Source organism: Lissotriton vulgaris, chromosome 1_1 (assembly GCF_964263255.1).
Source record: "Lissotriton vulgaris chromosome 1_1, aLisVul1.2, whole genome shotgun sequence".
Lineage (NCBI taxonomy): Eukaryota > Metazoa > Chordata > Amphibia > Caudata > Salamandridae > Lissotriton > Lissotriton vulgaris.
Window position 1 is genome coordinate 894,291,761 of NC_141685.1, and position 72,089 is coordinate 894,363,849.

A 72,089-nucleotide genomic window follows, 5' to 3' on the forward strand; every position below is an offset into this window, starting at 1 on the left:
TAGAGCCTGCATGATCCCAGAACAAATAATGTTCCTGAATGACACCATTCAACAGACAACCTGTCTTGGCCTAGCCAAGATAAAAGATTTAAACAACCTGTCTATACCAAAACCTATGCCTGGTAGAAACACCACTATAGATGAGGGGTTAGGCGTGTCCTATATTTTAAAACCAAACAGAACAATTCCTGATTGGAACAGATGGTTGATCTGGCCCACAGACACCAATAACTGTCAAGATAGATTCCTGAACAAAATACAGGGGTTCAAACAGAACAGGCCAGACCCAAGATATTCCCAAAGACAACATCCAGGGATAATTACAACATACAGTGTAGGAAAACTATGCCTCGATTGGCTACAGAAATCCACACTACCCGAACTTAAGCAACACTTAACTTTACTTAAAGAAGGTGCTGACTTGCGAGATTTCTTACAGGGACCTCGCAAACAGCATAAAAAACGTTTCATATACACTGGTATATACGCAGCTTACAATGAAGCTTGGAAATTATCACAAATTGAAACTGCAGAAAATATACGAGGAACTGATTCAATTAATTTGGAAAAATCACTTTCTGTAGTGGACAATGGGTTAACGACTCTATCCTCCAGAATGTATTCACTGGACAGCATTGTATCATCTGTTATTGACATAATAGAACAGGATATGCTAATGTTACAACATTGTCAGTCCCAATTACGTTCTATTGTACAGCTAGGCTGGACATTACAAAACCTCCGTTCAGGCTACGTGCCATGGCGTCTAATTAACACAACGTCATTATTTTCTATCTTTAACCTTACTGATAGACAAATCTCGTTGGCACAAAAAGGAGGAGACTATACGGTGCTGAGCATTGAAAAACTAGAAAGATTACCATTGACAATGTCATTGAATGGATAATACATGGCACCATTACAATCCCGATAACAACTTTTCAGTTTCAATACTGCCAAAAGTGTATACCAGCAGGCCTGTATGAAAGGTTGGGTAAAGGATACATCAAGTCGACCTGGAAATTGCCTTATACACATAGATGTTATAGTGAGGGGAAAAAATAGGTATTTCTTGGTGGCACCAATTGTAAAAAATCACTAAGCGGTACACTTCTGTGTCAAGGTATTAACTTGCATGGAGCCTGCGAAGGTTCATCAAACAACCTTTCATGTCATCTGCACGGCACCCCTGCTACACAGATAGAGCCCTTTTTCAGACAACTTTCCAACGGTAGCTACGTTATAATAAGTGACCACAGCTGTTGTGGCATGATGCCAGGAAAAGCCTATCTCGTGAGCGTTACTTCCAGGGTCTTTTGTTGTATGCAAGTATTGTATCCAAACAGCAATCCAGACATGGAGGCAGCAATATGACCTTCTGTGAATATCTCTTCTATTCGAATTGATACTTTAAGCAGAATGAAGTCTATTCTTTTACAGACAACTGTGCCTTTAACCTCGTCCAAAGAGACGTATGACCTGCAAGTTGCAAAGACAGCGGCAGGGATACATACCGTATTATCGACAAATTGACCCGTGCATTTTGTGGAAATGTTAAACCAAATTCTAAACATGCCAGATACCAGTGGCATCGCACATGTATTTAAGACAATTTTGTCGGGACTGTTAGCACCCTTTGAAACAGTTCTGGGCATCTTCCCGAATTTTGTGCATTCCTTTTTCGGTGGCTTGCCTCTTATTTTGGGACTCGTAGCAGGAATTTTATTTTTGTTCCTTCTGCTCCGATATGGCAAGCCAAGTCACAGACAAAACTCAAGCTACGATGAAAGAAACGATCTTAGCAATACGATACCGAGACCGTATCACTAAGGTCCTCGGATTGGCCCGGCTAAGAGATCTGAATACTACCTCATTTCTTTCGTTGAGACCAATCTGGCAAAATTGCATCTTACCTGTGCTTCGATGTCTGCTATGCGGAGAAGAATGCGTGTTGGACGTCTGTCTTACACTACCATCAGCAGTACCAATGGAAATCGATGCATTGCTTTGTCGGTAGCGACTCATGCAACGTACAGAAACGTGGATGAACGCTTCATCAGCGCCCGACATCGCCATAGCCATCCCGGACGCTTAGAAGATCATCCGAAAAGACCGCACCAACCAAACAGGAGGAGGCATCGTCATCGTCCATAAGAACACCATTCGAATCATGACCAGCTCCAACGATAACCTTGCGACCGCCGAACGCCTTCATTTCCAGATCCACACCGACCCCAGGACTACACTTAGAGGCACCCTCATCTACAGACCACCAGGAACCCGCACACAATTCAACGAAGACATCACAGACTTCATCAGCCCACATGCCCTCACCTCCAAGAACTACATTCTACTGGGAGACCTCAACTTCCACCTGGAAAAGAAAAACGACAGCAACACCACCACCCTTCTGGACAACCTGGCCAATCTCGGACTCAAACAACTTGTTGACACCCCCACCCACCTTGCCGGACACACGCTTGACCCTATCTTCACCTGCAGCAAACACATCTCCTTCGATCACACCACAGCTCTCCATTGGACGGACCACAACTGCGTTCACTTCAGCTACAAAAAGACCACGACCCACAACCCCCCACAACCTATTCCTCGAAGAAACTGGAACAAAATCACCACCGACCAACTCTTCACATCGCTAAACCAAAACCCTACTGCCATATCATCGGACCCAAACCAAGCTGCCACCAAACTCACACAATGGATCACCCAGTGCGCTGACGTAGTAGCACCATTGAAAAACCATCAGATCCAACAAGGTAGCAAAAAGGCCCCCTGGTTCAACGACGACCTTAAGAAATCCAAGAAGTTATGTCGTACCCTCGAGAAAACCTGGAGAAAAAACCCAACCTCTGACAACCTGACCACCTTCAAGGACGCCACCAGCAAACACCACCAATTGATCCGATCCACCAAGAAATCAGCATTCAAGGATTGACTCGACAACAACGCCCACAACAGCAAGGAACTGTTCAACATCGTCAAAGAATTTACCAACCCCACCGCCGGCACCAATGACATCACTCCCTCCCAAGACCTCTGCAACTCTTTATCCTCTTTCTTCCACAACAAAATCGCCGACATACATAACAGCTTTGAAAACCAGTCCGATGAACAGCCCACTCTGCCCACCTCCGAACCAAAACAGCACTCTCACAATCTTTTCGCCTGGAACCCAATCACCACTGAAGACACCATCCGCCTGATGAACTCCATTCACTCAGGATCGCCAACCGACCCATGTCCCCACCACATCTTCAACAAAGCAGCCTCCATCATCGCACCCCATCTCGGCGATGTCAGCAACTGTTCCTTCAACTCCGCTACCTTCCCGTAAAGCTGGAAACATGCCGAACTCAGCGCCCTTCTGAAGAAACCCACAGCAGACCCCTCTGAACTTAAGAACTACCGCCCCATCTCACTCCTCCCATTCCCTGCCAAAGTCATTGAGAAAGCCGTCAATAGTCAGCTCGTCGCCTTCCTTGAATCCAACAATTCCCTCGACCCTTCACAGTCCAGCTTCCGAGCCAAACACAGCACCGAAACCGCCCTCATCGCAGCTACAGACGATATCCGAACGCTACTGGACAACGGAGAAACAGTTGCCCTCATCCTACTCGACCTCTCCGCCGCCTTCGACACAGTATGTCATAGCACACTCATACAACGCCTCAACAACGTCGGAATACAAGGAAAAGCTTTGGATTGGATCATCTCGTTCCTCGCCGGAAGAACCCAGAGAGTCCACCTCCCCCCATTCAAATCAGAGGCCACCGAAGTCCTCTGTGGTGTACCACAAGGATCTTCACTCAGCCCCACCCTCTTCAACGTATACATGAGTCCCCTCACATCCATCGCGCGCCAACACAACCTCAACATCATCTCCTACGCTGACGACACCCAGCTGATCCTCTCCCTCACCAAAGACCCAAACACCGCCAAAATTAATCTACACGAAGGAATGAAAGAAGTAGCCGAATGGATGAAGAATAGCTGTTTAAAACTTAACTCGGACAAAACGGAAGTCCTCATCTTAGGATCATCCCCCTCTGCCTGGGACGACTCATGGTGGCCACCGGCCCTGGGTACAGCACCCATACCTACAGATCACGCACGTAACCTGGGCTTCATCCTAGACTCCTCCCTCTCGATGACCAGACAAGTCAATGCCGTCTCATCTTCATGCTTCAACATCCTACGTATGCTCAAAAAAATCTTCCGCTGGATCCCCACCGAAACAAGAAAGACAGTCACCCACGCACTGGTCACCAGCCGACTGGATTATGGAAATACCCTTTACGCCGGGACCACAGCCAAACTACAGAAAAAACTCCAACGCATCCAAAACGCCTCAGCCAGACTCATACTGGACATTCCCCGTCATGCTCACATCTCTGGTCACCTGAAGGATCTCCACTGGCTCCCCGTCAACAAGAGAATAACCTTCCGTCTCCTCACCCACGCACACAAGGCCCTCTACGACCTAGGACCCGAATGCCTCAACACACGACTGTCCTTCTACACACCCACCCGCCAACTACGATCATCCAATCAAGCCCTCGCCGCAATTCCGCGCATCCACAGATCCACCATGGGAGGAAGATCCTTCTCCTACTCAGCGGCCAAAACCTGTAATTCTCTCCCCACTCACCTCCGACTTACACAGAACCACCTCTCCTTCAGAAAGCAACTAAAAACCTGGCTATTCGATAAGTAATGCACCCACCCTCCCTCAAGCGCCTTGAGACCCTCTGGGTGAGTAGTGCGCTATACAAATTCCTGAACTTGAACTTGAACTTGAACTTATTGTCCCAGCATCTACCTATTCTGATGACGGCATTCGTTGAGACTTCACCATTACGATAAGGTGGCGGTGAAGTAAGAGATGAAAGCGGCACCACACAGCACACAGGTACAACCTTCCGTGACCATTGCTGATGCACACACCGATGATGGCAATGCATCGCATATATGCACTATTTCCACTTTCTCGGAGTTGGCCCAACTTTCCCCTACTGTTGTAGATGCGTTTTTTGCTGGCCTATCTGAGGTAAGGTTCTCTCCTAACAACGAGAATAATAATTGAAATAGCAAGCACACAGCGTTCCCTGAACTTTGAATTCGGCCTTCAGTTTTGATAAACAGCACTGCTGAAAACATTTGGAACTATTTTTTCCCATGAAAGCGAAATTATTTTTTCCCAATTTCCAAAATATTTACCTTTCTTTGGCACATGGTACTCTGCTTAAAGTAGAACTACTCTTAGAGAACAGAACTTCTATTTTAGAGACTCTAGAGACAATATTTAGAATCAGCCTCTAGTACATGTACAATCTTGTATAAATATGTGATGAAATGGTCTCGACCTTTTTTCTTCTGTATTAGGAGCCATTTCATGAATGTTATTTTCTTTATTCATTCAGTCAACATTCAATTTTTTTTTTTTAAATATTTTTATTGAAGAATTTCCCCCCCCTTTTTTTCCCCTTAAAACATTCAGTCAACATTCTAAATGAACAAAATGTAATCTGAATGATACCACTGCTTGAAAGTCAATCGGGCTAAAAAAATAATGGGACCAAAAGCACAATGGTTGTTTCAGAAAATAGTGAATCTAATGGTGGAAATAAAAGCAGAATAGATGTTAATGTGGTTAAAAACAAGGATATTTCCATACCTGGTAATAATAATTCAACTACCCAAAGTAGGGCAGAAAATAGAACTCGGCGAGAGATCCAAATTACACTTCCGCCTGAATCAGCCCCCTACGTTGCTGTGCTGACGGGGGTTCCTGAATTACTACCAGGTCAATATGATAAAATAAAACCATCTACTGGTTAAAAAGAAATAGACCCCTTCCCCAAACATTAATGGAGAGATACTGCATGTGAGAAGGACAAAATGGTTGGGTGTGAGACCAAAGGACATCAGTGGAGATGTAATAATAATTAACTTTAAAGACTATAGGGTCATGAACTATCTAAATGACTGGTACCAGGAAAATGAGAACCTGGGTATACAGCTCCAGCAATGAAATTACTTTTACTCTAGGACACTGATATTACCTAAACATCAACTGGAGTTTCAATACCAGAGAAAGCAAGAGGCTTATCAATATCCACCCTCATTAACAAATAGATTCCATGCTCTCCTAGGCCTAGATGGTATAGACTGACGTACCCAGGGAACCCCTTGTGAGATAAACCCTCAACTTCAATCACATCCTTCAGGTGAACAACTACTAGTTCACTCTGAACCTAGAGATAACATAAGAGATATAACTGGTCCTTCTCTTCAAACGATCATAACTGATTTGATGCCAGCACCTTCAAATGATCCACTATCTCCTTCGACCAGGGAAATTCCAGGTTAGTTAATTACCTAGAATGTGGCGGGTCTTGCTGGAAAAATCAATGATACCAACTGGCAGTTAATAACAATGACCCACTCCATCATCGCCGTGCAGGAAACATGGGCAATTGAAGAACTCCACCTTTTGGGTTTCAAAAAGTTTTTTAATCCAGCTATACCTAGTAGAAGAGGTAGACCTAAGGGAGGTTTGTCCCTGTACCTATCAATCACCACTGGTCCAACCGTCTTAAAAAGCTATATAGATAATAATTACTACCAAATCTTAATTACAACTTGGGGCTTTCAAAAAAATGTAGTTATAATAACATTTTATAACAATATCCCCATACCAGAAGTAGAGAAGGTCATAAAAAAAATTTCAGCTACCCTTAATACCATAGAAGAAACCTTATCAGGTGACATGGCCGTTATATGAGTAGGTGATTTTAATTGTTCCGTATGCCCAATGAGCTCACAGGGGGTGTGTGGTCTGGAGGATGAAAATCAAGGGGCGATACTCCACCATTTCTACCACACTAAGGGGCTGATTATGATGGAGGATTTTCCGCATCCTCCGGGCCGGCGGAAGCCACCGCCGGCCCGGAGGATGCGGAAAATCCTCTGCGGACCCAACAAAGACCCACCGCCACATTAGGATGGCTGGTGGGTCCTGGTTTCAGGCCCCCTCTTTTACGCCGTGGTTGACTTACAACCGCGGCGGAAAAGCTGTAACGTGGCTGGTGGTGTCTATCAGATGGTGTAAAAGAGATGCCTTTCCACGGCGGCTTTTCCGCAGTGGAAAAGCATGTGTAACTTCACTGCGGGGGCCCGTTGTGGGCCCCCACGGTGAAGGGGGGTGAGGGGTGCACATGGGGGGTATCTATGGTACCCCCCTGCATTTGTATGCAGTAATCTGCAGGCACCGCACGGTGCCTGCCACTTTCTCCATACAAATACAATGTATGCATTTTTACCATTGCGGCGGGTGCAGCCTGAAGCTGCACCCACAGCAATGGTAAAAATAGAGGAGGTGACCGCCAGGGTGGCGGTCACATCCTAATTTGACAGGAGTGAACTCCGCAGGCCATGCGGAGGTTCCCTCCTCCTGTATGGCCGCGGACGGACTCAAGTCCGTCCGCGATCATAATGAGCCCCTTAGATTGGGGATCTATTGAATAACATAATGGGAGATTACTCTTTAGCCTTTATTAATGAGCTTTGCACTCCACTGAAAATATTTACTCCAACCTTTAATGGTAAGGGAGCAAAATCAATTATAGAGTTTGCACTCCTTTCATCCCGATATGCTGCTTTAGTAACTAACTGGGAGACCGTTATTACTGGCGTGAGCTGCCATTACCCTATCTCGGTTACCTATAATTTCGACTCGAGTAACCCAGCCCAAACTAACCTCACTCATTATGACTTGAATCCTATTCTTGGGCAACAAAATGGGTTTTGTATTATGTTGGAGAAGGTAATCCCAGAAAATGTTATAAAAAGTTTGATAACTAGTACCCATAAGGAAATTAATACATGTCTCTCATCAGAAGAAGATCCAACTTCTGTCCTTAGATCGTTTAATATAATCTGCTCTTGTATTAAAGAGCTCTTGGTGAGAATCCCTCGTAATACAGTTAAGGGCTCCCTCGGATGGTTTGATGCAAACTGTACTAGGGCACTTTCCGCACTCAAAAAAGTCCTACACTCCAGCTCATCCACTAGAATACAGATTCAATCTGAGAGACGTAGGTATCGTAGTGCCCTTACTAATAGAAAAAAAGATCTTAAAGCTAAAGCCTGGTCTGCTCTTCATGTGGCGTCTGAACAAAAGGATAATGTTGCCTTTTGGAAGGCTGTAAACGCACTGTTCTATCAAGATCGGCTGGGCCCCCGCATAGACAACGCCATATCAGCACACGAATGGGTGAAACATTTCCAGTCTCTTTATAGCATTCCAGCTTCCCCAGAAGATTCTTCTCATTTAAGACCTATAGCAGAAAATACATGTATTTCCTTCCCATTAGACATACAGTTTGAAATAGAGGAGGTTCAAAAAGCACTAAGGGAAAGTCCAGCGGCAAAAGCTCCTGGACCCGATTGTGTTCCCATTGATGTTTTTAAAAATCTCCCTGATCTCTGGGTCCCAATACTCACAAAAGTATTAAATTGCTCGAATAAAATTGGTTTCATTGAGACCTGGCAAGAGGCAGTCTTGGTTCCTTGTATATAAAAAGGGGGATAGGAATGATCCTGTCTGCTATCGGCCTATCTCGCTCCTAGAAGGCCTTATGAAAATGGCGGGAAGGATCATTCTTGCCCGTATACAGGAATGGCTTGAGGACCATGATGTTTTATCCACACTACAATATGGATTTAGGAGAGGGAGAGGGACAATAGAGCAAGGTTTAAATCTTTCCCTCATTACTTCTAAATAAATACATGCCAAAAAAAACAACCTATATGTAACATACGTAGACCTTAGCTCTGCGTTTGATTGCGTAAGGCATGATATTCTGTGGCAAACTCTAACGGACATTGGGCTGGATAACAGGATACTTATCTTTATTAAAGAACTTTACTCTGGGGCTGGTGCACGTGTAAGATATGGTAAAAGAGGGGAATGTTCAGATTTCTTCCCCATCCACAGAGGAGTATGACAGGGGTGCATTCTTGCTCCCCTGCTTTTTAATTTATATATAAGTGTAGTGGGTTCCTTTCTTACACAACACTATTACGATTATCCAGTAGTTAAGGGAAAACCCATACCTATCCTCCTCTACGCTGATGACGCGGCCATTTTATCACAGACAAAGAGAGGACTACAAAAGGCAGTAGAAACATTTTCACATTACATGAGGGAAAGGGGACTACATGTAAATGTTTCTAAGACATTCACCATGTCATGTAGTTTGAACAAATTAAGAGCACCTTATATGATTACCCTTGAAGATAGGCGTGTGGAGTTAGCGTACATATTCTGTTATTTGGGAGTGCATTTTGATAGACGAGGCACCTGGAAGCCCGCTGTAATTGCGAGGGCTCTAGCTTTTAACAGAGCAACTGGAGCACTCTTAAACTTTGCCAAAAAGATAGGGTCTAGGCCACCTAGGAAGCTTCTCCAAATTTTTCAAGCTAAATGCGTTTCAATTGGAACCTACGGGGCGGGTTTATGGGGATCGCAGTCTGTGGAAGCAATTCAACGCATAGAGAATACATTTCTACGATACTCATTGGCAGCCCCAAAGATCACATCTACATATGTGCTCCAAGCCGAACTTGCTCTACAACATATTTCGGATATTATAAAAACGGCGCCGATCCTACTCTAGCACAATGTTTGGACTGCCACAGAATTAAACAGAACTATTATAGAGGACTGCTTGGTCTGTGACGGGGTAAAAAATATTACATGGTTCTCTTACATAAAAAATATTGTATCCGAAATTGGTCACCCGGAATATTTCTCAAATCCAACTACCATGGACCTTGTCTCAAGATCTGTTTTAAAAAAAACCCTATTGGAACATCTTGAAATGAAAAGATGGAATAAGGAAAGGACCAAGATATCAGTCACCAACCATGATGATGTTACATTGCATAGAAACATTCAGCTATATCTTGTAGTAGACCAACCTTTTTTCTTTCGTAGGCTTTTAACATGTTTCCGCTTAGAAACTTTTTATAGACTAATAACCCTGCCTAGGTGTAACGACTGGTCTAGAGAAAAAATAACCTGTCCTTGCGATGAGGTGTCATTTCAATCAAATATTCATTGCACCCTTTATTGCGCCTTTTATTCCCATCCGAGGCGACACATTTTGAGACCTCTCTTGTTATCATGGGGTGTAAGAAAGTCAAGAGAAGCATATAATAAATTAAGGACATTGGATGATTACTATACCATTAATACCATAACCATGTTTCTGAGAGCAATACTGAGATTGAGAAGGTCCGTTATGATTGAATAGCCGTAGCTTGTAATGATGAATTAATTTTTAACCATTATTTTAATTCAAATGCACCCTCTGAAATTTTTGTCTGTTTCTTAGAATTTTTAAACTGAATTCCAATATTGGTCTTTTAATCAAAAGTGTAATTGTTATGAATTTTAAAACTGTGATTGTATTGCACATGCTTTTATGAACTGTTTTTACACTTTGAATAAAGCTTTTTGAACTTGAACTTGAACTAGTAGGAAGAGATTCCTATGTATTAGTTTTTGGTTTAGTCAACGTTGAAGGATACAGTGTTCCAAATTATTGTGCACCTAATCTTTGTTTCCTTGAAACATACTCTGCAAACTTTCTGTCATTAAAAATGTCAGATAGTGAGTACGAAAGGGAGAGAGCTAGACTAGCAGCTCAACTCTTAGCGGATGACACAACTGTCCAAAATAGCTACCCGAATGCTATAATCATCCCGGTCAATATAAGAAAAACCATAACTATAATACTTATAGAAAATGGAGTATCATCAAGAGGTGGTAGAGTAGTATTTATGGTAGATTTGTGGTAGAGGCCCATGAATATCTGCAGACAGAGGTATTCTATTCCAGCAGCACATGCTGTGATAGGCCAGTTCCAGTACTACAAAATAGAGGATTCTCCAGAGGAATACTCTCCTTTTGAGGAAGTTGAAATTCCACTACCATACCAAGAGCACCTGCTCTGGTTTAATGGCACCCTAAACCATCAAAATAATATAACAAGGCTCGGTCCACTAGGTAGACCAGGAGCCACATGGCCGGTTCTAGCCAGCTACACACCACATCCTGACATTGGAAAAATGTCAAGCGAAGAACTCTTAGTTAAAATAAAAGAATTGACAAAAGCATATAGAGATTTAGTTTAATTAACAGTTGACGGTACAACCTACCGACTAAATATACTAACTAAAAATCCTGAAAAAACTTTCATTAAAAATAATCTCAATTTTCAAAAGAAGAAGTGGGAGGGTAATAAACAAAACTCTCCCAGAGAAAAACAGTTTCAGACCAGAGGAAGGTCTTCCCAACGAAGAGATAGATCTCCGGAAGGGGGGGTGGGCAAGTCTCCACAACGGGAGCCCTCTGAAAAAAGATACAACCTTAGAAAAAGGGACAATTTGAGAAAACCTGACAGATATCAATATATTGATACACGTCCCTCTCGATCTTTTCAGACTTCCTCAAAGAAATCGGAAAGAAGAGGACGGTCAGAACATAAAGAAGAGCACATCAAGTCCAAAGACAAGGAACCTGCTCATCAAAGTAAAAAATTACAATTTCCCAGAAAGAAGGTAGCCAGTATTAAAGTAAAACATGCCGAGAATTCTGAGGACACAACTGAAAAACGGAGAGTGGGCCCAGACAATGCTAGACAGCGCAGCAGAAGTGACCATAGCTCTCAAGATCCTGAATCTTCTGGAGACAGTGGACACGATTGAATACATTCAAGTGGAAACTGCAGACACCCGAGTTAGCGTGCCCCATAAACTATATGAAATAACATTACAATAACATATTTGCATGAAAATGGGCAGTGGCCCAAGCACCTGCATTATATAAAAATCATGTAGGATGGGAGGAAGATTCTCCTCACCATAAAATCCAGTTAAAAAATCAACCTACTGCACAGAGGCAGTATCCTGTTAAGCAAGAAGCTAAGAAACAAGTTACAGAAATTTTAGATCAAGAATATTAGGGGGTGATTGAAACATGCACCTCACAAATGAACAATCCTTTGTTTCCTGTTTCCAAGCCAGACTATTCATATCGTCTGGTTTTGGACTACAGACACCTAAACTCCTGCTGTAAAACATTTGCAGTACAAAACTCACACAGTGCAGCACTAATGAATAACATTGTGCACAATAAATATAAAACGACATTAGGTATTTCAAATGGCTTCTTCTGTCAAAACATAGCACCTGAAATCAGATATTTGACCGCTTTCTCAAGCATGGGGACGCAAAAACAATTTTGTCGTCTCCCACAGGGATTCAGGAACAGCCCAGGATTATTTTCAGCCAGGGTAACAGAGTTACTACAAATATATGATGATGAGGCATTATCTTATGTCGATGACATCTATCTTACAGACGATCACCTAGAGACTCACTTGAAAAGAGTGAACACCATCATACTTGGGTTCGCATCTGAAGTGTACAAATACAACTTTGAACAATCACGAATTGCCCAATTAACAGTCCTATTTTTAGGATATGAGTTATCAAGTGAAGGCAAAAGCCCAGCAGACAACTTCTTAGAAAAGTGTGCAGTACTCCAAGCTCCAAAAACGCTGAAAAACTTACAATCAATTCTAGGTTTCCTGAATTTCGGAAGAACATAAATTCTAAATTATGCAGAGAGGGTTAAACCTCTCTACGAATTAATAAAACCTGATTTTAAACCAAATAATTGGACTCAGAAACACACAGAAATTTTAAGATCATTACAGACAGACATGTTAACTAAAACAAAACTGCAAACACGCGCAAACAAACGCAACCTTGTAATCCGAGTCATCCAAGGAAGATGCAAATTCACATACCTGACCTCAAATGATGGAGAAACGGTACCAGTAGCTTACAAATCACACTTGTACACACAAGCTGGAATTAAATTCAGTTCTACTGAAAAAATTCTAACTGCGATTCAAACCCTCGACCCCTCACAGTCTGGCTTCCGAGCCAACCACAGCACCGAGACCGCCCTCATCGCTGCCACCCATGACATCCGAACCCTGATGGACAACGGAGAAACAGCAGCCCTCATCCTACTAGACCTCTCCGCGGCCTTCGACACCGTCTGCCACCACACCCTAGTGCAGCGCCTCAGCAACGTCGGAATCCAGGAGAAAGTGCTGGAATGGATCACCTCCTTCCTCGACGGAAGAACACAGAGAGTCCGTCTACCACCGTACAAGTCAGAGGCCACCGAAGTCATCTGCGGTGTCCTTCAAGGATCCTCGCTGAGCCCAACCCTCTTCAACGTCTACATGAGCCCCCTCGCGGCCATCGCACGCCAACACAACCTCAACATCATCTCCTACGCCGACGATACCCAGCTGATCCTCTCCCTGACCAACAACCCCGCCGCCGCCAGAGCCAACCTTCATGAAGGAATGAAAGAGGTAGCCGAGTGGATGTCGACCAGCCGCCTGAAGCTGAACTCGGACAAGACGGAGGTCCTCATCCTGGGATCCTCGCCCTCCGCCTGGGACGACTCCTGGTGGCCCCCCGCCCTGGGCACCGCACCCAAACCGACAGACCACGCACGCAACCTGGGCTTCATCCTGGACTCCTCCCTCTCCATGACCAAGCAAGTCAATGCCGTCTCCTCGTCATGCTTCAACACCCTGCGCATGCTACGCAAGATCTTCCGGTGGATCCCCACCGAGACCAGGAAGACTGTCACCCAGGCACTCGTCACCAGCCGACTGGACTACGGCAACGCCCTCTACGCCGGAACCACCGCCAAGCTCCAGAAGAGACTCCAACGGATCCAGAACGCCTCAGCCAGACTCATCCTCGACATCCCACGACACAGCCACATCTCCGGACACCTAAAAGACCTGCACTGGCTCCCGGTCAACAAGAGAATCACCTTCCGTCTCCTTACCCACGCACACAAAGCTCTTCACGACCAAGGCCCGAGCTACCTCAACAACCGCATCAACTTCTACGCTCCCAAACGACACCTCCGATCAGCCAGTCACGCCCTCGCCGCCGTCCACCGCATCCGAAGAACGACAACAGGAGGAAGGTCCTTCTCCTACCTGGCCGCCAAGACCTGGAACTCCCTCCCTCCCGACCTGCGCCTGACCCAAGACCACCTCGCCTTCAGGAAGAAGCTCAAGACCTGGCTGTTCGGATAGCAGCAGCACCCCCCCCCCCCAGCGCCTTGAGACCCTCCGGGTAAGTAGAGCGCTCTATAAATGCCTATGATTGAACTGCTGTAGCAAAAGAAAGAGACCTAGCCCAAGGGAAGAGGATATCTGTTTTAACAGCAGTATCAGCCCTTGAGGCAGTAACAAGACCAGGCATTCTAAATGCTATAGCTCTAGATCCGAAATGGATACAATGGGAAAATTCTCTTGTTACAGAAGACGTGAAACACGCTTTTGATCAGAAAATGAAAAAACGAGAAAATCTGGAATACGAACATGAATGGCCTCTGTCAATCGAAATTCTGCCTCTCGAACAGTACACCTGTGTAATCTACACGGACAGATTTGCACAAAACTATGTTGTAGAAATACAAATTTACAATGCAGCGTGCACGATTGTTAAAGGTCGCTGGCACTTAGGTAAATTCAGACCGATGGTCACTAAAACTGAATAACTGAATCACTCAGAAACTGTACAACTCAGCAAGCTGTAATACGATCTTTAAAGATGGGGCTTGAAAATGTAGATCGCGAATTCCCGACAACTATAGTGTGCGATTCACATTACTGCGTCCGGTCTTACAATAACAGCATGCAGACCTGGATGAAAAATGGTTACAAAGATGAGATCGGTGCCACAATAAAGCATAAAAAGCTATGGGAACAAGTAGTTCTTTTGCAGATAGAACTACGAAAGACTCATGTGAGACATACGCAGAGTCTTCAACGTGATGGCGTTCACGTTGCAGGGAATTCATTGGCTAACAGAACCACAGCGGCAGCGGGTCAACCGGCTTCCGTAGCTACAAAAAAGCAAACGAAAAAACAAATAGATAGTGAAATGCTGCTAGCAGTTAAAGCCTCAATGGTAGGCAATTATGCGGCGTTACCTCTAAATTATCCACTCGGAAATACATACATAATTGATGCGAACTCCGTTCCGTTTGCTCAAATCCCTGGAGTGGGGGATAGAGTAATTCCAAACACGAACCGGAGAGTCTTCTTGATTGACGAAGCACACATGGGATTGGGTCTGAGGCACCAAGAGATCCTGAAATCTCTAATAGAATTACAATCATGATACTGGATGAGCGTGCACATTTATAACTTTGCAATGAATTGTCAGGACTGCAACAGAGATCGCAGTTGTAAACCGGACCAGACACCTGCCCAGACACCTCTATTAGACAGCATCAGGCTATCTATACGCAGACGTCTGACCGGACAAATGCGATCCCATAATTATTAAGACGAGAATTATTTGAATGTGACCCCAGCGCTCGGCTGACACCAGAACTGTTATAAAAGATTTGCCAGTCTTTATCGGCACATACGCAATTGGCATGCTACATTCTGACCAGGGTCCTGCGTTCAGCTCTCGGGCTTACAAGGAGGTCATGGCCAGCATGGGCATTGCATTGCGGTACTCTAGTCCATTCCATCCCGAGGGAAATGCGATAGTGGAGAGAAAAAACCGTGACAAAAAGCAAGCTATAACAGCGAGGGTATTAGGTTTGGGTGACGGGTGGGTCAAACATCTAATAAGTGTCCAACGTAGTCTTAATAATCTGCCAAGAAATTCTCTAGGAGGTATCACTCCGTACAAACTTTTGTTTGGTACAAGAATGATCATTCATGATCTTGATTGTCACACTTATTATTATTATTATGTTTCTTATATAGCGCCAGAATCGACCCTCGAAAGGGGTATCTCCGCGCTTGCCTTGGGAACCCGTCCTGGTTTTTCCCTGTGAGATAGCCCCTACAGGGCATCCCCAAGGTGAAAGCCAGGCATCCTGCCGCGGGGGGCCGTTGTGGAGATTAAGCAAGCTTAATGCCCAGAGTTGCAGAGTGTGAACCCATGATTAGGTCAGGCACCGAAGCGAGAATTATCGAGTCTGTGAACATTTGAGCTCAACACCCTGCCGCGTCGGGAATCGAACCCTGGTCCCGGGTCTGACCTCTGCTTCAGGGTCTGCCTGCTCTAACCAGTGAGCCACACTTCTCCACAGGTGGTGAAACAAAAAAGTTTTGATATCAAAGATCGTTTGGCTGTTTTACAGGACTTAAATGAAACAAGAAAAAGTCTAAGTAACGAAAAGCAAAAGCCAGCGACCACTGAAGAAAAACCACCTGCCCCAGCAAGACCTGTCTAGATTCCAAAGATTGGGGATCTGGTCAGAGAAAAGATCGCGGTGAAGAAGAAATTTGGGCCTTCTTACAGAAAAGCAGTAGCTGTCAGCGGAACAAGATCAGCAGTACTACCGCCCCTTGCTAGTAAAAAGGAGAGCCAAGTTGTATCAATCGACCTGTGAAACCACAACCATGTGGCCAATATTAAGTAATAGGCCCAGTGGACTCCCGAGAAATAGCAGAAGACCAAATCTTGCTACAATCTAAGAGGTTCAACCTGAGAGACTAATCACTTTTGATAAACCTGCAGTGAATAAAAAAGGACTATGCAACAAAGCCATGGAACTTGTGCCTCTTGAAACCCAAATTGCAACAGTTTGTCAAGAAACACCTGTCTACAACGATGTAGCCTCTGACTATACAAATGTAACAAAAGAAAATCCAAAGATCAATGGAAATCCGGAAGCAATTCCTCCAATTGACAGAACTGCATCTGGCTACTTTATCAACTTTGATGACTTTTCCGATGATCCAAGTGAACATGGAGACAAGCCAGCAACAAAAACATTCAAAGAAAAAATTACAGAGCTCTTTCATCAACTCATCTTGGTTTTAAGTTTGGGTAGATTTATTGATGGAAAAATAGTACAATGGACACAGCAAGTCAGAACATCAACTTGGTCCTGAAACCACACAGATCTTCTCACATCGAAAAACGATAACTATCATCAGTGAACATCACAACAATCCCTATACCTGGTAGTATAGCATGGGACAAAACTGACTATGAAATCTATAGCCCGGTCGAGCTCTTGAAATATCCACACCAATTCAAGATCTCCTTAAGTGACTTTGTATCACCTAGTACTTTCTCTGATGATTGGGACTTTGAAAATATTAATAATATGATGTCAGATTTAGAAATGTCAGCAAAATTTACAGAACATGATTATTTACAGGGTTCATCGAATTATGAGGAAATGTATTGCTTCAATCACTTTGGGCATCATTATCTGCATAAATCTGCTAACCCTAGAAATATTTTCAGTTATAATCAGTGGGAACATTGTCCAACTCCGCCAAAAGCCAGTTCAAAAACATTTTATGAAAAATTCCCATACTTCTCAGGGTTTAATATCATTAATCCAGAGACGTTTTATTTCAAAATGTTAAATAAGACAGGAATGAAAAACATGTTGACAAATACTAAACTGATTTATTCTGAAAAATTTTATGAAAAAATGTCTACATTTGGTTTTGAATTTTGGAAAAACAACATTGAGACAAAAACCATCTGGGGTACAAAAGAGTGGCAGGTACAAGATTTAGAATCATTATTTAGAGCCTGCATGATCCCAGAACAAATAATGTTCCTGAATGACACCATTCAACAGACAACCTGTCTTGGCCTAGCCAAGATAAAAGATTTAAACAACCTGTCTATACCAAAACCTATGCCTGGTAGAAACACCACTATAGATGAGGGGTTAGGCGTGTCCTATATTTTAAAACCAAACAGAACAATTCCTGATTGGAACAGATGGTTGATCTGGCCCACAGACACCAATAACTGTCAAGATAGATTCCTGAACAAAATACAGGGGTTCAAACAGAACAGGCCAGACCCAAGATATTCCCAAAGACAACATCCAGGGATAATTACAACATACAGTGTAGGAAAACTATGCCTCGATTGGCTACAGAAATCCACACTACCCGAACTTAAGCAACACTTAACTTTACTTAAAGAAGGTGCTGACTTGCGAGATTTCTTACAGGGACCTCGCAAACAGCATAAAAAACGTTTCATATACACTGGTATATACGCAGCTTACAATGAAGCTTGGAAATTATCACAAATTGAAACTGCAGAAAATATACGAGGAACTGATTCAATTAATTTGGAAAAATCACTTTCTGTAGTGGACAATGGGTTAACGACTCTATCCTCCAGAATGTATTCACTGGACAGCATTGTATCATCTGTTATTGACATAATAGAACAGGATATGCTAATGTTACAACATTGTCAGTCCCAATTACGTTCTATTGTACAGCTAGGCTGGACATTACAAAACCTCCGTTCAGGCTACGTGCTATGGCGTCTAATTAACACAACGTCATTATTTTCTATCTTTAACCTTACTGATAGACAAATCTCGTTGGCACAAAAAGGAGGAGACTATACGGTGCTGAGCATTGAAAAACTAGAAAGATTACCATTGACAATGTCATTGAATGGATAATACATGGCACCATTACAATCCCGATAACAACTTTTCAGTTTCAATACTGCCAAAAGTGTATACCAGCAGGCCTGTATGAAAGGTTGGGTAAAGGATACATCAAGTCGACCTGGAAATTGCCTTATACACATAGATGTTATAGTGAGGGGAAAAAATAGGTATTTCTTGGTGGCACCAATTGTAAAAAATCACTAAGCGGTACACTTCTGTGTCAAGGTATTAACTTGCATGGAGCCTGCGAAGGTTCATCAAACAACCTTTCATGTCATCTGCACGGCACCCCTGCTACACAGATAGAGCCCTTTTTCAGACAACTTTCCAACGGTAGCTACGTTATAATAAGTGACCACAGCTGTTGTGGCATGATGCCAGGAAAAGCCTATCTCGTGAGCGTTACTTCCAGGGTCTTTTGTTGTATGCAAGTATTGTATCCAAACAGCAATCCAGACATGGAGGCAGCAATATGACCTTCTGTGAATATCTCTTCTATTCGAATTGATACTTTAAGCAGAATGAAGTCTATTCTTTTACAGACAACTGTGCCTTTAACCTCGTCCAAAGAGACGTATGACCTGCAAGTTGCAAAGACAGCGGCAGGGATACATACCGTATTATCGACAAATTGACCCGTGCATTTTGTGGAAATGTTAAACCAAATTCTAAACATGCCAGATACCAGTGGCATCGCACATGTATTTAAGACAATTTTGTCGGGACTGTTGGCACCCTTTGAAACAGTTCTGGGCATCTTCCCGAATTTTGTGCATTCCTTTTTCGGTGGCTTGCCTCTTATTTTGGGACTCGTAGCAGGAATTTTATTTTTGTTCCTTCTGCTCCGATATGGCAAGCCAAGTCACAGACAAAACTCAAGCTACGATGAAAGAAACGATCTTAGCAATACGATACCGAGACCGTATCACTAAGGTCCTCGGATTGGCCCGGCTAAGAGATCTGAATACTACCTCATTTCTTTCGTTGAGACCAATCTGGCAAAATTGCATCTTACCTGTGCTTCGATGTCTGCTATGCGGAGAAGAATGCGTGTTGGACGTCTGTCTTACACTACCATCAGCAGTACCAATGGAAATCGATGCATTGCTTTGTCGGTAGCGACTCATGCAACGTACAGAAACGTGGATGAACGCTTCATCAGCGCCCGACATCGCCATAGCCATCCCGGACGCTTAGAAGATCATCCGAAAAGACCGCACCAACCAAACAGGAGGAGGCATCGTCATCGTCCATAAGAACACCATTCGAATCATGACCAGCTCCAACGATAACCTTGCGACCGCCGAACGCCTTCATTTCCAGATCCACACCGACCCCAGGACTACACTTAGAGGCACCCTCATCTACAGACCACCAGGAACCCGCACACAATTCAACGAAGACATCACAGACTTCATCAGCCCACATGCCCTCACCTCCAAGAACTACATTCTACTGGGAGACCTCAACTTCCACCTGGAAAAGAAAAACGACAGCAACACCACCACCCTTCTGGACAACCTGGCCAATCTCGGACTCAAACAACTTGTTGACACCCCCACCCACCTTGCCGGACACACGCTTGACCCTATCTTCACCTGCAGCAAACACATCTCCTTCGATCACACCACAGCTCTCCATTGGACGGACCACAACTGCGTTCACTTCAGCTACAAAAAGACCACGACCCACAACCCCCCACAACCTATTCCTCGAAGAAACTGGAACAAAATCACCACCGACCAACTCTTCACATCGCTAAACCAAAACCCTACTGCCATATCATCGGACCCAAACCAAGCTGCCACCAAACTCACACAATGGATCACCCAGTGCGCTGACGTAGTAGCACCATTGAAAAACCATCAGATCCAACAAGGTAGCAAAAAGGCCCCCTGGTTCAACGACGACCTTAAGAAATCCAAGAAGTTATGTCGTACCCTCGAGAAAACCTGGAGAAAAAACCCAACCTCTGACAACCTGACCACCTTCAAGGACGCCACCAGCAAACACCACCAATTGATCCGATCCACCAAGAAATCAGCATTCAAGGATTGACTCGACAACAACGCCCACAACAGCAAGGAACTGTTCAACATCGTCAAAGAATTTACCAACCCCACCGCCGGCACCAATGACATCACTCCCTCCCAAGACCTCTGCAACTCTTTATCCTCTTTCTTCCACAACAAAATCGCCGACATACATAACAGCTTTGAAAACCAGTCCGATGAACAGCCCACTCTGCCCACCTCCGAACCAAAACAGCACTCTCACAATCTTTTCGCCTGGAACCCAATCACCACTGAAGACACCATCCGCCTGATGAACTCCATTCACTCAGGATCGCCAACCGACCCATGTCCCCACCACATCTTCAACAAAGCAGCCTCCATCATCGCACCCCATCTCGGCGATGTCAGCAACTGTTCCTTCAACTCCGCTACCTTCCCGTAAAGCTGGAAACATGCCGAACTCAGCGCCCTTCTGAAGAAACCCACAGCAGACCCCTCTGAACTTAAGAACTACCGCCCCATCTCACTCCTCCCATTCCCTGCCAAAGTCATTGAGAAAGCCGTCAATAGTCAGCTCGTCGCCTTCCTTGAATCCAACAATTCCCTCGACCCTTCACAGTCCAGCTTCCGAGCCAAACACAGCACCGAAACCGCCCTCATCGCAGCTACAGACGATATCCGAACGCTACTGGACAACGGAGAAACAGTTGCCCTCATCCTACTCGACCTCTCCGCCGCCTTCGACACAGTATGTCATAGCACACTCATACAACGCCTCAACAACGTCGGAATACAAGGAAAAGCTTTGGATTGGATCATCTCGTTCCTCGCCGGAAGAACCCAGAGAGTCCACCTCCCCCCATTCAAATCAGAGGCCACCGAAGTCCTCTGTGGTGTACCACAAGGATCTTCACTCAGCCCCACCCTCTTCAACGTATACATGAGTCCCCTCACATCCATCGCGCGCCAACACAACCTCAACATCATCTCCTACGCTGACGACACCCAGCTGATCCTCTCCCTCACCAAAGACCCAAACACCGCCAAAATTAATCTACACGAAGGAATGAAAGAAGTAGCCGAATGGATGAAGAATAGCTGTTTAAAACTTAACTCGGACAAAACGGAAGTCCTCATCTTAGGATCATCCCCCTCTGCCTGGGACGACTCATGGTGGCCACCGGCCCTGGGTACAGCACCCATACCTACAGATCACGCACGTAACCTGGGCTTCATCCTAGACTCCTCCCTCTCGATGACCAGACAAGTCAATGCCGTCTCATCTTCATGCTTCAACATCCTACGTATGCTCAAAAAAATCTTCCGCTGGATCCCCACCGAAACAAGAAAGACAGTCACCCACGCACTGGTCACCAGCCGACTGGATTATGGAAATACCCTTTATGCCGGGACCACAGCCAAACTACAGAAAAAACTCCAACGCATCCAAAACGCCTCAGCCAGACTCATACTGGACATTCCCCGTCATGCTCACATCTCTGGTCACCTGAAGGATCTCCACTGGCTCCCCGTCAACAAGAGAATAACCTTCCGTCTCCTCACCCACGCACACAAGGCCCTCTACGACCTAGGACCCGAATGCCTCAACACACGACTGTCCTTCTACACACCCACCCGCCAACTACGATCATCCAATCAAGCCCTCGCCGCAATTCCGCGCATCCACAGATCCACCATGGGAGGAAGATCCTTCTCCTACTCAGCGGCCAAAACCTGGAATTCTCTCCCCACTCACCTCCGACTTACACAGAACCACCTCTCCTTCAGAAAGCAACTAAAAACCTGGCTATTCGATAAGTAATGCACCCACCCTCCCTCAAGCGCCTTGAGACCCTCTGGGTGAGTAGTGCGCTATACAAATTCCTGAACTTGAACTTGAACTTGAACTTATTGTCCCAGCATCTACCTATTCTGATGACAGCATTCGTTGAGACTTCACCATTACGATAAGGTGGCGGTGAAGTAAGAGATGAAAGCGGCACCACACAGCACACAGGTACAACCTTCCGTGACCATTGCTGATGCACACACCGATGATGGCAATGCATCGCATATATGCACTATTTCCACTTTCTCGGAGTTGGCCCAACTTTCCCCTACTGTTGTAGATGCGTTTTTTGCTGGCCTATCTGAGGTAAGGTTCTCTCCTAACAACGAGAATAATAATTGAAATAGCAAGCACACAGCGTTCCCTGAACTTTGAATTCGGCCTTCAGTTTTGATAAACAGCACTGCTGAAAACATTTGGAACTATTTTTTCCCATGAAAGCGAAATTATTTTTTCCCAATTTCCAAAATATTTACCTTTCTTTGGCACATGGTACTCTGCTTAAAGTAGAACTACTCTTAGAGAACAGAACTTCTATTTTAGAGACTCTAGAGACAATATTTAGAATCAGCCTCTAGTACATGTACAATCTTGTATAAATATGTGATGAAATGGTCTCGACCTTTTTTCTTCTGTATTAGGAGCCATTTCATGAATGTTATTTTCTTTATTCATTCAGTCAACATTCAATTTTTTTTTTAAAAATATTTTTATTGAAGAATTTCCCCCCCCTTTTTTTCCCCTTAAAACATTCAGTCAACATTCTAAATGAACAAAATGTAATCTGAATGATACCACTGCTTGAAAGCGTACAGTATAATACTCATTTTCGTGTATCTATACCATTTCAAATGCATTTGATGTATTTTGAGGTGGGCTGGAAAAGACATGCATACTTATAAGTTTATATGTTGCTTAGTATTTAGTAATGATGGACATTATACGTGAAGTGGCTGTTGTGAACGTATCTAGGACCCTAATTAAATATTCCCGATTTATGCCCTTATGTGGTTATAACAAATCATATCCCTATAAAGGCATAAGAATCATATCCATATTTAGTCATAGCCAATGCAGTCCAAATACGGCAAGGCTACTTCCCTAGACTCCTAGAAAGTACAACGCGTTCTTTAAACAAACCAAACCTCCAGCAGCCGGGGAATTCCCCCTGCTTTTGTTTTGATTTGTCCTAGAACTCCTGAGACTCCTGAAAGAACTGCCAGTTCTTAGTGACAGTTCTTAGTTGACGTCTTTTGTCAAACACGGCACCTTCCAGGTATAAATATACCAGCATTTGCCTTAAGCAACACACGGTGGTTTGGAGCAGAGCGGCTATCTACTTACCCTAAAGCCCAGCTGATGCAAGTGCCGAAGGAAGCCGACCCTCCCATTTGACGCACTAAGCGAGACGCTGTCTTTTCTCCTGCCGAGAAATCCAGCTCCAGTGTTTCCAGTCACCCTCGCGGGTTGCTGGGAGATCGAGTCATGAGAAAGAGATACAAGACCTCCTTCATTCTAAAACCAAGGTACGGAGCTGATTAGATCCTTAGAGAATACTTGATTCAGATTCTTGGCAAAACTAACTTAACTTAAACTTCAGCTCACTTACTCCTTCCCACGTACTAGGCTTAGGTTAGGTACACCGGGGTAGGCGTATTTTAGAAGCACCAGTTGAGTACGTTTAGTCAACTTTTATCATTGTATGTAATTGTATATATTTTATCCGTTTTAAGTATCAGATGGCTCAGAAACCATATAAATGCTTTTACAGTATTATTTCATAATACTCCTTTTACTGTACGCACTATACTTCATGATAAGTATTGCAATTGTGGCAATTCATTTCTCTTGCATGAGAAAGAAGACTGCTCAATAAATAACACCTTTTATTGAAAACGCCTGTCTCTCTATTTCTCTGCACTCTGGTGAAACTAAGCCTGCACGATTGACTGAGTGAAATAGCTATCTATTGTTTTCACACGACTCTGGAGATCTACTCCTTATTCTGGAGGGAGCAAAGTTGTCATGTTTATACAGTTGTCACAAACTAATCCCTTATTGTCAGGAAAGTTAACTCCTTCCTGTTCATTCAAGAAAGTTTCTAGTGACCTCTGAGCCAGCTGGCATACCTAATTAAGTCTAACATATTCAGTATAGACCTAGTCAACCTCAGTCCTATGTCTAAACTGCTGTTTATGTTATTCCAATGTGCAGAGCCTATTAGGAATATAGGAACTACACTACAATATCAGAGCTGGGGGCCTCCTGCTCCAAAACGAAGAAGAAAAGATTTTGGGGAGCCCCAGGTGGTGTTCCACTGAGTTCCAGACTGCCAGATAAAAGGAGAGTAAATCTGCAGGAAGATGATTTCCTAAGTCCTCTATTTCCAAAGGACACACCTGGTTTCTAGTTCTTTTTGTTTTAGGGCATACGAGGGATCAGAGAAGGACTCATTTTGGGAAAACACTGTTCTTTGATTTCCTTTCTTTTGCACCACAATGTGAGAGAGTGTGGTAGTTTAGGCACGTATGTGTCTTAACCCCGTTGTAGAAATTTAGCAAAGTAATAGACTTGGAATGTTGGAGTGTTGGAATATTAATAGGTAGGATGTTGTATCACTTAGTGGCAGTTGGAAGAAAGCAGTTGCGCTGTCATCACATTGTTTATGATGGCTCCTGCCTTGAATAAATCTTACCTCCATTAATGAAGTTCTGATATTGTGGAGTCTTTTCTTCCATCTTATGCCGACTACCATCGCTGTTATTTGGCAACAAGAATGAGATTAGAAGCTGCCAGGACCTAGACAAACCCATGCAGGCTGCTTGGCATCTCAACCAAAAGTTTATGTATTTTTGATTGACTTTGAGATATTGATATATATTTGATTAAGCTGAGCAGTACATATGCAGGTTGCATGTTTGATTTATGACTGCCGGCTTTCGCTTTCAGCCTGTTAGCACTTGCCATCACTGCTGGGCAATCCGAAGACTTCAGTGAATAACTACGTCAATACATCACCATATTTGTTGCATTTGACACACTCTCATTAGTGCTTGACTGCTCACTCAAGTGCATTTTAAAGCATGTATTGTGCAACAATGTGGAATAAAAGTAGCTAATGTATTAATTTTGTATTAATGTTACTGTTTTTCTAGTCACACTGAGGGTACAGAGTTGTATTATATAACAAATTTGTGGGGCACACTTCTGGTTGTGGTTTAGTCATGTGGTCTGGTAACCCACCTCCTCTATATTTAGAGTGTTCAGGGATCACTTTAATTCAGGTAAACAATGCTCAGCCAAAAATGTGTGTTGCTGAAAATGCGGTTAGGTAGGACACTTTGCAAAAGTGTATCAAAGTCAATCAAATCAATTGGAAAAAGGGGCCAATGTAGTGGCTAATTTAGTTGATGATGATTTTTGAAAAATACAGGAGTATCTCCAAGAAGTTATCTCAGGACAACCTCAATGACCACAACACCTCATCCTTACTAGAGAACCTTGCCACCATCGGACTTAAACAACAGGTCACCTCTCCAACCCACTCAGCAGGACACACTTTCGACCCCATCTTCTTCGCAAGAAACAGTATCTCTGTCAGCCACATTGGACCGACCACCACTGCATCCACTTCTCCCTCACCAAACCCACCGCACACCACTACACCCACTGCTATCATTGCAGATTCTGGAACAAGGTCACTGAAGACCAGCTCACCACCTCCCTCAGTAAAACTCCACCCACGACATCAACAGATGCAAATGCCTCAGCATGTAACATCCACCGTTGGATCTCCAACTGCGCCGACACATTGGCTCACTTCAGGAAACCCTCAGGCAAGCAGACCTCCAGGAAATCCAGCTGTTTCTCTCCCGCCCTCCAAGAGCCCATGCGCACCTCCAGAGAGCTCGAGAAAAGATGGAGGTGCAGCAAGATCGCGGCAGACCACGCAGCCTTCAAAACTGCCATCACAGCACACTACCACCTCATCAGAACAACAAAGAAAGCTGCCATACAGGATTGAATCAACGCACACAACAGCAAAGAACTCTTCTCCGCGGACAAAGAATTCACCTAATCCAACTCAGAGACAGCAGACATTCCCCCGTCTTAAGACCTCTGCGACAACCTCTCCATGTTCTTCCACTGTAAGATCAAGGAGATCTATGACAGCTTCGTAACCCAAGAACTACCCACCCGCAACCATTGCACCCAATGGCTTCAGGACCTATCAAACCCTGCCCAACTAAACCACTTTCACCTCTGACCCCCCATGATCATGAAGAGCATCTACACCAGAGCCTCTCCAGATCCCTCACCACATCTTCAACAGAGCCAGCAGCTCCATCGCACCGGAACTCTGCCCCACCATCAATTGCTCCATCAAGTCTGCCACCTTCCCTGAAGACTGTAAATACGCAGGGATCAACCCTCTGCTGAAGAAACACTCTGCCCACCCGATGGACCTCAAGAACTACAAACCCACCTCTCTGCTCCGCTTCCCAGCCAAAGTCATAGAGAAAGCCATCAATGCCCAGCTCTCCGAGTTCATCTAAGTGAACCACATCCTGAACCTCTCCCAATCGGGCTTCAGAAGCAACCACAGTGGCAAGACCACTCTCCTCGCCACTACAGATGACACCCTGCACCCTCATCAACCAAGATGAGACTGCAGCCCTGTTCCTTCTGGACCTCTCAGCCGCCTTCAACACCGTCTCCCCCACACCCTCTGTGCAAGATTCCACTATGCCAGCATCTGCGATAAAGCCCTTGAATGGGTCTGCTACTTACTCATCGGTTGAATTCAGAGAGTCAGACTTCCACCATTCTACTCAGAACCCACAGATATCCACTGAGGAGTGCCTCAGGGATCCTCCTTGAGCCCCACCCTCTTCAACATCTACATGGCCCACTTGCATCCATCATCAGAAACCCCTCTCTCATCATCGTCTCCTACACCGACAACACTCAGCTGATTCTCTCCTTCACAGACGAACCCACAGCTGCCAAGATCAACTTCCACAACAAGATGAAGGCAGTGGCCACCGGGATGAAGGATAACTGTCTCAAGCTCAATTAAGACAAGACCAAAGTTTTCATCCTGGGATCTGGCCTCCCCACCTGGGATGCCTCCTGGTGGCCTGCAACGCTCTTAACCCCACCACACAAACGGACCATGCATGAAGTCTCAGCATTGTCCTGGACTCCTCGCTCTCAATGAACCATCAAATCAAATTGTCCACCTGCTTCCATACGCTCAAACTGCTTCAGAAGATCTTGAAGTGGATCCCTACAGAGTACAGGAAAATGGTTATCCATGCGCTAGCCAGCAGCATACTTGACTATGGCAATGCACTCTGCGTCGGCACCACCCAAAAACTCCTAAAGAAGCTGCAGAACATCTAGAATGCCTCTGTCAGACTCATGCTGAATATACCCCACCGCAGCCACGTCACCTGGGATAAATTCACTGGCTACCTATCAACAAAAGAATTGCCTTCAAGGTCCTCACACACGCCTACAAAGCCCTCCACAATGCCGGACCTACATACCTCAACCACTGCCTCTCCTCCTACACTTCCACAGAAATCTCCGCTACACCAAATTTGCCCTGGCCTCCAACCCACAGCTCCACAAGACTGTGGCTGGAAGATCCTTCTCCTACCTCGCTGCGAAGACCTGGAACTCTCTGCCTTTCAATGTCAGACAATCACAGTTGCTTCCTCAAATCAGGAAGGGCCTCAAGACCTGGCTCTTTGACTGAACCGCAGATCCACCCCCCCCCCCCCCCCCCACTCAGTGCCTTGAGACCCTTGCGGGTGAGTATTCATGCTTTAAAAGAAAAATGAATATATGGTGTTGTCTGTTGTGAATGAAGTCTGCACATGAGATCCTGCTGACTGCATAGACCCATATGTGATGTCCTAATAGGTATGAAGTCGGTCAAACTGTTGGCCGACTCTGGGGCCAGAATTACAATGGTAACACAGGAAGTGTTCAATGAACTTTGGCCTGGGAGAATTTGGTAACCGCCAGTCTCATCTGAACGGAGGTGCATTGATTTAGCTAGGTATATTGAAGAGGTTTTGGCCTTCAAGGCTGATGATTTTGGGAAAGGTTTATGTGGCAATAAAGGGATTGTGTATCCTGGGTTGATTTCACCAAGGCTTTTTTAAGATTGTCCTGAGACCTGGCACAAAAGTCCAAGTGCCTGTGGTCGCTGAGGATCTGATGAGTAATATCACTTCCAATTTCCCGGCATTATTTTCTGACAAGCTGGATACTATAAAGGGGTTCCAGCATAAAATAGTTGTCAAGGAGTCTGCCATCTCCATTGAGCACACGATTCAGAGAATCCCATTCTCTGTAAGGTGAAATCTGAAAAAGGAACTGGGGAAATTATGTGACAGTGATATAATTAAACCCATTGAGTCGTCTTTGTGGTCATCTACTCTGGTCATGACTCAGTAGCAAAATGGTGACGTAAGAGTTTGTGTTGACTTGCAGAGCCTCAACAAAGCAATGTGTGTTTATTCCTATCGCTCCCTAGGATTTCTGATCTGTTAGCTATGGTGGCCGGTGCATTTTGGTTTTCTAAACTTGATTATAATCCGCCTATCACCAGGTGAATTTGGAACCCGAATCAAGGCATTACATAACATTTGTATTACCCATGGGACTTTCAGTATTGCTGTATGTCATTCAGGTTATTGTGTTAAAAATAGAGAAATCTGAGATCGGTAAGGCCTCAGTTGAGTATCTTGGACATGTGGTTTCAGGTGATGATATTGAGTCAAGGCTAGTGCGTGTGAATGCCATCATCCATACCTAACCGATGCCATCCTTGAGGGAGAAAAAAAAAGGAACATACCCCTAGAATTTCAAGTTACACTACTAAGCTATTACTATTTAAATTTGACATTATACATATCATAGGCGCCAAGAATGTGTAGGCTGATTATATGTCTCGGTGTGCAGCAGCTGAATGTATTCCAGATGATGAGAACGATGTTGTGGAGGGGGACTGTCTGATTGAGGCAATGGATTTGGAGGAGATGCGTGCAGTGTCTGAGGATGAATGGAAGTTAGAGTTGAAGCACAATGAAGTACTGAACTTGGTTATGTCCTTTGCTAAAACAGGGTGTCCATATACATTGAAGATGGGTTTTTGATGAGAAGCGATAGAGTGGTCCCAACAGATGAGATTGGTCAGAATGGGCCATGAAGGACATCTAGGGAAGATCGTCACCAAGCATAGGATCAGGCAAACATTGCTGTGGCCATCCATGGATAAAGAAACTGATCAGTTGGTGGAAAGGTGTGTTGTTTGTTTAGGAGATGAGAAAGGTTTGGTAATCAGGAAGCCTAATTTACAACCTACTTAGTGTCCCTCTAAACTTTAGGGAAAAAATTGGCATGGATTTTACCAAGCCAGTTACACTGTGCGCTGGTGGCAGTTGACCTTTAATCTAAATGGCCTGTGCTGAAATTTGTTACAGAATCGAGCACAAAGATGGTTATTGAATTTTTAAAAGAATTTTTCTCAGGGAGTGTTTTACCAGGTACAAGGGGGCCCAATGTATGAGTGAAGAGGTGGAGTTGTTTATTAAAGCAGATGCTGTTAGTCATCACAAGACTCCAATTTACCACCCCCAAACTAATGGTCAAGTTGAGCGCAAGAACAAGATGTTGACTCAATGTGTAAAATAGGAGCTAGCCAACAAGTGTGTTGTTTTGAATGCGGTTCACTCAATGTTATGGTTTTATAGAACAAGTCCCCATTCTATCACACAAGTGTTCCCATTTGAGTTGTTGAGAGGAAGGAAGCCTGCCATAATATTTTTGTCCGACTTGGCTGAGCAGATGGGTTAAATTTGGAATTAAACTGGATGAGTATGATGTCACAGTCAAGAAAAATATGGCTGAGGCCAAAGTTAGACAAAAGCAAACATTTGATGAGCATGACCTGGTAAGAAGAAGAAAATTGAAGTTGGGGATATGAGACACATCAAAAAAGGGACGTATGACAAAAAAGGAGAAAAAATTAATCAGCGATCTGGTTGTGGTGGACAAAGTATGTGGCAATGCGATCAGAGTTGCAAAAAGAAAGGCTCATAAATGTGACAGTAAGATGGTAGAGTTCCTTGTTCCGTCAGACCAAGTCAATGCACCTTTTCTAATGCAAACTTATTAATCGGAGCAACTGTTCCGGGAAATTCTGCTCGGAGTCAGTAAGTAACCAGTGGTTTATGATTGGAAGATGGATCTTTATTTTGTACACTATATACAGTTAATGTTTAAGTTTAGTTATTTTTTATTTTTTTCAGTAGAAAATTCTGAAATGTCTTTGTATTGTGTAAAAGGGTATGATATTTTGCTTATAGTGATTTTCTTTTTTTATTTTGTTTTTCATAATTTTTTTGTTTGGTTTTGGTTGTTTTGTTCTTGTTTCATTGTTCGTTGTAGAATTGTTGAGAGGTAATAGAATACGAATGTTCAGATTTTGGTAGGTAGGATGTTGTGTCGCTTTCGTGACAGTTGGAAGAAAGCAGTTGTGCTGTCGCAAAGTTGTTTATAGTGGCTCCCGAGTTTAATAAATCTTACCTCCATTAATGCAGTTCCAATCTTGCCGTGTCTTTTCTTCTGTTTTATACCGCTGACCATAGAGAGCTATTTATTTATTTGTTTTTAAAGCTCTATCTTCTGTCGGAAGTCACTTCAAAGCGCTGTTATAGGAAAATGCAGACGAGGCTTATAACTAAACCCCTTCCCAAATGTAGTAGTATACAAAGGTTCAAGTGGGTCAATAGACTCCTTGAGTAAAAAGGGTTTGTGTCAATGTTTTTTAACCATTAATTTATCAAACTGATATTTTTATTGATTGTCTCCTTATTGAAACTGGTCGTATTAAATGTATAAAACCTCCATTTATAAAATATATCAGGTACAGTTAAGCATTGATGCAATTGCACTTGCAGCTAATGTGTTTTTTTGATCTTTCAGTAGGAATAGCATTTTATTTACTCTTTATTAAGCATAGAGGTATACCTGTCAGCAATGTGTAATTTTTAATGTGTAATTCTGGATGTAATAGAAATTGAAGAATTCATGCTATTTTACACCTCCGCCCGTCCCTTCTTATCTGTATTGTATTTTTTATTGTTTTATATTTTATGGACATTTTTCCTTGAGACTAAGTTGGTGCTGACCTTTGTCACTGCCATACCATAGTGGGGGTAGTCCTGATTGTTTAGATGACGAGAAGGAAAACCACCTGGAAGAGTTGGCTTTGCATACTTTAAACGATGCTAGACTTGAGAGGTTCCTCCTGTCCACTTGCAACAGTGTCCAACATCTCCAACTGCAGCACAGTGCCCACAGAGGAAGCTGTGTCTAGTGACCAGGTGGACACAAAATGGATTCCACATTAGGAGTTTATTTTCAGACTTACAGACATTGAATTCAAATCTTCTGGAGGGTAAATGTTCTGATTCACTCTGGGAGAGGATCGAGAAACTGGTTCTTCTTCTATGTGGTGTCGTCTTGGATAGCCTTAGAACTATTGCATATACAGCGTTATTCAATAATACGTAATTTTTGGCTCAGAGCCTGGAAAAAGACAAATGCCAAAATAATTTGCTAATAAATTTGATATGCTCCTTCCCAGAGTGTGGATTAGCCAGAAACTGGCATTACTTTCCTAACATTGAAATCATCCTTGTGTTTATTGGTAGTGCAGGCTTTAATGCTCTTTGGTTGGAAGGAGATACAATTCATAAACTTAAGAGCAGCATTCATTTTGGGAACGAACAAAAGACAAGCCTATGCCTTAGCTGACTGCTCCCATCCAAGGTAGATTCTCAACTCCATCTGGACGTGTTTCACATGCTGCTCCTCAGTTGCAACTACTTTTGTCAGAACAAGATGCTCTTCTGCTCTCTCTCTATTGTGAGGTTTCATGCCCTCAGGCATGGAGGTGGAGCACTCTTTCATTGAGCATACGTTTCTGGCTGGACCTGCTTGTGCGGTGATGGAAAGGTTATTCAGTTTGATTGCTCCATAGGTTTGATCTACCACACCCACATTAATGCAGCTCTCTTATTCACTTACAGGGTTTGCAATGGTTCACTTAGCCTTTTAAGCAGTGATACTCAAAGAACGGCCCACAGGCCGCATGCAGTCCTCCTAACCTTTAGATGAGGCCCCATGGTCAACAGCAGCACTTGACTGCTGTTTACTCAATTTACTACTAACAAAAAAAGATGTTAAATAAGGAGGCAAGCATATATTTAAAGGTTAATTGAAGTTAAAGAAAGAAAGTAACTCGGGAGTCCATCACTGTTTGACTTTATGAACCCCTTCATTTTAAAGGCATCCTGCCTCATGTTATATCTGTCAGCCTTAGGGTGGAATTCCCCCAAACGTTTTGCCATCACCATCCTTTTTTGCTGAATTTGTTTGTCCGTCATGTATCTACATATTTATATATTTTCTTCCCACTGCAGATGAAAACATTATCTAATCCCCCCAAACCTCATGAAATGATCACTCTATTACTGATCCTATTCCTCTTACAAAACATTCCCTACCTCCATTCTTTGACTCGTCCCATACTTCTTTAATACAAGATCCGGAGATATAAAATTGTAGTGGATAAAGTCCAACATATACATGCATGAATAAATATTTACAAACTCAGGCTTTCCGTTTTTGCTGCAAATTAAGTTTTCTTTATTTTCTTTATTATAATTTTTTTTTAATTTATATAGTTGTCCCCCAATTTTTCGATAGAGAAACACGTATGGATTCAGTTGCTATAATCATATTCCTACATTGTTACAGATATGTGTTTTTATAAGTAAGCAAACCCATAAACATATACTCACCTTCTTATCTAATATTGATGTATTGACCTTCTTATATGTAGATATAGTTATTAAGTTATACATATATTTATGTATATTATATTTATTTACCTATGCTTTTTAAAATATATTTATTCATTTATTTTCATTCCTCTAAGCAGTAGATGTATTCAAGATGGCCACTGCAATGGTCGAGCCTTAATCTTGCTGCCGGTGTTCTATCCATCTGTGGACCCCGTCAATCTGTGTTCCTCCCTAGGTCACGGGGGAGCTGATATAGACAGGTTCTGTCTGTCTGCTGCTGCTCCCCTATCTGTCTGTGCTCCCCTTACACGCGTCAGCGCTGTCTCACTGCGCCAGACAGTGAAATGATGGGGCATGCGTGAAGAGTCACAAATAGTATATCAAGCAATTTTTTCAATAAATTGAATTAATTTTGCTAACAATGGCATATGTATGTTTGAAAGGAAATAGTTATTATTGTTATTTTTTCAGATATTTACATAATCCTTGTGTTTTGAGTATTTAAATGTTGTCAAAACAAGTTTTTTTTGTTTTGAATTTATAATATATAATTTTTTTATAAATATACCCACATATATTTGTTAATAAATAGATTGATATGCCTACACACACACACACATATATATATATATATATATATATATATATATATATATATATATATATATATATATATATATATATATATATATATAACTATATATACCTACTGGCGAACGCCAGTAGGTAATATATATATATATATATATATATATATATGTGTGTATATATATATATATATATCAAGGAAAACTCGTCTCGAAAATCCAAACGCTGCCAAGTCTCAAACAGCCAAGGAAAACGAAGAGAGGAACCCAGGAATGGTGCCAAACAAGTGCGTTTATTTGTGCTCAATCTTGCCCAGCATGCCCGCCATTACGCGTTTCGACAGTATCCACTGTCTTGATCACATGATGTGATCGCAAAGTTACATGGGAATTTATTTACCTTTCCATTGACACAAAAGGTGGACTACATAGCGACCACCGCCTTTCAACAACATGTTTTCAAAAGGGTATATTCAAGACAAAAAAAGGACTAAACCATTAGTGTTAAGCCCTTCTTGTTTGTGAGATAAAACCCATAGTGGGTGAACAAACAGAAGTATATACATATTTGTGCAAATTTGCAAATAAATAAGTATGTATAAAAAACTTCATAAATATATACATATAAATATACCAATATAAACGTATAAATATGTAGATCATAAAATTCAAATATAAGTTTCTATTGTCTAACCCTTCTAAAAAAACATTTGTATGATAATTCATCCCAAGTGAGATTATCACTAAAGTGTCAAGTGCTATATGTAAACATAATTTGCTGTAAACATTGGCAATATCTATCATTCAATTCCCACAATGTAACAAGGAGCAGCCATCAATGCTAAAGTGCAAAAAAGGAAAAAATGTTAAAGTGTAAAGTGCTAACAGAAATTGTTCGAAACTTGTTTAAAAAAAGGGAAGAGCCCCTCCCTTTACATTTCATTAAACTGACTAATGTTACCACACAGTCCCATCCGTAAATGCAAAACTATAGAAACGTACCAATGACATATTATTCATTTTTTATTATCTCTGCAGTTTACATAAAACCGTATCTTTACTTCTTACTTTACCAAACAGTATATTTATTCTTGTCAGGATTAGGGCAGGGCTATACATAATATGAACTACAGACAAGTGTATAAATCCTCACTGGCGTTAAGACCCCCAGGAGTACGGCTGTTAAGTTCTAAGATATATCGAGTCTCAAGGACCCTCAATAGCCCATCCCTATTTCCTCCTCTCTTTAGAGGTGGCACACAATCTATTGCAAAGTATGTAAGGTGCTTGGGATCACTCCCATGCACCGCTTGAAAATGGCGTGCCACCGGATATGATTGCTCATTGTTAGAGATTGCCCTCAGGTGCTGCAGTATTCTCCTGTGAACCGGCAGCCGGGTACTCCCTACATACCTAAGTTCACAGGGGCACTGCAGCACATAAACGGCAAACTCCGTTTTACAAGATAACTGTTTGGTTATTAATACAGGTTCCTCTTTAAATGGGATGTTGTAACGTGTAGTATTACATCCATTTTTGCAGGCCTTACAACTTGAACATTTTACAAAACCTTTCCTCAAATCCATAAAGGTTTTAGATATTGGAAGTTCCAAGTGGTTCTTTACTAGCCTGTCTGACATAGATGGCAACTTTCTGAAAGAAAACTCAGGTCTTTTGCCCACAATACCACCAATGACGGGATCCCCCGTCACCAGGTTCCAATTGCGGCTAAAGATACGCCTAATCTCGTTGTGTTGTTGGTTGAATGTAACCACAACCCTTGAGCTATCTTTGGAAATCTTTTCTTGTTCGGCATCACATTTTGACTTGGGAGCCAGGATCTGGGCCCTAGTCATATTGTGTGCACGTTCGATGGCCCTGGCTATGACTTTGGGTGAATACCCCCTAGCCAAAAAACGTGATCTGCTAGATTCCATGGCTCTAAGGCACTCCCCGTCATCACTACAAATTCTTTTTATACGTAGCATCTCCCCAAAGGGGATGCTTTGTATTAAGTGATGCGGGTGTTGGCTTGCTGCGTGTAGTATGGTATTACCCGCAGTGGGCTTTCTATACAATCTTGTCGCTAGGCTACCCTCATGTATGTAGACCTCTATGTCGAGAAAACAGAGCTGCAATTTACTCATGGTTGCACTGAACTCTAGATTCAGATCATTGTGGTTTAAAGCTTTTACAAATTCCTGGGCTTCCAGTAGAGTGCCTCGCCATATGAAGAAAAGATCATCAATGTACCTCACATAGAAAGGCACATGTTCCCTCATAGTGGCCTGATGCTGTACCATGAGGACCTGTTCCTCCCACCAGCCCATGTGCAAGCACGCTAGGCTGGGAGAAAAACAGGCCCCCATAGCTACCCCTCTAACCTGCTGATAAACTTGACTATTGAACAAAAAATAATTTTGCTCTAGACAGATCTTTATCATAGCAGTTAACATGGAATTGTGAGCTGAAAAGCTAATGGATCTCCTGTTCAAAAAGTAATTTACTGCCCTAATACCGTCTAGGTGACGTATAGACGTATATAAGGATGTGACATCTAAACTCATGAGTATGCAGTTCTGCTCCCAAACAAAATTGCCCAATTTTCTGACAAAGTCTGAGGAGTCCTGTATGTAAGAGTCCAAATTTTTTACACTGTCCTGTAAAAAATAATCAATATAAACTGACATCTTTTCGGTGGAGCTGTTAATCGCCGAGATTATGGGTCTGCCTGGGGGGATATCAGTGTTTTTGTGAATTTTTGGGAGTAGATAAAAGGAGGGAATGACCGGGAATTCCTTCCTCAAAAACCCCAGCTCCTCCTTAGTTATCAAATTGCTGCTTTTCCATGCAATTAATTTGGCCCTCTGATCTTCCCATGCCAACCTTACAGCTCCCAAGTTGCTCCTTCTGTAACACGAGTGGTCTTGCAGTTGCTTTTCAGCTTCCTCAATGTACATCCGGCGAGGCCACAGTACTATATTACCACCCTTGTCTGCTTGGCGGACCAGAATGGTGTTGTCCGATTCCAGTTTTTTCACAAGGGCTTGGAAACTTTGATTTTGATTATTAATCACTCTCCGCCTCTTGTTGGTGGTAATATACAGTTGTTTCAGGTCCTTTGTAATTAAGTCCTGATACACATCAATGTTGTCATGTGGCATTAGGGGGAGAAACACTGATTTTGGTTTAAACGGAGTAGCCCCCGGAGCTTGATCTATTCTTGATCTTACTAGAGGCAAGTTTGTTGAGGGATTAATTTCTTCATGTAAATCCCATATCTCCTCAAAATCTTCTCTGTCCCCTGCTTCCAAGGTGACAGAGTCTATTTCAGTTACTCCCAACTTTTTCTTTTTCGCCGGTTGCATTTTAAAATACTTTTTCAACTTTAGTTTCCTCACAAAGCGGAAAGCATCCATTCTTGTGTCTGCATAATTGAAGTTACACGGAGGGCAGAATGACAAACCCAGACTTAAAATATTGGTTTCTTTCTCAGTTAATTTCAAAGTAGTTAAGTTCATTATTGTGTTGGGGCTGCTGCCTGTGTTTTTCCCGCTTTTTTCTTGTTGTTCCAATGGTTTTTCTTTTGGCTGTTGTTTGCTTTGCCTTTTGTTGCACTTTCTCCTCTCACCTCGTTTCCTGTTGGCCCTTTGGCGTTTTGACCGCCAGTCTGTCCTCTGGATCTCAATGTGTCTCGGCGATCCTGACACATGCAGCTCATTTCCTGGGCCTTGGAGAGTGCTGTAAACCCCAATGGCATGCTTCTTGCCCCTTCATTGTCCGATCCGCTGCCCACAGAGCTTTCCTCTGGAGAGGAAGGGATACTTGGTGCACTGTCCGGAGCGGCCACCCGTGTTTTTCTAGCCCTCGCCTTGATGTTTTCATAGCGTTTGGCATAGGTGAAGATCTGCCCATGTAAATAATCCAAGCGGTCCCGCTCGAATTTGTAGGCTTTCCTTTTCTTTATAATGTCTTCCTCCTTAGTTAGCCGGGTTTGCATCTCGGCCCGCATTTTATCCGTAGCCTCACTTCTTCCCATGCCTTCTATCTCCTCTTCCAATGATTCAATCTGTGCCTGTAGCTTGCAACGGTCAGATTCAGCATACTTTACCAATATCTTCATCAGTTTTGCAGAGGATTCTAAGTTTGTCTCTGCCCATTCAGTGAGCATATCTGGATCGGGTGTTTCGTAACTAGGGGCTAAGCTGATACGTAACCCTCTAGGAACCCGTCCCTCCTGCAAATACATAGTCAGCGATTTATTTTCCCACCATTTAGATTGTTCCTTTATTTTCAATTTTTCGAGTTTTCTATATAAGTCACGTACTGTAGGATTAGCATTTGTAACGGACGTCGGCCGTGTGGAGTCAGCACCCCCAGCCGGGGGTTGTACAAATACGAGGCCAGCCGCCTCCTCTCTGCTCCGCAATACATCCGCGGACATGCTTCTGCTGTAGCTTGTTTTAATTTGAGCTGCACTTGTCAAGCAAGGACGCACATTCACTGGATGCAAATTACTTCTTGCTAAACGTGGACGCCGCCTCAGGCACACTCCCCACCGGACAATCTCAGTTTGCCTACCTCGTCGGAATACCGCCGTGCAATTAGTCCTCTCGAAACCAAGCGCCGCGATTCCGGAAACCAAGGCAGGAGTCTTCAGCGTCCAGGGGTTCTCGGCGGTTAACTTCAAGCCGAAGTTTTGTAAGGACAGCCTCGTAAACGAAACTCTCTGCTTCCAGCCGCCAAACCGCTTCAGAAGGGGGAGGGGTTCCTCTCGCACCAACGGAAGCCTCCAGGTGCAATACGTCAAGGAAAACTCGTCTCGAAAATCCAAACGCTGCCAAGTCTCAAACAGCCAAGGAAAACGAAGAGAGGAACCCAGGAATGGTGCCAAACAAGTGCGTTTATTTGTGCTCAATCTTGCCCAGCATGCCCGCCATTACGCGTTTCGACAGTATCCACTGTCTTGATCACATGATGTGATCGCAAAGTTACATGGGAATTTATTTACCTTTCCATTGACACAAAAGGTGGACTACATAGCGACCACCGCCTTTCAACAACATGTTTTCAAAAGGGTATATTCAAGACAAAAAAAGGACTAAACCATTAGTGTTAAGCCCTTCTTATATATATATATATGTATATGTATATGTATATATATGTATATGTATATATATATGTATGTATATATATATACATATATATATATATATATATATATATATATATATATATATATATATATATATATATATATATATATATATATTTAGTAAGCTGGTGTTTAAACAACAATTTCTTCCTGTATGGTAAAGATATTTGGAGGCAGACCAGGGGTGTCGCCATGAGTAGCTACGCGTGTTTACACGTGGGCTGGTGGGAGGAGCGGGATCTTGTGGCCACACTGGGTTTTAGTAATGTCCTGTACTGGATGAGATTTATTGATGATGTCTTTTGTGTATATAATTGCGACATAACGAATGCACAACAGTTTGTTAATGCACTCAACACCAACTCCAGTAATCTTTTTTTCACTTCCAGTATCAGCAAAGATTCAGCTCAATTTTTGGATGTCCAGGTTGACATTAGGGAGAATAACATTGTCACCTCACTACACCGAAAACCCACTGCTGGCAACAGTATTTTACATGTCAGCAGAGGTCACCCCAGGCATGTAATTGAGAGTATCCCCCTAGGGGAACTTCTCAGACTTAAGCGAATCTGTAACAGTGAAGAAAAGTTTAATGAAGGAGCGAAAGCTATGTTGGAAAGATTGAGGGCTCGGGGCTACAAGGAATTAACCCTTTCAAAAGCTTTAACAAAAGCAAAAGAAAGATCTAGAGAGTCCCTCCTTTCGCCCAAACCCGCTGAGACTGACAATATTGATCCAGCGCCAAGACTCATCATTTCGTACAGCCGACAACAGAGACAAATCAAGGCAATCATCAATAGGCATTGGCCTATTTTAAAAATGGATGGTGTTTTGAATTCTAGGGTCTCTGACAAACCAATTGTCACCTTTAAACGAGCATACAGCATGCACAGCAAATTGGTTAGACCTAGCCCGGAGCTAGCAAGTGGCAGTGACTGGCTCACCAAAAAGGGCTTTTTCAAGTGCAGCTCGTGTCGCGCTTGTAAATTTGGGCAAAACACCACCCACTATGACAATCCCTTCTCAGGCGCAAAGGTGGCCATTAGGGGTAACTACAATTGCTGCACAGAGTTTGCTGTATATGTCTTGGTATGCACCTGTGGCCTAAACTATGTAGGTAGTACCAGGTCACAGGTGCATGTTAGGATATTGCAGCATCTCCGGGCAATAGTCAATCATGACTCCACCTACCCCGTGGCACGTCATTTTGACATGGTTCACACCAGGGACCTGGCGTGTCTAAAATACTATGTCATAGATGCGGTGCCAATTCTGAAACGAGGGGGAGATAGGGACAAAATCTTCAGGAGACTGGAAACTCAATACATTGTGGCGTTAGATAGCAAACAACCCAATGGGCTTAACGCAACTGAGGACCTACACAACTTCTTGTAATTATGGGTTGTTCCCATTGGCATACTATTTTCCGCTTCCCCCCTGATATACTTCTCCTCTATACACATCTAGAAGCGGGAAGTTTTCCTGTGCATCAAGTCTTGAACCAATGTGGCAGCATACACATCTATAGGAATGTGCCCTAATATTCTGATTGGAGATAGCCCAGTGAGCTTTTGGTTTGAATATTCTCGCCAGATAGTGATAGTTTACATACATTGTATATACATGAGTTATAGTTATACTGCTAGTATACAATAATTTTTCCTTTCCTAATCCCCTTTTCCGGACCTGCACTTAATATTCAATCATCCCTTTTTCCCATTTAGCTATTAGTTTCATTATTTGCACGTACACATATACATTATGAGCACATTTAGAGGTGATCAAGTCACATCAAATGTATATATTTAGGCACTTGTAGTTTTTGTAAATAGTTGTACATAGGTCTTAATATTTATGGAATATGTAAATTCATGAATTATGAATTTTAATAAATATTGTAGACATCAGCTCATGGGCATTACACAATTTAGCTGTCACCTATATGTACCATCACATGAATTAAGGCTTTATCTATTATATTTTTGATACTGGATTACGAATTTGTATAACGAGCACTAGGCACTTTATATCTGTCTATTATGGACTACTGCATTCAAGCAGAGATTTTTCCAGTACCAGTTACTTTTATAGCTCGCAGGTCGGGTGTTTCTGCATTTAAGCAGTTATGATATTTGATAGGCCTGTAAAGAGATCTGTGCAATAACATCGATTGGGAAAAACATTTTGGTTTTTTAAACATTACGACTGAATTGTTGATGAATTGGTTAATTGTATTTTTGTATATAATGTATTTTACACTATATGCGTAAATAGTCCATTGTTCAATTAACATCATTATGATTTGTGACTTCACTTTACCCTCAGTCGTTTGTATCCCCTGTGTTTAATGTTTGCACTCATTTCCATTTCCATGCAACAGTCATGTGACACACAACAGGAGGTGTGGCCCTTAGGAAGGGTCAGGGAAAAAAAGCATATAAATTGAAAGGCAGACTGTTTCCAAGGTGTGTGAACAAGAGTACGTGGTACTCGAAACGCGTCACTTGAAGGGTCTTGTTAAATCTCAAAATTCTATTTGGAATAACTTTGGCGCCGGTTGACAAATCTGCCTAACAATTTCCTCAAAATGGTCTCCCGGCGCCCCGGACCTTCCCTGAAAGTTTGGGGGGGATTTGTCAAGCGGGGGCCGAGATAAAAGGGGGGTCCCAAAACGCGTTTTCCCCATGTTAATTTCCATAGGGCGGTCAACCTCACTTTTAGCCCGAACGGCTGAATGGATTTCCATCAAACTTGGCAAAATTGTAGGAACTGGTAGCCCGATGTGCCTTTGCTATGTCTCAAGATATGTGCTCCAGTGGATTTTGAGTAATTTAGGTTCAAAAAAATATATATATCTATGGCAGCGCCCTGGTACGTGCACCGGGGAGCGCTCTGGGCGCGCCACGGGACTTGCGCACGGAAAGCTGATTGGCTGTCGGGTGTCTGTAAACATTCTAAACAGTCCGGAGCGGCCGCCATCTTGTGTCTCGGTAGGATCGAGACACAAGAGGTGGCCAAAACAAAGGGGGAAATGACCACAAGGGGGCAGGGTAGACCCCCCCTGACCCCCTAGGTTTGATGTGGGGGCTATAAAAGTGTCCCGCTGGGCAAAAAACCCCATTTTATTTTCGATTTGCGCGGGGGAAGCGCCCGGTACGCGCACCGGGGAGCGCACCGGGGAGCTCACCGGGGAGAAAAGAGAATGGCAGAGTTTAAAAATGTAAGTCATTTTATATAAATGGGAGGTAGTTCTGAAAAGAACTTTTTTTTAATTGTTTTTGTTGTTTTATATACTTTTTTTGTGAACATTTTTTACTTTTTTTGGTTTTTCAAAACAATTTTATATTTTTTTTGTTTTTTTAGTACTTCGAAAAAAACAGAAGGATTTGAAAATGGCTCAACAGGAGCAAAAAAACCCAATAAAGAATCATTGCTTTCGTTTGTGAGAGCACTTGTGGTTTTCTTCTGCTCTGTTAATTAAGGTGATACTTTTTTCACCATAAGTAATAGTAGCCCCACAATAAATACAAACTATTCTGAAGTTTGAGAATTTGCTTTGGATGTTGGGCACCATTTGATGCGCTTCAGGTGCTGCAAAAGATGATTCCGCACTTGAGGTGCTAGGCTGAGGGGTCTGTGGGTTTCCAGCCATAGCTCTCACCTGTGCTTGGGCCAAATTATTTGGGTGCCACCTCTCCATGTGGCGAAGCATGGTGTGGTTGCCAAAACTATATTTTTTAGCAGGATTGCCACGTGAAAGGATGTTCTTGCAAATTAGACATGTTACTTTAGGGGCATTAACTTTCTTCAGTCCTGCAGGAAACTTAAAGAATTGCCAAATGTAGTGCTCCTTTACATGAGATGGGTGGGGTTCCTCTGGTAGGAACTGTCTCTCCTGCTCCTCCTGCTCCTCTTCCTCCTCTTCGTCCTGCTCACGACCAAAAAGCAGAGGTGGTGGTGGTCCTTTTGGTGGTGGTGGTGGTGTTGGAGCACCAGCAGCAGCAAGTAGAGTAGCCATTATTGGTCTCTCACAAAGAAATAGCTCTTGCTCTCTCAAAGAAGAAAGTAAGAATGAGGAAAAAAGGTGGGGGCTTTCCTCATTTGGAAAAAAAAATATTAGGAACCAATGAAAAGTGTTATTTTCAAGTCATATGACCCGATGCGCTTACGTTACGCGCTCCGGCGCGCTTACGTTACACGCTCCGGACCGCGCGGCAGAGCGCTTCCAGGTGCGTTTACGCAGCGCGTCATAAGACACATCGTGCGGCTACGCGATACGTCACGCTTACGCGACGCGTCACGATGTTGTTTTCGAATGCGACATTGGCGCTAACGGGACGCTTCCCGGTTCGCGCACCGGGGCGCTTCAAAATACTACGCTTTCCGGGGCTCTCACCGGGGTGCGCACCGGGAGTGCTCCAGGGCAAAAAAAAAAAATGAAAAATATTGTAAGGACTGGTAGCCCGATGTGCGTTTGCTATGTCTCAAGATATATGCTCCAGTTGTTTTTAAGAAAATTAACTTTTAAAAAATATATATTGGGCTACATAGGGCTATCTATATGTTAGAGCCCAAATGTAGCCCAAATGTAGCCCAATGTAGCCCAAATGTAGCCCAATGTAGCCCAATGTAGCCCAAAGATGGCCACCAGAGACAAAGAAATACAAATGTAGCCCAAATATCAGCCAGATGTAGCGCAACTATAGCCCAATTATAGAATGTACCAGAGTGTTCTAAAGAACAACTAGAGCGCTAACAGACTTACTTATAAAGTAAGACTTTTAGTTACGAATTAGCATTAAAAAAACCTTTGAAATTCACTGAAAAAACCATAGGTTTCAAAACAGTTATAGTTAGGAATTAGCATTTAAAAAACCTATTAAATTCACTGAAAAAAACATAGGTTTCACACCAGTTATGAATGACTATATAGAACTGTTGGTGAATGAGTGGATGTGTATATAAATGGTGGAATTGCTGAATTGGTTGTTGTAACTGGAATAGGTATCTCCACTTTTTTGTAAATGTTAGTTACTATTTTTGAATATGTGTTTCAAGGATTACTTTACAGTGAAAGGAGGTCAGTCACTCTGTCACAAGGATGTAGCACCGAGGAGTTTCCCAATGACTGTGCTTAAGGTCGTATTTTAGCGAGAGATCTCAAGTTCCCTACGTCAAAGTAAGAGGCAGATGTATTATGCCCCAAATTTGTCACTGGTTAGACTAAGCCGGCTCCTCTTTCCTTTGCGAGGTTAACGGCCGGATACGCGAGGACTATAGCAGTCGGCGCTAAGACCTGCGGTCACCCCAGACCTGCATGACGTTGGAGGCATCGCTTTCTCCGGGAGAACGCCGGCGGTGTTTATGGATTAGGTCACGCTCTGCTGTATTTCAACTCCAGCTCAATGGGCCGGCGTGCAAGGGTCCCCGGAATGTTTTACCCGGCGAGCAGTATAATTACCTTGCGGTAAGATGGGGAGAAAAGGGGGGACTAGTAATAAATCCCCCGCCTTTGTTAAGGAGGCAGGGTTATATGGAGCAGGCATTATTAAAGGTCCCTGCCAAGAATAATCTTTTCGAAGAGGCTCCTAAAAATTGTGGAGAACCCTTTAGATTTAGACGTGGTGTCAGAGCAGGTGCAGGGACTATCAAAGCCTGTTACAGCAGTCTTAGCTAAAGCAACAGCAGCAACTGCAGTAACCACGCCTGGCGTTTTAAACATAAGCTAGAGAACAGTGAAAAAAAGAACTCCCCCCCCCCCCCCCCCCCAAGGAGGAACAGGTACCAGTTGATATCAAGGCAAGAATTGAAGGAGGGGGGGCCCTGGAATTCGAAGAGAGAGAGAGATACCCATGCCATTAACCCCCTGCAAAAGGAAAAACAAAGGGGCAACTTCAGTAAAAAAATCTAAAGGGGTTAATATAGACAAACAGGTGGTGAAGAATACTCCCTCGCTCAAATCCTACTTCAAAGTCAGGGATCAGGCTATGAGCTCTACCACACAAATAGAGGGAAGTGTTAACACAGTGCCTCTAAAAAATCGATTTGGGCCTTTGGAAAATTTGTGCAATATGGAAGACGCTGGGCTGTCGGGGCCCTTTGAATGAAGGGGCAATAAGTGAAGAGGTTGGGGGTACAGAGACTTTGGTAATATCCGATTTAGAGCATCAACAGATTCAGATGTATCTTCCAGAGCATAACATTTCTGATGCACCCCCCACACCTTTAACTTCCTCTTCCCTACCTCTCCCTCCCCCTCCCCCTGTTCCCTCATATAAGACTTTAAGTAGCGATAAAGCACCAGGCATGCAAGACACCAGACCCAAGAGAGATCTCCAGTAACAGCTAAGCCTTTACTAAATGGCTTAATTGAAATCCAAGAAAGAAATATGAACCAGGGTCCCAATAAAGATAAAAACCCAGAATCAGCCCCTTCCAGATCAAGAAGAGGATCAGAAGAATTATGCGAGCAAGATAGTGATCGATTGGGCCATCTTTTTCGGTCTTTAAGGGGTGAAATGATGTCAAAATTTGAGATATCCGAGAGTAATCAAAAGTCATTACACGATAGATTCGATCTTTTGGAGTCCAAGTTAGACGATGTTATTTTCCGCACGGGGAAATTGGAAACGGAAATAGCAACATTGAGTAAATCTGTACAAGGGAACTTAAAAGATATAGACACCCTGAAAGCACAAAACAGGTCACTGGCCGCAGATGTCGAGAGATGTCGAGAGATTGGAAACCCAGGCCCGAATAAATAACTTGAGAATTCTGAAGATACCAGAGGGCGAGGAGTTGGAGGACATTAAGGGATTTGTTTGTAGGCTTATCAGGGAAGGAGTCTTAAAAGATCGTCCAGATATAGATCTGGAGTCGGAAATCCAAAGAGTACACAGAGACCCCTTTAAGAGACACACAGATAGGAAAGCTCCTAGAAAGATACTGGTAAATTTCCAAACTTTTAGCGTCAAGGAGCTTATCTTAGGGAGATGTCTGTCTAAAATTGATCTTCGCTATCGGTCTAACCCATACCTCATCAGGTCTGACTTAGGAGCCAGAACTGCACAGAGACACTGGGAGCTCGGCACTAGAATGCCAGAATTGAGATAATTGGGAGCCCATGTGCAGATGAGGTTCCCTGCTCTACTTGGAATTATGTGGAAAAATAAGACTTACAGTTTTTCACAGCCTGATGAGGTAGATAATCTCTTAGGTCGTATGAGAGAAAACCAGGAAAATTAGTGAAGATTAAGATAACTATCAGTGATGGGTCTAAAAAAAAAAAAAGGGGGAGAGAGGGAAAAAGGAAGAGGGAAAAAAAAAAAGGGGTAAGGGACAAAGGAAAGGGGAAAAGGGAATAAGGGAATAAATAGAGAACAAATACAACGCACTGAAGCACTAATTCACGGAAGAGGGAACACGATTCACTAGCACTACACTTTAACTCGCTATAATAGATTAACTTTAGTTTGGATTCAGTCAGAGGATTCTCCTAGGAGCTCCAAAGGAGATGCCATTGTCTGGTATGTTGTGGGGGTTCCTCTGGGGGGAGGGTGTACACTGGGTGGAGGGAGCAGTGGGAGAAAAGACAAAAAATAAAAAATCCTCATGTATAGAAAAAAATCACTTATACACAGCTCAGGATGGGTATGAGATCACAGCTAGGTTATGAGTAATGTATATAAGCTTAAAGCCCTTTCATGGAATAATAACGGATTGGGGGAAAAAAGGAAACAGACCCGGATCTGTGAATTCTTAAAAAAAACTCAGATGCGCATCCTATAATGCTCCAAGAGACTCATCTAGAGGCAGATATCTGCAGCTCACTTTTTAAGAAATTAAGATGGGTACAGGAAATAATCTGCTCTAGGCAGACTGGAACAACAAGGGGGGTCTCCATTATAATTCGCGCAAATTGTGGGATAAGCTTGAAAAAATACGAGACGGACCAAACAGGAAGATGGTTGGTAGCAGCAATACATATTCAAAATATCTCCTATACACTTGCTGTATTCTATGGTCCAAATGACGATAACCCCGGTCCGCTTCTTAAGTTAGCGACAGCTTTACTAGGGTCAACTGGCCCAGTAATTTTGGGAGGTGATTTCAACTTGGTTTTCGATCAGAAATTAGATAGAACCTCCAAAGCTAAGTATCACGCTCCCTCTAAATCACTCTGTACCTTAGGCGGTATAATGAAAGATTTCAGCCTTTCGGACGTATGGAGGAAGAAATATAGATCTACACGGGGATTTACTTTTTACAGAAAGAAATATAAAAATTACTCAAGGATTGACCACTTTTTAGTCGATCAGCATCTCCTCACAGACATTAATTATCTTTACTTCATACCCGCTGGGATGTCAGATCACGCAGTTTTGGAAATGGTAATTGTACTGAACTTGAGTCCTTTAAAAACAAGATGGACCTTGGAAAGGTCATTGCTATTAGACGACCAGGTAAAAAGAGAAGTTAAAGAAAAAACCACAGAATTTTTCACAATACATTTAGGCACCTCTACCCCTCAGGTAGTTTGGGAGGCTTACAAGGCTTTTTTGAGAGGGGTTTTGAGTTCCTTAACGGCTCATAAAAGAAAGGTTATAAAAGCTAAGAGAAGGGAAGACCTGGCGGCAATAACTAGAAAAGATCTTGAGCTACAAAACGCTATCTTATCAAACTCTGAGAGGGTCCACGTGTTAGAGAATGAACTTATTGAGTTACAACTTCAGCTTAAAGTCTGTGATGAGAAAATTATTAAAGAAAAATGGGAGACCAGTAAATTAAAGAACTTTGAATATGGTGAAAAATGTGGAGCCCTCCTAGCTTGGAAATCTAGAGAGGAAAGAACTAGGAACAGCATCAAAGTCTTAATACAAAGAGAGACAGGAGATTTGATCGAGGAAGACGCTGACATCAGAGATGAAGCTAGGAGCTTTATGAGAAGCCTCTATACGGAAGATAAAGACCCTAAGTTAGGAGAGATTGAAACCTGGTTGCTCCAGAAAAACGTACCTCAAATTTCTGAATTGGATAAAAGATATTTAGAAAGCGAGATAACAGAAGGGGAAATATCAAACCAATTAAATAAAATGAAGCGAGGGAAAGCGGCAGGCTCAGACGGGCTTCCGGTCGAGATCTATCTGGATTATATAGATCAGCTATTACCCTCACTTATTACACTCTTTAACCTTTTACTATCTCACGGCTACTGTATTCCCCCTTCCTGGGCTGAAGCCACAATAACGCTTATAGCAAAACCTAATAAAGACCCCAAGAAAATAGAGTCTTACAGGCCAATTTCTATTTTAACACGGATATGAAACTATATTCCGGGATCTTAGCTACTAGACTTGCGAAGATAATAAAATCTATAATCCACACTGATCAAAGAGGTTTCATTCCAGGGAGACAATTAAACGAACTAACTTTTCAAGCGATAGGGGCCATAGACTACGCTAAAGATAAAGATCTCCCGTTAGCCTTGGTCGCGATAGATGCGGCCAAGGCCTTTGATCAGGTTAATTGGAATTATCTTTGGGCCATAATGACGGCATTTGGGTTCCCCCTAACATTTATTAAGGGTATTAAATCATTATATCATAATCCAATGGCAAAAGTATTGGTAAACAGGGCATTATCTGATTGGTTTGATATATCTCGAGGCACCAGACAGGGTTGTCCCTTATCCCCTCTTTTGTTTGATGTTTATATGGAGCCTTTTGTTTGTAGTATTAGAAGTGACAATATTATTCAACCTTTTAAGTTGGGTAACATGGAGTTAAAAACTGCTCTATATGCGGATGATCTCCTTTTGTATACCTCTAACCACACTGAAGCTACACCCAGGCTACTTTACTTATCAGAAGAATTTGGAAAACTGTCAGGCTACCAAATTAATAAGGAGAAGACAGAGATAATGGGGTGGAATAATAACATCCCTATACAGGGTGCAAAACAAAAAATGCGATATTTGGGAATTTACTTAACGCAAGATTTAAAGAACATACCAATAACTAGTTGGCAGACTGTTGTTAAAGACATCACTAAAACATTAATAAGATGGGGCAATCTCCCACTAAACATATATGGACGAGTTAATCTTATCAAAATGACCATACTTCCCAAACTGACCTTTCTTTACAACTCCATCCCTTTATCATTCTCATCAAAAGACATCACTAATCTCCAGGGTAAGATTGGATCATTTATTTGGGCCTGTAAATCTTCTAGGATAGCCTGGAAAAAATTGAGGAGGGGTTTAAAAATCGGAGGTCTAGCTCTTCCGGACTTACTATTATATTGTCATGCTTTCCACTTTAAAAATTTTAGGCTACTTGCAAACACATTAGATGCATCTTCACAGGGCCGTTTGTTCCAGGCTTTACTGCACGATTTACCCTATGGCCATGACTTCTTTCTATTCAAGTTCGGCGACCAGAATTTTTTAAAAAAAATTCGTCTTAAAATCCTACAGACCGCACTTAAAAATTGGGGGTTTATTCAAAAGGTATTGGGAATTCCCTACTATCACACACACATTCCAATATGGGATTCTCCGGGAACACCTCTATGTCTTCAAGATCAGCTTTCACAACCTTTGAGAACAGCTGGAATACTGAAATGGGGGGACTTATGGGTAGATTCCGGCCTTATGGACTGGAACTCCCTAACATTACTTACAAACGGGCTTCTGACTAGATTTAAATTCTACCAATTATCTGCTTGGTGGTCAAGTCAGACCCTACAGCGGGAAAAAGACACTGGACTTCTGGATGCAATTTGTAGGGGGGGGATGGATTAGAGAAGTTTCATTTTGGTATAGACTGTTAATTACTGATGAAAAGAACAATCTACATCTTGAATTGACAAACTTATGGGAAAATAGAATAGCGGAACTCCCTGAAGAACGCAGTAAAATATGGTCAGACTCTTTTACTTTATCCCAGATACTAATTAAACCAGCCAATTTAAGGCGTAATCATTTATTTACAGCTTATAGAGTATATTGGACCCCGGCCAAATTACACAAGATAACGCAAAATAACTACTACTGTCCCCGCTGTAATCTAATAGCAGCAGACGATATCCACATGTTTTTGGAGTGCCCGGAGATTCAGGACTACTGGAGAGCGATAGTTGGCTTCCTGGGGGAGGTACTAACAACAACTATTTTATGTTCACCCAGACTTGTATTTTTTGGTTTACCTAATGACTATAATATTAATAATTTACACAGACAGTTTATTTTTTATGTAGTGGTTATCGCCAGGAGAGAAATTTGTAAAGAATGGAAGTCAGCTGCCCCTCCCAGATTTGCAGAATGTTTAAAACATATAATGGAAGTCTATAAGATGGACATGGTCGGTCGCAATGGAAATATTGAGAATGTGTGGTCTAAACTGGAGGTCTGGTCTAACAAGTAAACGGTCCGATGATTATGCCAGAGGTTGTGTCGGTCCTGTCCTCCCCTGGCCTGAAGTATTTCATCATAGGTTCAGGGGAGTTGGATAAGGAAAACAACCTACCTCTGGGACATCCCTGTCCGCTAAGATACTGTCCCCAGGGCGGATTCGGAAATGTCAGCGAGACCCATCTAGAGCACATAAAATCTGGTGGCATATATGAGGACAAAAAAAAAAAACAAGGATGGTGTTATCAGTGATGTCACTGACCATGTCATGAGTGATGTAATATGTGATGTCATCAGCAGTGCATTACACGCGCAAGTTATAGTGAGTCCAACTAACTATAACGTGGGAATTTCATTGGTTTTAGGTAACTATAACTGGTGTGAAACCCATGGTTTTTTAAGTGAATATATATATATATATATGTGTGTGTGTGTGTGTATATATATATATATATATATATATATATATATATATCAATCAACTAAATTTAGAGTTCACAGCCCATATGAGCAAGGTATCGGTAGTCTTCCTTGATGTGGAGGTCTATATTTGCGATAATACGATTTGTACTAGACTCTTTCGCAAACCGACCGCTGGGAACTCACTATTACATGCATCCAGCCACCATCCCCAGCATTTGATCAACAGCATCCCCTATGGGGAGATGCTGAGGCTCAAACGCATCTGTAGTAGTGTGGAGGAATGTAAATTGGCTCAAAACAGCTGCAAGGAAAGGTTTCTCTTAAGGGGTTACAGTACTTCCACCATAGAGAAGGCCATTCAAAAGACTGAGTCTTTGACTCGTGATACTGCGTTGGCCCCTAGGATCCCCGCTGTATCTAATGGCGTTTCTAATAAAGTGAGAGTCATCGTCACTTATAGCAAACAACATGCGGCCATTAGGAAAATACTAAGGAGACATTGGGATTTGCTGTTAAAAGATCCGGTCATTGGCGGGGAATTAATTAAGAACAACCATACTCCGCAAATGACCTTTCGAAAAGCAAGATCCATGGGCAGCTGTTTGGTCAAAAGCAATCCAGATATCAGGCCACCCTCCAACTGGCTGTCAAAACAAAAAGGTTTCTTCAAATGCTTTACTTGTAAAGCATGCAAACATGCAAAAAACGTTAAGGACTACACCACCCCATTCTTGCCCAAACCAGCCAAAATTAAACGACCTATAACATGTAAAACAGAATACGTGATTTATGTTTTGGAGTGCCCTTGTGCACTCCGCTACATCGGCAGTACTAAATTACCCGTGCACATGAGGATTTTACAACACCTCCGGGCGATTACAAATAAAGACCAATCGTACCCGGTTGCACAGCATTTTGAAGCGAAACATGGCAGTGACAACACCCTTCTCTGTTATTACGCCATTGATTGTATACCGCCGACGCGCAAGGGTGGGGATAGAGATAGTGCTTTACGTTTGTTAGAGACCAAATACATTCTGGAACTCAACACCAAGTCCCCAATAGGTTTAAACACCACGGAGGATTTATACACCTGTATGTAAATCAATGTCCTTCATATTGTGCTGTGACTGTTATTTTGATTAAACCTGTGATATGTCACTGTATATACACCTATGCCATATTGGAGGTATGGATTAACTTGTGGAGTCCCTAATGATGTACTGTGAATTATTTTACCTGACTCATTAGTTAAATTCCATCTATACGTCGAATCATGAAATGAACTTTGAATATGCGCCTAATACAATGAAATAATGTATTTGTTTTTAACAACACAAATCACATATTAATTTTGTTTTTTACACATCGGTTTTGATTGGTTTTGGATCTTTACCGATTCAAATTGGGTTCACCAATTAGGTTTATTTTAACATCACGCCATTTGTGCTATTGGCACTTAGGTGGTTGATACAATCGACCACTATTTTTGGGTTTAGGTCGCCTATTTGAAGTGCTCGCCCACTTGGGCTTGATTTTTTACTATAACTGTACGGACTACATTTGAGTTCTCAGTTAGTGTTGCAACTACAAATCTAGTATTTGTATAGTTAGAACTTTTTAGATAAAAACAAAGAGTTATTTACATCTTTATTTCTAATGCATATGTAAATTACTATGTATTTGGTTTTGTACACTATTGAAATTTTAACATTATGATTTTAAAATTGTACATTTTGGGTAACCACACTTCGCTAATATGTAGCATTCTATGCCGCAATTGTACTCTATAGTCTGTCTTCCAGCTTTATACTTGTAAAAACACAGCTGCTTTGAATTTTTGAACTGTGCACTTTAAATTTGGCGCCTATCCATGAGTAACGCGTCATGTGATCAAGGTCCAGGTCGGACCGAAACGCGTCATGGCGGCATGGGATGCAGGGCAAAAAATTGAATAAATAAGCACAAAGAAAATTGGGTCGGCGTGTCTATCCTAATCCGTTGTGTGTCATTGGATTAGGTGTTTTAGCTTTTTCCAGTCCCGTGTCGGTCTGTGTACCCATTTCGTCTTAGAGGATTTAATACAGGCTATGTCAGAAGGGAGCTTATACAGACCTATTCTAGGTTGGCAGTGTGCGTGGACGAGGGTTTGGCTGGCGGTGATGGGGAGCAGATAGTATTTCTGCTCCCTGTGGTTTTGTGTACCCCCTATTGCAGAAGGGAGCTTATACAGGCCGATTCTAGGTTGGCAGTGTGCGTGGACTAGGGTTTGGCTGGTGGTGATGGGGAGCAGATAGTATTTCTGCTCCCCATGGTTTTGTGTACCCCCTAAGTCTAAAGGGAGCTTATACAAGCCGATTGTAGGTTGGAAGTGTGCGTTGACTAGGGTTTGGCTGGCGGTGATGGGGAGCAGATAGTATTTCTGCTCCCCGTAGTTTTATGTACCCCCTAAGTCAGAAGGGAGCTTATACAGGTTTATCCTAGGTTGGCAGTGTGCGTCGAGTAGGGTTTGGCTGGCGATGATGGGGTACAGATAGTATTTCTGCTCCCCGTAGTTTTGTGTACCCCCTAAGTCAGAAGGGAGTTTAATAATAATAATAATCCACTTTTTGTAAAGCGCAAACAATCACCCGTAAGGGTCTATAGGCGCTGGGGACCGTCGGGAAGATTAAGCAAGCTATTGCCCAGAGTCACATGGTGCTGGGCTAATCTGCTGCCGGTACCAGGGATCGAACCATGATCTCCAGATTCCGGAGTCAGTGGCCCTGGCCACTGCGCCACACCTCTTCCGCTTCCACTTATACAGGCTGATTGTAGGTTGGCAGTGTGCGTTGACTAGGGTTTGGCTATCATTGAAGGGGAGCAGATAGTATTTCTGATCCCCATAGTTTTGTGTACCCCCTAAATCTAAAGGGAGCTTATACAGGCTTATCTTAGGTCGGCAGTGTGCTTGGACTAGGGTTTGGCTGACGTTGATGGGGAGCAGATAGTATTATTGCTCCCCGTAGTTTTGTGTACCGCCTAAGTCAGAAGGGAGCTTATACAGGCCGATTGTAGGTTGGCTGTGTTCGTTCACTAGGGTTTGGCTGGATGTGATGGGGAGCAGATAGTATTTCAGCTCCCTGTGGTTTTGTGTACCCCCTAAGTCTAAAGTGCGCTTATACAGGCCTATTCTAGGTTGGCAGTGTGCGTGGACTAGGGTTTGGCTGGCAGTGATGTGGAAGAGATAGAATTTCTGCTCCCCGTAGTTTTGTGTACCCCCTAAGTCAGAAGGGAGCTTATACAGGCCTATTCTAGTTTGGCAGTGTGCGTGGACTAGGGTTTGGCTGTCATTGATGGGGAGCAGATGGTATTTCTGCTCCCCATAGTTTTGTGTACCCCCTAAGTCTAAAGGGAGCTTATACAGGCTTTTCCTAGGTTGGCAATGTGTAAGGACTAGGGTTTGGCTGGCGGTGATGAGGAGCAGATAGCATTTATGCTCCCCGTAGTTTTGTGTACCCCCTAAATCAGAAGGGAGCTTATACAGGCCTATTCTAGGTTGGCAGTGTGCGTTGACTAGGAATTGGCTGGCGGTGATGGGGAGCAGATAGTATTTCTGCTCCCCGTAGTTTTGTGTACCCCCTAAGTCTGAAGTGAGCTTACACTGGCCTATTCCATGTTGGCAAGGTGCGTGCACTAGGGTTTGGCTGGCATTGATGGGGAGCAGATGGTATTTCTGCTCCCCGTAGTTTTCTGTACCCCCTAAGTCTAAAAGGAGCTTATACGGGTTTATCCTAGGTTGGCAGTGAGAATGGACTAGGGTTTGGCTGGTGTTGATGGAGAGCAGGCAGTATTTCTGCTCTCCGTAGTTTTGTGTACCCCCTAAGTCTAAAGGGAGCTTTTACAGGCCTATTCTAGGTTGGCAGTGTGCGTGGACAAGGATTTGGCTGGCGGGGATGGGGAGCAGATACTATTTCTGCTCCCAGTAGTTTTGTGTGCCCCCTAAGTCAGAAGGGAGCTTATACAGGCCGATAGTACGTTGGCAGTGTGCGTTTACTATGATTTGATTGGCGGTGATGGGGAGCAGATAGTATTTCTGCTCCCCGTAGTTTTGTATACGCCCTAAGTCAGAAGGGAGCTTATCCAGGTGTACTTTAGGTTGGCAGTGTGCGTGGACTAGGGTTTGGCTGGCATCGATTGGTAGCAGATAGTATTTCTGCTCCCCGTAGTTTTATGTACCCCCTAAGTCTAAAGGGAGCTTATACAGGCTTATCCTAGGTTGGCAGTGTGCGTGGACTAGGGTTTGGCTGGCAGTGATGGGGAGCAGATAGTATTTTTGCTCCCTGTAGTTTTGTGTACTCCGTAAGTCTAAAAGGAGCCTATACAGGCCTATTCTAGGTTGGCAGTGTGCATGGACTAGGGTTTGGCTGGAAGGGATGGGGAGCAGATAGTATTTCTGCTCCCCGTAGTTTTATGTACCCCCTAAGTCTAAAGGGAGCTTATACAGGCTGTTCCTAGGTTGGCAGTGTGGATGGAGTAGGCTTTGGCTGGCGATGATGGGGAGCAGATAGTATTTCTGCTCCCCCTAGTTTTGTGTACGCCCTAAGTCAGAAGGGAGCTTAAAAATAATAATAATAATCCCCTTTTTGTAAATCGCGAACAATCACCAGTAAGGGTCTCTGGGTGCTGGGGGCCGTTGGGAAGATTAAGCAAGCTATTGCCCAGAGTCACATGGTGCTGGGCTAATCTGCTGCTGGCACCAGGGATCAAACTGTGATCCCCAGATTCCGGAGTCAGTGGCCCTGGCCGCTGCACCACAACTCTTCCGCTTCCACTTATACAGGCTGATTGTCGGTTGGCAGTGTGCATGGACTAGGGTTTGGCTGGCATTGATGAGGAGCAGATAGTATTTCTGCTCCCCGTAGTTTTATGTACGCCCTAACTCAGAAGGGAGCTTATACAGGCCTATTCTAGGTCGGCAGTGTGCGTGGACTAGGTTTTGGCTGGCATTTATGGGGACCAGATAGTATTTCTGCTCCCCCTAGTTTTGTGTATCCCTAAGTCTAAAGGAAGCTTATACAGGCTTATCCTAGGTTAGCAGTGTGCGTGGAGTAGGGTTTAGCTGGCGATGATGGGGAGCCGATAGTATTTCTGCTCCCCCTAGTTTTGTGTACCCCCTAAGTCAGAAGGAAGCTTAATAATAATAATCCACTTTATGTAAATCACGAACAATCACCAGTAAGGGTCTCTAGGCCCTGGGGGCCGTTGGGAAGATTAAGCAAGCTATTGACCAGAGTCACATGGTGCTGGGCTAATTTGCTGCTGGCACCGGGGATCGAACCGTGATCCCCAGATTCCGGAGTCAGAGGCCCTGGCTGCGGCGCCACACCTCTTCCGTTCCACTTACACAGGCTGATTGTAGGTTGGCAGTGTGCGTTGACTAGGGTTTGGCTGGCATTGATGGGGAGCAGATAGTATTTCTGCTCCCCATAGTTTTGTGTACCCCTAAATCTAAAGGGAGCTTATACAGGCCTATTCTAGGTTGGCAGTGTGCGTGGACTAGGGTTTGGCTGGTGGTGATGGGGAGCAGATAGTATTTCTGCTCCCATTAGTTTTGTGTACGCCATAAGTCAGAAAGGAGCTTATACAGGTGTATTCTAGGTTGGCAGTGTGCGTGGACTAGGGTTTGGCTGGCATTGATTAGGAGCAGATAGTATTTCTGCTCCCTATAGTTTTGTGTACCCTTAAGTCTAACGGGAGCTTATACAGGATTATGCTAGGTTGGCAGTGTGCGTGGACTAGGGTTTGGCTGGCATTGTTGGGGAGCAAATAGTATTTCTTCTCCCCATAGTTTTGTGTACCCCCTAAGTCTAAAGGGAGCTTATACAGGTGTAACCTAGGTTCGCAGTGTGCGTGGACTAGGGTTTGGCTGGCGGGGATGGCGTGCAGATAGTATTTCTGCTCCCCGTAGTTTTGTGTACCCCCTAAGTCAGAAGGAAGCTTATACAGAACGATTGCACGTTGGCAGTGTTCATTGACTAGGGCTTGACTGGCGGTGATGGGGAGCAGATAGTATTTCTGCTCCTTGTAGTTTTCTGTACCCCCTAAGTCAGAAGAGAGCTTATACAGGCATGTTCTATGTTGGTAGTGTGCGTAGACTAGGGTTATGCTCGCATTGATGGGGAGCAGATGGTATTTCTGCTCCCCATAGTTTTGTGTACCCCTAAGTCTAAAGGGAGCTTATACAGGCTTATCCTAGGTTGGCACTGTGCGTTGACTAGGGTTTGGCTGGCATTGATGGGGAGCAGATAGTATTTCTGCTCCCCATAGTTTTGTGTACCCCCTAAGTCTAAAAGGAGCTTGTACAGGCCTATTCTAGGTTGGCAGTGTGTGTGGACTAGGGTTTGGCTGTTGGTGATGGGGAGCAGATAGTATTTCTGCTCCCCTTAGTTTTGTGTACGCCGTAAGTCAGAAAGGACCTTATACAGGTGTGTTCTAGGTTGGCAGTGTGCGTGGACTAGGGTTTGGCTGGCAATGATTGGGAGCAGATAGTATTTCTGCTCCCCATAGTTTTGTGTACCCCTAAGTCTAAACTGAGCTTATACAGGCTTATGCTAGGTTGGCAGTGTGCGTGGACTAGGGTTTGGGTAGCGGTGATGGGGAGCAGATAGTATTTCTGCTTCCTGTAGTTTTGTGTACCCCTAAGCCAGATGGGAGCTTATACAGGCCTATTCTATGTTGGTAGTGTGCGTAGACTAGGGTTTGGCTCGCATTGATGGGGAGCAGATGGTATTTCTGCTACCCATAGTTTTGTGTACCCCTAAGTCAAAAGGGAGCCTATACAGGCTTATCCTAGGTTGGCAGTGTGCGTGGAGTAGGGTTTGGCTGGCGTTGATGGGGAGCAGATAGTATTTCTGCTACCTGTAGTTTTGTGTACCCCTAACTCAGAATGTAGCTTCTATAGGCCTATTCTTCTAGGTCGGCACTGTGCATGGACCAGGGTTTGGCTGGCGTTGATGGGGAGCAGATAGTATTTCTGCTCCCCATAGTTTTGTGTACCCCCTAAGTCAGAAGGAAGCTCATACAGGCCTATTCTAGGTTGTCAGTGTGGGTGGACTAGGGTTTGGCTGGCGTTGATGGGGAGCAGATAGTATTTCTGCTCCCCATATTTTTGTGTACCCCTAACTCAGAATGTAGCTTCTATAGGCCTATTCTTCTAGGTCGGCACTGTGCATGGACCAGGGTTTGGCTGGCGTTGATGGGGAGCAGATAGTATTTCTGCTCCCCATAGTTTTGTGTACCCCCTAAGTCAGAAGGGAGCTTATACAGGCCGATTGTACATTGGCAGTGTGCGTGGACTAGGGTTTGGCTGGCGTTGATGGGGAGTAGATAGTATTTCTGGTCCCCGTGGTTTTGTGTACCCCCTAAGTCAGAGGGGAGCTTATACGGGTCGATTGTTCATTGGCAGTGTGGGTTGACTAGGGTTTGGCTGGCGGTGATGGGGAGCAGATAGTATTTCTGCTCCCCATAATTTTCTTTACCCCCTAAGTCAAAAGAGAGCTTATACAGGCTTATCCTAGGTTGGTAGTGTGCGTAGACTAGGGTTTAGCTGGCAGTGATGGGGAGCAGATAGTATTTCTGCTCCCTGTATTTTTCTGTACCCCCTAAGTCAGAAGAGAGCTTATACAGGCCTATTCTATGTTGGTAGTGTGCGTAGACTAGGGTTTGGCTGGCGGTGATGGGGAGCAGATAGTATTTCTGTTCCCCGTAGTTTTGTGTACACCCTAAGTCAGAAGTAAGCTTATACAGGCGTATTCTAGGTTGGCAGTGTGCCTGGACTAGGGTTTGGCTGGCGGTGATGGGGAGCAGGTAGTATTTCTGCTCCCCATAGTTTTGTGTACCCCCTAAGTCTAAAGGGAGCTTATACAGGCTTATCCTAGGTTGGCACTGTGCGTTGACTAGGCTTTGGCTGACGGAGATTGGGAGCAGATAGAATTTCTGCTTCTCGTAGTTTTATGTCCTCCTAAGTCAAAAGGAAGCTTATACAGGCTTATTCTAGGTTGGCAGTGTGCGTGGACTAGGGTTTGGCTGGCGTTGATTGGGAGCAGATAGTATTTCTGGTCCTTGTGGTTTTGTGTACCCCCTAAGTCTAAAGGGAGCTTATACAGGCTTATCCTAGGTTGGCTGTGTGCGTGGACTAGGGTTTGGCTGGCGGTGATTGGGAGCAGACAGTATTTCTGCTCCTTGTAGTTTGTGTACCCCTAAGTCAGAAGGGAGCTTTTACAGGCCTATTCTAGGTTGGCAGTGTACGTGGAGTAGGGTTTGGCTGCCGTTGATGGCAAGCAGATAGTATTTCTGCTCCCCGTAGTTTTGTGTACCTCTAACTCAGAATGTAGCTTCTATAGGCCTAATCTAGGTCGGCACTGTGCGTGGACTAGGGTTTGGCTGGCGTTGATGGTGAGCAGAAGTTATTTCTGCTCCCCATAGTTTTGTGTACCCCCTAAGTCTAAAGGGAGCTTATACAGGCGTATCCTTGGTTGGCAGTGTGCGTGGACTAGGGTTTGGCTGGCAGTGATGGGGAGCAGATAGTATTTATGCTCCCCGTAGTTTTGTGTACGCCCTAAGTCAGAAGGGAGCTTATACAGGCTGATTGTAGGTTGGCTGTGTGCGTTGACTAAGGTTCGGCTGGCATTGTTGGGGAGCAGATAGTATTTCTGCTTCCCGTTTCTGTACCCCCTAAGTCAGAAGAGAGCTTATACAGGCCTATTCTATGTTGGTAGTGTGCGTGGACTAGTGTTTGGCTCGCATTGATGGGGAGCAGATAGAATTTCTGCTCACCAAAGTTTTGTGTACCCCCTAAGTCTAAATGGAGCTTATACAGGCGTATCCTAGGTTGGCAGTGTGCGTGGACTAGGGTTTGGCAGGCGGTGATGGGAAGCGGATAGTATTTCTGCTCCCCGTAGTTTTGTGTACCCCCTAATTCAGAAGGGAGCTTATACAGATCGATTGCACGTTGGCAGTGTTCGTTGACTAGGGTTTGGCTGGTGGTGGTGGGGAGCAGATAGTATTTCTGCTCCCAGTAGTTCTCTGTACCCCCTAAGTCAGAAGAGAGCTTATACAGGCGTATTCTAGGTTGGCAGTATGTGTGAACTACGGTTTGGCTGGCATTGATGGGAAGCAGATAGTATTTCTGCTCCCCATAGTTTTGTGTACCCCCTAAGTCTAAAGGGAGCTTATACAGGCTTATCCTAGGTTGGCAGTGTGGGTGGACTAGGGTTTGGCTGGCGGTGGTGGGGAGTAGGCGTGGGCGGAAAATCCGTTCCGCTCGCGGATTTTGCGGATTTTCGGGAAATCCGCAATCCGCGAGATTTGCGAATTTCCCGCAAAATCCGCAAATCCGCGAGCAGCGGATTTTGCTCGCACTGCTCGCACTGTTCGCGTGAGTTCGCGCCCCGCGAATAAGTGCAAAATTGCAGAAATACGATTTTAGCAAAACTGAAAGTAACTACTTACCAGGTTCAAAAGTTCAGGCTCATCATTAGTAGCCATTTCCTGGAGTGCTTCCTGAGGGGCCCCTCCAGAGTTCAGTTGCCAGTTGAAACTAGTATGTGACCCTGCTCTGAACCTCAGAATAGTTACACATATGCCACAAAGGTCCTGAATTACAGCTAAGGGAGACAAGCAGGAGCCAGGCTGGAAGTTAAAATCCATTAATCAGCCCCTAATTCATTATTGTCAGTTGGGGCAGGGCAGGTGTTGTAACTAATTTTGCAACAATGAAAGCACTTAGCAAGTGCAAAAGATCACTAATCAGGGCGCACTAAGGAAGCAGGTGCCAGCTAAAAAAATATTCTGTGACACATGAATCAGCCCCAAATTAATTCAGGTCACTTGAGGCAGGGAAGGTGTGCTTTGCTTTGCCGAAAATAATGTACACTGGACAACCAGAGGGTGTGGTGATGAAACAGAGGGTGGCATGGGTGGGCCAGAGGGTGGCATGAGTAGTCAGAGAGTGGCAGTGGTGACAGAGAGTGGCAGTGATGAAGAAGAGTGTCCCAAACAGGCTGGACACGTAGAAACAACAAGTTCGCGAAACTTGCGACCCGACAGGTAAGTTCGCAATTTGCGAAAGTGTACAAAACCCTCGCGAACTGGCAGAAACACGGGCGAACACAAAAAAAAAAAAAATCCGCAAATTCGCGGGAATTCGCGGATTTTGCGGATTGCGAATCCGCAAATCCGCAAAATTCGCGAACGCGAGATCCGCAAAATTCGCTCATGCTTGGTGGGGAGCAGATAGTATTTCTGCTCCCCATAGTTTTGTGTATGCCCTAAATCATAAGTGAGCTTATACAGGCGTATTCTAGGTTGGCAATATGTGTGGACTAGGGTTTGGCTGGCATTGATGGGAAGCAGATAGTATTTCTGCTCCCCTTAGTTTTGTGTACCCCCTAAGAGTAAAGGGAGCTTATACAGGCTTATCCTAGGTTGGCAGTGTGCGTGGACTAGGGTTTGGCTGGCGGTGATGGGGAGCAGATAGTATTTCTGCACCCTATAGTTTTGTGTACCCCCTAAGTCTAAAAGGAGTTTATACAGGCTTATCCTAGGTTGGCAGGGTGCGTTGACTAGGATTTGGCTGGCGTTGATGGGGAGCAGATAGTATTTCTGCTCCCCGTAGTTTTGTGTACCCCTAACTCAGAATGTAGCTTCTATAGGCCTATTCTTCTAGGTCGGCACTGTGCATGGACCAGGGTTTGGCTGGCGTTGACGGGGAGCAGATAGTATTTCTGCTCCCCATAGTTTTGTGTACCCCCTAAGTCAGAAGGGAGCTTATACAGGCCGATTGTACATTGGCAGTGTGCGTGGACTAGGGTTTGGCTGGCGTTGATGGGGAGCAGATAGTATTTCTGGTCCCTGTGGTTTTGTGTACCCCCTAAGTCAGAGGGGAGCTTAGCTTATACAGGCCGATTGTTCATTGGCAGTGTGGGTTGACTAGGGTTTGGCTGGCGGTGATGGGGAGCAGATAGTATTTCTGCTCCCCATAGTTTTCTTTACCCCCTAAGTCAAAAGAGAGCTTATACATGCCTATTCAATGTTGGTAGTGTGTGTGGACTAGGGTTTGGCTCGCATTGATGGGGAGCAGATGGTATTTCTGCTCCCCATAGTTTTGTGTACCCCCTAAGTCTAAAGGGAGCTAATACAGGCTTATCCTAGGCTGCCAGTGTGCATGGACTAGGGTTTGGCTGGCGGTGATGGGGAGCAGATAGTATTTCTGCTCCCCATAGTTTTGTGTACCCCCTAAGTCTAAAGGGAGCTAATACAGGCTTATCCTAGGCTGCCAGTGTGCATGGACTAGGGTTTGGCTGGCGGTGATGGGGAGCAGATAGTATTTCTGCTCCCCATAGTTTTGTGTACCCCCTAAGTATAAAGGGAGCTTATACAGGCTTATCCTAGGTTGGCAGTGTGCGTGGACTAGGGTTTGGCTGGCATTGATGGGGAGCAGATAGTATTTCTGCTCCCCATAGTTTTGTGTACCCCCTAAGTCTAAAGGGAGCTAATACAGGCTTATCCTAGGCTGCCAGTGTGCATGGACTAGGGTTTGGCTGGCGGTGATGGGGAGCAGATAGTATTTCTGCTCCCCATAGTTTTGTGTACCCCCTAAGTATAAAGGGAGCTTATACAGGCTTATCCTAGGTTGGCAGTGTGCGTAGACTAGGGTTTGGCTGGCGGAGATGGGGAGCAGCTAGTTTTTCTGCTCCTCGTAGTTCTGTGTACCACCTAAGTCAGAAGGCAGCTTATACAGGCCTATGCTAGGTTGGCAGTGTGCGTGGACTAGGGTTTGGCTGGCATTGATGGGGAGCAGATAGTATTTCTGCTCTCCATAGTTTTGGGTACCCCCTAAGTCAGAAGGGAGCTAATATAGGCCTATTCTAGGTTGGCAGAGTGCGTGGACTAGGCTTTGGCTGGTGTGATGGAGAGCAGATAGTATTTCTGCTCCCCATAGTTTTGTGTACCCCCTAAGTCTAAAGGGTGCTTATACAGACCTATTCTAGGTTGGCAGTGTGCATGGACTAGGGGTTGGCTGGTGTTGATGGGGAACAGATAGTATTCCTGCTCCCTGTAGTTTTGTGTACCTCCTAAGTCAGGAGGGAGCTTATACAGGCCGATTGTAGGTTGGCTGTGTGCGTTGGCTAGGATTTGGCTGGCGGTGATGGGGAGCAGATAGTATTTCTGCTCTCCATAGTTTTGTGTACCCCCTAACTCAGACGGGAGATTATATAGGCATATTCTAGGTTGGCAGTGTGCAAGTACTAGGGTTTGGCTGGCGGTGATGGGGAGCAGATAGTATTTCTGCTCCCCGTGGTTTTGTGTACCCCCTAAGTCGGAAGGGATCTTATACAGGCCGATTGTAGATTGGTAGTGTGCGTTGACTAGTGTTTGACTGGCGGTGATTGGGAGCAGATAGTATATCTGCTCCCCGTAGTTTTGTGTACCCCCTAAGTCAGAATGGAGCTTATAGAGGCCTATTCTAGGTTGGCAGTGTGCGTGGACTAGGGTTTTGCTGGCATTTATGGGGAGCAGAGAGTATTTCTGCTCCCCCTAGTTTTGTGTACCCCTAATTCTAAAGGGAGCTTATACAGGTTTATCCTAGGTTGGCAGTGTGCGTGGAGTAGGGTTTGGCTGGCGATAATCGGGAGCAGATTGTATTTCTGTTCCCCCTAGTTTTGTGTACCCCCTAAGTCAGAAGGGAGCTTAATATTAATAATCCACTTTTTGTAAATCGCGAACAATCACCAGTAAGGGTCTCTAGGCGCTGGGGGCCGTTGGGAAGATTATGCAAGCTATTGACCAGAGTCACAAGGTGCCGGGCTAATCTGCTGCTGGCACCGGGGATCGAACCGTGATCCCCAGATTCCGGAATCAGTGGCCCTGGCTGCGGCGCCACACCTCTTCCGCTTCCACTTATACAGGCTGATTGTAGGTTGGCAGTGTGCATTGACTAGGGTTTGGCTGGCATTGATGGGGAGCAGATAGTATTTCTGCTCCCCATAGTTTTTTGTACCCCCTCAGTCTAAAGGGATTTTATACAGGCATATTCTAGGTTGGCAGTGTGCGTGGACTAGGGTTTGGCTGGTGGGGATGGGGAGCAATTAGTATTTCTGCTCCCCGTAGTTTTGTGTACCCCCTAAGTCTAAAAGGAGCTTATACAGGCCGATTGTAGGTTGGCAGTGTGCGTTTACTAGGATTTGGCTGGCGGTGATGGGGAACAGATAGTATTTCTGCTCCCCGTAGTTTTGTGTACGCCCTAAGTCTAAAAGGAGCTGATACAGGCTGATCCTAGGTTGGCAGTGTGCGTGGACTAGGGTTTGGCTGGCGGTGATGGGGAGCAGATAGTATTTCGGCTCCATTTGGTTTTGTGTACCCCCTAAGTCTAAAAGGAGCCTATACAGGCCTATTCTTGGTTGGCAGTGTGCGTGGACCAGGGTTTGGCTGGTGGGGATGGGGAGCAGATAATATTTCTGCTCCCCGTAGTTTTGTGTACCCCCTAAGTCTAAAAGGAGTAAGCATGGGCGGAAAATCCGTTACGCTCGCGGATTTTGCGGATTTTCGGTAAATTCGCAATCCGCGAGATTCGCGAATTTCCCGCAAAATCCGCAAATTCGCACGCAGCGGATTTTTTTTCTTTGCGGTGTAAGTTCGCAATTGCGAACATGTAGGTGCGGCGGGCAGCAACAATCTCGCACTCGCGAAATTACAAAAATTGCAATTCCGCACAAGAAATCTACTAGCAAGCAGCATAGACCTTCTGAAAATGATTTTTTTTTATTTTCTTTGGATAACTTTTGGATTAGAAATCAACTTTCTCATATAAGCTTGGTGGGGCATTAAAGTTGCTGTAATGCTGCTCTGCAGAAAAACGAGTTTTGCAAAAGTGAAAGCACGTTCAAAAGTTCAAACTCATCATTAGTAACCGTTCCCTGTAGTGCTTCCTGACAAGGGCCCCTCCAGAGTTCAGTTGCTAGTTGCAACAATTGTATGACCCTGCTCTGACCCTCACAGCAGGCTCGTAGAATAGCTACAAGTAGGCCACAAAGGTCCTGGAAAAAAAATTGCACTGCAACAGAAAGCAAATTACAGATAAGGAAGCAGGTGCCAGAAAAATCTTGTGTAGCTTAGAGATCGCCTCATAGACTGTTGGAGCATTATTGGGAATAAAGACACAGCAGCTCGATTGGATCATTCTGCATACCCCACCTCGATCTGCAAGTATTACGTCTAGAACCATACGGTTCTGCAACGTCATGAGTCTATCCGCCTGAAGCTCAGTTGTCAAATTGCTAAGGGCACCAGCAGTTTCGGTGATAGTAGATTCAACTACCCGTGTTAGCTGACGTATGTTTCTACTATTGGCCATAGGCCCCCAGAACGGAAGGAAACCTTTGAAAAAGTCTCCAGCTTCCTGACCAGCGGTGTCTTCCTTGCTAAAAACACCTCTTGCTACTCTGGTTTTGTGGTAGTCAGATGAAGCAGTGTATGTTGGAGGCAACAGTCGAGCAATATAACATGAACCTGAAAAGTCAGCAGGCAACCATGTATACGCTCTGTCTTGACAGATGAAGTAGGTACCCCTAGCAGTAAGAAAAGCAGGGGAAGAGTTAGACGGAAACACGTAAGTCTCTACGCACTCACTCCTCCCTAGCTGAGCTCTCGGATTTCTCCCATTTCCTTGCAAACAGACCTGACCTCGGTGAGGTACGACCCAGATTGGAGTTGAGCTTTTACGCTTGCTTTCTCCCAAACTAAGGCGATACTCTGAAGAATTCCAACTCAAATATACTCGCAATTCGTCTCTAGGGTAAGATGGAGTATTATTGACGTCCTTGATCATGTCAATAATTCCCTGGACTAAGGCTTTGTTGGCAGAGTTATATTTAGTGGAACGTGGTGGACGCGGAGGATAGGTTTCAAGGGCATAAGCAAAGATGGTTTGAAAGGCCTGAAATGATCCATTATAGCTAAAATCGTTTTTGGACACAAGGGAACCCAGTAGGGGACCTTCGGACCGTGGGTTACTTAACTTATTTCAAAGAACAGGGGTCCTAAGGAATCAAGATATAACAAGAAGATAACAATATAGACTACAATCAGTGCTATATTTTTCAAACACGCCCAGCCGGACGTAAGTTTATTCATAGGATAACATGAAGTTGTGTTGGCCCAAGGGGAGGCCAAAGATAGTGGCAAGATAGGGTACAGTCCTGTACTTATCCCGAGAGGTTTAGAAGAGATAAACCAGAAGAGGGAGATAGAATAAGGAAGAAGCTTTTCAGGCAAACAAAAAGTTTTTGAGCCAGAAGGTGACTTGTAGTTACAGTAAATGCAGTTACAACAAATTCACCCTGCAGTGTCAACAATTTCAAATAACCATATTAAATAATATGCTACACTGCATATTGCGTCGACGTTTCGATCCCTAAGGGCTCACAGTACAATGGGATCATCATCAGGACTATTTTTACAGTTATTGCCTGCAGTACATAAAGCCTGTAAAAGAAAAGGGGGGAAAAATAATGACAATTTTTAGGCCTAGGCCCACAGCAAGGAAAAATTACAAGAGAATACTCGACAGGGCACAATTATAAGTTTAAAACGGCCATTATTTGAACTCGCCGGTTCTTTGCTGGTGTGTTTGTGATTTTTAAAAAATTATTTACAGGTGATAAAGTGCTGAAAAAAGCGGCGCAGTGACATAGGTGTCATTCATCAAAACTTGTGCTATATCCTTGGTGACATAGGGGAGGCTTTTGTTGCATGGTAGTGCTCTGTGATGAAGTGACTCAGTGAGTGAAATAGTGCCTGAGGGCAGTCACCTTTCCAATAAGAGCAGGATTAAGTCATTGAGGGGGCCGGGGTTTCAAGGTGTACTTCCCTGTGCAGCGTACTGGGTGCTGCCAGGTAAGAAGAATTGTCAGTTGGTCGTGTTGCCATTAGTCAATTATGGCAGGGGCCGGAGTTTCAGGGTGTACTTCCCTTTGTAGGGTACTGGGTGCTGCCAGGTAAAAATAATCATAATTCCAAGGGTGTGCAGTCACTGCACTAGGGGGTAATGCTCACCTGGCGCTAAAACTAGTCGCCTTTGATTGGAATGATTTTTCACCGGAATAAAGGAATTTCTATCCGGTTTGCAGCATCAATTGCTAGGAGATATTAAAGTGTAGCCATTAGACCGAGGGTCAGAATGAATCATTAAAATATTAGCAGCACGGAGGAGGGGAAGGCTTACCTGGCCACATATGGTGTGGGCCTTGTAGGGGTGGAGAGAATTTTCTGTTATTATCCGTGTGAACGAGGTTTCCTTCTGATGGGTCCTCGTGGTTGGAAAGGTGACTGCCCTCAGGCACTATTTCACTCACTGAGTCACTTCATCACAGAGCACTACCATGCAACAAAAGCCTCCCCTATGTCACCAAGGATATAGCACAAGTTTTGATGAATGACACCTATGTCACTGCGCCGCTTTTTTCAGCACTTTATCACCTGTAAATAATTTTTTAAAAATCACAAACACACCAGCAAAGAACCGGCGAGTTCAAATAATGGCCGTTTTAAACTTATAATTGTGCCCTGTCGAGTATTCTCTTGTAATTTTTCCTTGCTGTGGGCCTAGGCCTAAAAATTGTCATTATTTTTCCCCCCTTTTCTTTTACAGGCTTTATGTACTGCAGGCAATAACTGTAAAAATAGTCCTGATGATGATCCCATTGTACTGTGAGCCCTTAGGGATCGAAACGTCGACGCAATATGCAGTGTAGCATATTATTTAATATGGTTATTTGAAATTGTTGACACTGCAGGGTGAATTTGTTGTAACTGCATTTACTGTAACTACAAGTCACCTTCTGGCTCAAAAACTTTTTGTTTGCCTGAAAAGCTTCTTCCTTATTCTATCTCCCTCTTCTGGTTTATCTCTTCTAAACCTCTCGGGATAGGTACAGGACTGTACCCTATCTTGCCACTATCTTTGGCCTCCCCTTGGGCCAACACAACTTCATGTTATCCTATGAATAAACTTACGTCCGGCTGGGCGTGTTTGAAAAATATAGCACTGATTGTAGTCTATATTGTTATCTTCTTGTTATATCTTGATTCCTTAGGACCCCTGTTCTTTGAAATAAGTTAAGTAACCCACGGTCCGAAGGTCCCCTACTGGGTTCCCTTGTGTCCAAAAACGATTTGAGCGCAAACGCTGGTTTGCAAGGTCTCCAATCCTGTCCAAACTAATTAGTTTGGGTCCCCTAGTACCTAGTACTTTTTACCCCACCGTTTCTACATTTATCCCACACGGGCGATTCTCACTCTTTTCCCTTCTTTCTCCTTTCCCCCTTATTATTTCGACAGGGCTACTATGTCAAATCATGCTCCGCTATACACAGATGACTACTTAAAACATTTATGTTCTGGACCATCATTACTTTCTGACAATGCAGACATTTCCAACCAAGTTAATAATTCACTTCCAGAACAGCTTGAAAAACTGAGGAAAAAACAGGTCCGCCTAAAGTTGATGATTCTGATGTTAACTGACTATCTTAAGGCAGAGGTTATCCCTTTGGGCTTACAAGTCCGGAATGTACCAGGTATTTTCACGGACAATCCGAAATATATAACAGGATTCAGTTACATAGGTACCACCTGCTCCTGTCATTGGCTGGCACTAGGGATAGACACAGCCTCTGAAACCTTAAAAACACTGGAGACAGAAATTACAGAAATCTTGAAACAACTTGAGGCTCCTGACAATATTGCCGATAGCAAGAAACTAATAGAACAGGTAGACAAAACCGTAGCAGAGTTCTATAGGATTGAGCAAAATAAGAAATCAAATAAAATTAAAAAAGACATAAAAACCTACAATATTGAAACAACATATCCTTATCTACAAAAAGATTTTTACACCACTAAGGCATACAGCAACCCCCAACAAAATAGACCTTGGGGAAGGTTTAACAGGAGACAGAACCTGGTTGGTTTCTCCGATACTTCAGCCGAATCTTCTGATAATTCAGACGCCGGCGAAGGCTCAAGTACATCAAGACGAGGCGGAACACATCAGAACCCGAATTCTTTTTTAGCCAGAGGCCAGCAAGAACCACCACAGCGAGGGAAAGTCAAAAAACCCCAGAGATGGGTAAACCCACCCGGGGAAAGGAGGACCAGGAACAATTACTACCAATGGTAATACAGCCTAGCCCCACAATAGAGACTATTCCTATCTTCAATCTTTCCACTCATGTGCTGGCTCAAGACGAACTCTCTCTCTTGAAAAAAGGTCTTACCTTTGTCCCAACTGTGGCCCCGAATTTTATGGAATTGCAAACCGAACTCCTAAAATTCTTTAGAAGAATACGCCTAAAAGCATTTTTTCAAATCCATCCCTCCCCTGAGATATATGCTCAAACTCCCTTCCGGCCACCATCTACCTTTCTACCATCAGCTAGTATGATCCCGCCTGAGGTCACCACATTTGAGAAATTGGTTCTCAAGGACCTCTCACATATGAAAGGACAAAAAAAGTTTGTACCATATAACATCACTCTCAAAGAGAAAGAGTCCATTGTCTCCCTTAAAAATAATGATTCCATCGTGATAAAAAGTGCTGATAAAGGGGGCGGTATTGTTATACAGGAGTTGGACTCCTATACAGCTGAAATCCAGAGGCAGCTAGGAAACAAAGACCACTACCTTAGACTAGCATCCAACCCAACCAAAGCTATTCAGGAAATAATACTGAAAATAACAACTGAGGCAGTACATGAAGGCTTTTTGACCAAAAAAGAATTTAACTACCTTAATGTAAAAAACCCAAGATTACCGGTAATATACACCTTGCCAAAGATTCACAAGAATCTAAATGCTCCCCCCGGCCGCCCAATCGTGTCGGCCTGTGGCTCAATATTGGAGCCCCTAGGAGCTTATGTTGACTTCTTTATCAAAGAATTTGTCCCCCAAACATTTTGCTATGTGCGCGACTCCATGGCCATGATCAATCTGATTGAACACCACCCCTTCAATCCTACCACTGATACACTTTGTACCATGGACGTGGAGTCGTTGTACACGAATATCCCGCAAACAGCAGCCCTACTTGTTATACAACGGACTTTGGACAACCGTCCTCGTCCCCATGCCATTCCAACATCTTTTATCTGTAAACTTCTGGAAGTTTGTCTGACCAAAAATGTCTTCACCTTTCAAGGCCTATTTTACCAACAAATCAAGGGGACCTCCATGGGGGCTATTTTTGCTCCGAACCTGGCCATACTTTTCATGGACGAGTTGGAGAGATTAACAATCCTTGTACCTTCCAACCCCTTTTTTTCCGGTGTCATTATGTGGCGAAGGTACATCGATGACATCTTCATGATATGGAGATTAGACATCGATGTGCTTTCCCACTTCTTACACTGGATGAATAACAATTGCCTGGGTCTCCAATTCACCCTCACCTCTGACAAGGACTCCATCAATTTCCTTGATCTGACAATATTACATCAGGATGGCGAGCTGTTCACAAAACTCTACAGGAAGCCCACAGAGAGAAATACTCTGCTAGAATACTCAAGTAACCATCCAAGGGCACTGAGGGACTCCTTACCTTTCTCCCAATTCTTACGCATTAGGCGCAATTGTTCTCGCAAGGAAGACTACTTCTGTGAAAGCACCATCTTGTCGAACAAGCTGAAAAATAGGGATACCCAGGAAAGATTGTTAAAAATGCACTCAAAAGAGCGTGGTATCGCCCACGAGAGACACTCCTTGTCCCTAACCAGAAAACTAAGCAGGACAAAATAGCTTGTGTCACTACATTTTCTCCCATTTCCAATAATGTAAGAAAAATGATTCTGAAACACTGGCCAGTAATAAATGCAGGAATCTTGGATTTGGAACGCCCGCTCTTTGCATTCAAAAAGAGTAAGAATCTCAAGGACCATTTGGTCCGTGCTGCTCTTCCTAGTCCTAGCAACTCCTCCACTCTTGAATCCGCTTGGGGTCTGTCCCCCACAGTTGGACATGTGAAGTGTGGTGGGTGTATAGTTTGTAATTTCACAATTGAAGGGAAAAGTTTTGTATTTGACAATGTCACCTTTACATGCAATACACTAACAAATTGTAACACCACCAACGTGATTTATCTGATCCAATGTCCATGTAAGAAAAATTATGTAGGACAGACTGCTCAGAAAATCAAAACCAGGATATGCCAACACAGAAGCCGCATCAGATGCCGCACGCCAAACGCCCCACTGGTGGAACACTACGAGGAATTCAATCATAATGAGGATGACATTCGCTGGACTATCCTGAAGTCACTAAAGCTCCCACCCAGAGGGGGTAGCATGTCCCACCTACTGAATAAAGAAGAGCTTAAATGTATAATACTACTGGACTCTATTCACAAGGGACTTAATCGAACAGAGGACTGGACATCACTCCTCTAAGTAACTGTATGCAGCACTATATATCATATAATGCGTTCTCTGTGAGATAATGTGTTGTGAACACCTGTAATTTGAGAACATTGATGCTTTAACCGTATTAACTCAGATGTGCATGTGTGCAAAGCATGACTGGCCAGCACTACTCGCCTATTTGCTCTAATTTAATTCACCCCACTTTTCTAGCAGCACCGCATGCCACAATACAATATGCTAAATATTAATGCCTTATTCATAACTGATAGAGCCTTTATGTCTATGTCACTCCCGATATTTCTGGTATAAGTACTGGGCAAATCGAAAGTATTGGACACCGGTCGTATTAACCACTACAAGATGTCCGCCAAATAACAGCCACTCGAGACTAGCTCTTCAACCACTTCAAGATGGCTGCCATTACCACACTTCTGGAATTAGTCCCTTTTCATTTTCAGTAACCAACCACATAAGCCTAGCCCACGAGGGTTTCACATACAGCGGACCCGCTCTGCCACTGTGAAGGGGGCAGAAGCCGATCGAGCTTCGCCCAACCCGCCGCTGCTTTCATCTAGAAGCAAGGTAAGCCCATGCTTAAAACGCCGATAAACAGAACACTCCGTCACCCACGGAGCCCGGTCCCTCATCCGGTTATTTTTTATCCTTAGCAACTGGACGGTTTGACTCTAAGCCTC